This window comes from Vulpes vulpes, chromosome 6 (assembly GCF_048418805.1).
Source record: "Vulpes vulpes isolate BD-2025 chromosome 6, VulVul3, whole genome shotgun sequence".
Lineage (NCBI taxonomy): Eukaryota > Metazoa > Chordata > Mammalia > Carnivora > Canidae > Vulpes > Vulpes vulpes.
The window spans coordinates 129,062,678-129,123,625 of record NC_132785.1 but is presented as its reverse complement, the minus strand read 5'-3'; the positions used below and the strand labels follow the sequence as shown (position 1 = coordinate 129,123,625).

At 53.7% G+C, this 60,948-nt stretch overlaps 1 protein-coding gene, 1 long non-coding RNA gene, 1 other non-coding gene and 1 pseudogene across 9 annotated transcripts; 3 read left to right on the top strand and 1 right to left on the bottom strand.

Moving 5' to 3' along the window:
- The first annotated feature begins 3,605 nt into the window (after window positions 1–3,605).
- On the top strand, window positions 3,606–29,353 carry LOC112930334 (uncharacterized). 6 transcript variants are annotated; one of them, XR_012002328.1, is made up of 16 exons: window positions 4,479–4,675; window positions 4,770–4,881; window positions 10,761–11,072; window positions 14,136–14,742; window positions 15,258–15,378; window positions 17,057–17,149; window positions 18,059–18,159; window positions 19,519–19,611; window positions 20,289–20,421; window positions 21,900–22,013; window positions 22,247–22,402; window positions 22,717–22,841; window positions 23,398–23,490; window positions 25,944–26,133; window positions 27,898–28,405; window positions 28,470–29,353. XR_012002328.1 is itself a non-coding variant. In XM_072762397.1 (14 exons), exons 3-13 carry the CDS (start codon window positions 10,844–10,846, stop codon window positions 23,471–23,473), a joined length of 1,848 nt encoding a protein of 615 aa, XP_072618498.1. In that variant the 5' UTR covers window positions 4,576–4,675; window positions 4,770–4,881; window positions 10,761–10,843; the 3' UTR covers window positions 23,474–23,490; window positions 25,944–26,553. The 6 variants fall into 6 exon arrangements, 3 of the variants coding, with proteins under 3 accessions (XP_072618497.1, XP_072618498.1, XP_025868501.2); XR_012002326.1 differs by lacking the exons at window positions 4,479–4,675; window positions 4,770–4,881 and adding an exon at window positions 8,918–9,189 and having other exon boundaries at window positions 25,944–26,542; XM_072762397.1 differs by lacking the exons at window positions 27,898–28,405; window positions 28,470–29,353 and having other exon boundaries at window positions 4,576–4,675; window positions 25,944–26,553.
- Window positions 9,437–9,543, top strand: LOC112930361 (U6 spliceosomal RNA). The gene has a single exon (XR_003237125.1). It is a non-coding gene; the product is annotated as a U6 spliceosomal RNA (small nuclear RNA).
- Window positions 29,354–44,328: 14,975 nt separating the features above from the next.
- LOC112930278 (uncharacterized) lies at window positions 44,329–49,415 on the bottom strand. 2 transcript variants are annotated; one of them, XR_012002324.1, is made up of 3 exons: window positions 49,301–49,415; window positions 48,170–48,304; window positions 44,329–46,392 (listed from the first exon to the last, which is right to left on the bottom strand). It is a non-coding gene; the product is annotated as an uncharacterized lncRNA (long non-coding RNA). The 2 variants fall into 2 exon arrangements; XR_012002323.1 differs by having other exon boundaries at window positions 48,170–48,323; window positions 49,301–49,397.
- Window positions 49,416–49,540: 125 nt separating this feature from the next.
- On the top strand, window positions 49,541–50,866 carry LOC112930250 (ras-related protein Rap-2a pseudogene; annotated as a pseudogene).
- The last annotated feature ends 10,082 nt before the right edge of the window (window positions 50,867–60,948 follow it).

Genomic DNA, 60,948 nt, shown 5'->3' with positions numbered 1-60,948 from the left:
CCCTCCCGTCCTCATCTCCTGGGTCGGGGTCCCCCCTCCAACCCCCTCCCGACCCGTCCTCATCTCCTGGGTCGGGGTCCTCCCTCCAACCCCCTCCCGTCCTCATCTCCTGGGTCGGGGACCCCCCCTCCACACCCCTCCCCCCGTCCTCATCTCCTGGGTCGGGGTTCCCCCCTCCACACCCCTCCCCCCGTCCTCATCTCCTGGGTCGGGGTCCCCCCCTCCAACCCCCACCCCGTCCTCATCTCCTGAGTCGGGGTCCCCCCCTCCACACCCCTCCCCCCGTCCTCATCTCCTGGGTCGGGGTCCCCCCCCAACCCCCTCCCCTCCTCATCTCCTGGGTCGGGGACCCCCCCTCCACACCCCTCCCGTCCTCATCTCCTGGGTCGAGGTCCCCCCTCCAACCCCCTCCCGTCCTCATCTCCTGGGTCGAGGTCCCCCCTCCAACCCCCTCCCGTCCTCATCTCCTGGGTCGGGGTCCCCCCTCCAACCCCCTCCCGTCCCGTCCTCATCTCCTGGGTCGGGGTCCTCCCTCCAACCCCCTCCCGTCCTCATCTCCTGGGTCGGGGTTCCCCCCTCCACACCCCTCCCCCCGTCCTCATCTCCTGGGTCGGGGTTCCCCCCTCCACACCCCTCCCCCCATCCTCATCTCCTGAGTCGGGGTCCCCCCCTCCACACCCCTCCCCCCGTCCTCATCTCCTGGGTCCGGGTCCCCCCTCCAACCCCCTCCCCCCCGTCCTCATCTCCTGGGTCGGGGTCTCCCCTCCAACCCCCTCCCATCCTCATCTCCTGGGTGGGGGTCCCCCCTCCAACCCCCTCCCTCCATCCTCATCTCCTGAGTGGGGTCCCCCTCTCCACACCCACCCCTTCCCCTGTGTCCTCTCCCTTGCCCTGGTGACAGCGTCCAGGCTGATGGAACCTGCCAGAGGAGGAGGAGAGGCCGCGGGCTTCCGGGGTGGCGTCCACGGGCTGGGAGTGGATACTGCAGGCCTGGCCCCTCACTGCTGCCGCCTGGGAGGCCACTGCCTGTCCCTTCCTGGCCTCTGGGGGCTCCCCCCCGCAGGGACCATGAGCTCTTCCTCCTGGGGCACGGATGGGGTGAGGATGGGAGCATCTGTCCCAGGGCTGGGCCCCTCACCGTGTTTCTCTAGGATTCCAGGAGACAGAAGGGATCTTGCTGTCGCCTCTGTCCTCAGGACTCAGGACCACGACATGAAGAGCCTCTTGCTGCAGGTTGAGCAGACTGATAGTGGGCTCTGGGGTCACCTCACATTTTGCCCCCACACATGCCCTCCCGACCTCCCTGGACCCGCGGCCCCGCCTCCTCCAGCAGCCCCGCGTGCAGGTGGGGACAGACGCAGGTGTGGATTCTGAAAGGGAAAGTGGGCACCATCACGAATAAGGAGAATTTTACAATTTCGTGGTGGGCATGTTGCTCGATTCTACTGGCTTCGTGGGAATTTAGGATGTGAGAGATGTGATCTCAGCATCGTTCTGGCTTCTGCAGAGACGGGGCTCCGAGGGGCCCCCGAGGGAGGGAATGATGTAGGAAACTGAGGCAGGAGAGAAGTTATTAAACTTCCCTACCACCTGCAGGCCCTTGGCACGTCCCTGAAACAGGCAAAGAGACCTTTCTTTAGGGACTCACCTGCCTCCATGTTAATACTTTGCTGGGGGTAAAAGGCAACCTTAGCCCTGCCCCCACCCGCCATGGGATCCTGTAAACCTGCTCTAACATATAAAAATTCTTTTAGGGGCGCCTGGGTGGCTCAATATGTTAAGTGTCTGCTTTGGGCTCAGGTCATGATCCTGGGACCTGGGATGGAGTCCCATGTGTCCTCAGGCTCTCTGCTCAGCGAGGAGCCTGCTTCTCCCTCCCCCTCTGCTCCTCACTCCCCCCCCCCCACCCCGCTCTCTCTGTCTCTCTCTCTCAAATAAATAAATTCACAAATAAAGTTATAAATAAAATTATAAAACATATATAAATAAAAGTTCCTTTAGAAATTTCCTTTATCTCTAAACCCCCCAAAATGCACGTTGGTGATCATCTCCCCCAAGCATATGACTGACCCACATACATGTGAAGGGTCTCATGCCTCAGGTTTTATAAGATGGTAATAAATGACCTTTTCCCAACAATAGTTGGCCCCCTCAAGGTCCTGGAAACCTTGCTTCCAAAATTCCTGAGAGACGGACGCCTGGGTGGCTCAGCCTTGGAGCACCTGCCTTGGGCGCAGGGCGTGATCCTGGGTCTGGGGATCGAGTCCCACGTCGGGCTCCCAGCATGGAGCCTACTTTTCCCTCTGCCTGTGTCTCTACCTCTTTCTCTCTGTGTCTCTCATGAATAAATAAATAAAATCTTAAAAAAAATATATTCGTGAGAGACTTACGGTCTCCCTGACCCTCTCACAACTTGAGAGTATATAACGGGTCCCTCCTCATGACACCGGTGCAGCTCTTCCTGCCCATCGGTCCTGTCCCTGTGCTTTTTTTTTTTTAATATTTTATTTATTCATGAGAGACACCGAGAGAGAGAGGCAGAGACACAGACAGGCAGAGGGAGAAGCAGGCTCCATGCAGGGAGCCCGACGTGGGAGTCGATCCCAGGTCTCCAGGATCACGCCCTGGGCCTAAGGCAGGTGCTAAACCGCTGAGCCACCCAGGCATCCCCATTGTCTCTGTGCTTTAATAAAATCACCTTTTTGCACCAAAGATGTCTCAAGAATTCTTTCTTGGTTGTCCGCCCACCTCCGAGCTTCAGGCCTTTCTTCATGGAAATATGATTGCTCGTGGGGGCGATGGGGATGGGGGGTGTGGGGGCTGATGTCAGGCCCAAGGCTCCTGAGAGTGGGGCAAAGCCTGGGGAGTCGCCCAGCCTCAGAGTCAGAGGCCTTTGAAGGGCCCTGGGCCAGCCCCCACTCCAGCAGGAGGGGTGCTGGTGGAGGGGCCGTAGAGGCGCCTTCATCCACATGCTCATTCACTCATTCAGCGACTCTTTTTTTTTTAATTTTTATTTATGATAGTCACACACACACACACACACAGAGAGAGAGAGAGAGAGAGAGGCAGAGACATAGGCAGAGGGAGAAGCAGGCTCCATGCACCGGGAGCCCGACGTGGGATTCGATCCCGGGTCTCCAGGATCGCGTCCTGGGCCAAAGGCAGGGGCCAAACCGTTGCGCCACCCAGGGATCCCTCATTCAGCGACTCTTGACCAAACCTTGGGTGCACCAGGCCCTGCCTGGCACCAGGATGCAGTGGCGAACCGAGGCCCGAGCTCACGCTGCTGACCAGCTTTCCAGAAGTGCGCTGCTGCTGCATGGTGATGCAGTAGAGGTCAGGAGGTAGACAAGGTCGGGGCCATGGGGCCTACATCAGGCTGTTTAGCTCTTGTTGCGGGGTTGGCAGGCCTCCTGCAGGAGGAGCAGGAGAGTGAGGGGAGCGGGTGGGCAAGAGGGCAGCAGCAGGCCGCGAGGGCACTGGTAGGTGGGGAGGTGGGATGGGCCAAAGTTATTTGGGACTTCAAGGTCCCCTCATAATTGTGACTGAGTCCTTGGGCAACAGGAAACTGGCTGGGTAAGGGTGAGTTGACCAGATCTGCATTTGAACACCAAGATCAGCCCTGGAAGGGGAGCCCCGAGATCCTGCAGGACACCCTTGCTGTCTCGGGTCTGTGGTGGGGATGCTTGGGTGGGGCAGTGGCGGGAACAGAAGCGAGCAAGCACATTTCATATGCTTTGGGAGGGAGGGTTTAGCATCAAGGGGTGGGACTGGCAGGGCTGGGGCTGGACGGCAGGGCTATCTCTGTTAGATGCAAGCGTGTTTCTGTCTTTGACGGCATCCTCACCTCTAGGATTCCCCTGAGCACTTGTTTTATTTTTGATTGGCCTCTACTCAGCTCTTTCCTATGCCGAACACCTTTATTCCGTGGGTCAGGGAGCCAGTGTAGAATTTGCTGCTTGCTAAAAATCTTTATTTCAGCTATATAATCAGTAACTGGTAAATGTTAAAACGTGTGTTTGGGATTCCACTGGGCTTATCTTAAAGTGGACTTGAGAGAAAATTCTATTTATTTTCCAACCGAAGGGAATGGTTGAGTAGACCGTGGTCTGTCCTCACAGGGGATGCAGGATGCAACCATAGAAGGGAATGAGGACGGGGCACCTGGGGGGTTCAGCGGTTGAGCATCTGCCCTTGGCTCAGGGAGTCATCTAGGGTCCTGGGATTGAGAAGGGAACCTGCTGCTCCTCTGCCTGTGTCTCTGCCTCTCTGTGTCTCTCATGAATAAATAAATAATTTTTTTTTTTAAAGGAGTGAGACTTTCTCTGGGTATGACCAGGAGCAGTCTCTAGGGTGTACTAATGAGGTTGGCAGAGTAATGGCAAAGGTGTGAAGATGTTCCCACTCTAATCCCTGGGACGTGTAGAGAAAGGGACGGAGTGGATGTGACTTAGGATGTCCCAATGGCATCACATGAGTCCTTAGAGGTGGACAGCGTTTCCCGGGTGTGGCCAGAGGAAGAGAGCTGATGACTGGTCGGTCGGTCAGAGATGGGATCTTGCCGGCTTTGAAGACAAGGAAGGTGTGCTCTGAGCAGAGAGCAGAGGTGACTTCTAGAAGCTGTGTGCACCCCCCCCCCCCCACCGGGCTGTTCCTTGTGTGGTGCGTCTCAGAGGTGAGCCTCATTCCTGTCTGTGGCTGTGGGAGTCCTGATTGTTCTGGGTGCTGTGGACGGTGGGTCGGACCCCTTCCTTCCTGGCGCATTTCAGCCCACAGGTGGCTTCAGCTTTTATGAAGACACGTGGTCCTCTTTGTGGAGCGAATTCGTATCTTTCTGTCGGGACATCAGATGTTTTCATCGTGGAATTGCTCCGGCCGAGCGTACGTCCGTTTAAAACCTTGATGGGGGGATCCCTGGATGGCTCAGCGGTTTGGCGCCTGCCTTCGGCCCAGGGCGTGATCTTAGAGTCCTGGGATCGAGTCCCACATCAGGTCCCTGCATGGAGCCTGCTTCTCCCTCTGCCTGTGTCTCTGCCTCTCTCTCTCTCTCTCTCTCTCTCTCTCTCTCTCTCTCTCTGTGTCTCTCATGAATAAATAGATAAAATCTTTAAAAACATAAATAAATAAAACCTTGATGGATCTGGCACATTGCCTCTCCCCCAGGGCGGAGGGGCCCCTTTCCCAGGCATGGGCCCCACAGGATGGACAGCCAAGGTCCTAGTTCCGTCCATCTGCTGCGAGAAAAGGAGGAGGTGCTTGGAGAACCTAGTTGGAAAGCTCTGGGATTTAGGCTCCAAGGGAGAGAAGGGGCCCTGGAGGGTTGGGGGGTGCCTTAGAATGGTGGGGCCGGTGACAAGCTGGGGTTGTAGCAGTGGCCACTGCAGAGTCTCCGTCTGGAGCTCACTTGTGCTGTAGGAAGGTGCAAGCAGGGCGGCAGCCCCAGTGGCTCAGCGGTTTAGTGCTGCCTTCAGCTCAGGTCGTGATCCTGGGGTCCCGAGATTGAGTCCTGAGTCCTGCGTTGGGCTCCCTGCATGGAGCCTGCTTCTCCCTCTGCCTGTGTCTCTGCCTCTCTCTCTGTGTCTCTCATGAATAAATAAATAAAATAAAATATTTTTTTTAAAAAAAGGAAGGTGCAAGCAGCTGGCTCAGGCCGGGACCCCTTCAGGGGTGGGGCCCAGTGGAGGTGAGGGGGCATTAGGAGCAAGCCTGCCCCTCCTGCCAGGGTGTGGGGGTGGGGAGGACTCGAGTTCAACAGGGTGTGTGCAACCGGCCAGGCAGCCTTGAACTAGAAGAGAGGGAGGGAAGAGGAATCCACCCAGGCCGTAGCTGTAGGCTGCGGGGAGACCCTGGGCAGTCTTCTAAGAACCTGGAAACTCCACAGGGAGGAAGGTATTTTTTTGTGTCATGTGAACCCATCCAATTTGTGTTTTGAGCAAAATAAATGAGAATTTCCTGGTGGTTTCCGAGAAACTGCAGAAAACCAGTAAGAGCTAACAAAACTGAAAGTAAAACCCGTCCCCCCCTGGACGGAAGGGGCCTCTGGAAATCCCCGGGGCTGTTTCCCTCCAGGCTGCCAGACCCACCTTCTCACTCCTAGAAGCTGGTCAGCCTGGAGTTCATGAGTTCACGGTGCAAGGCATCTAGTGATAGAGACGGTGGCTCCTCTTGTTGGCCCCAAGCTCGACTGAAGGGATTGGTTTGTTCTTGGCCCACCGCCTTCACTTGGACCTGAGACTCATGAAGCTCTGCAGCTTCTAGGGTTGCTTGTTTTGTGCTGCAGATGAGCGGGGTGAGGGGCACCCCAGAATTGAGGTGCCCAAGCTTCCAGGTGCCCAAGCTTCCAGACCCAGGCAGGGCACCAAAGTCTTGCCGCCCATGCCCATTAGAGACAGCCCTGTTCCAAAGCTCATCTCGGACTCCTAGAGAACTGTGTGCGGGGTGCCAGCATTCACAAGCCATCCTGCTGGACACATGTCCCGCGGCCACTTAGCTGTGACCGTCCAAGGTTGGTCCCTTACGTCTGAACATGTTGTGAGTACTCTCATCTAGGTGTGTGACCAGGGGAAGCACATCAGTCCAGATGTGGAACATCTTTCTGGTTCCAGATTTTGGATACATTCATAGCCCCGAAGCCTTTGAGTCAGGAAAACAGGGATACCCTGGGAGCCTTCTCCTCCTCAACAGCATTTCTAGGAGGAGCGGCTATGGAGGCTCCCTATGGGGCATGTATCCCGGTTCCAGTACCTTCTAGCTCCAGGCCTCAGGGCATCTCCTTGTCCCATGCATCTCACTTAGGGCCTGCCTCATAGGGCTGTCAAGGAGTGAAGGAGGTGCCCCATGAAAAACACCCAGCTAGGGACAGGAGCCCCATTTTGCAGCACATGGGGAGGATATTGTATTGTGCGTTTATGGCAGTGCCCAAATCCCTGAGAACTTGGTGTGTCCGTAAACTGTGTGCCCCTTAGTAAAGTGTGGCTATGTGTGTGTTTCTGTCTCTGTGAGCAAGAAGTAATGAACACAGGGAATGGCAAATAAGCCAAAGTAGTCCTCGGGAACGAGGCACTGTTCTAGAATGCTGAGTGGAGTCCCTCACGACAAGGCCTGTGAGATTGTGCTGAGGAGCCTGGTTCGAAGAAAGATGGGATTCACCCAGCTGGGTAGGGGTGGGGATTTGGAGGGATGAGTGTTGTAGGGGAAGAAAAAACCCTTCTCTACCCTCAAGGTTTGCAGCGGGACAGATAATCAAATAACACAAGACAGATCCACAGGAGAAAAAAACCCAAAGTTTTGTTCTGTGTGCACGGAAGCCTGATAATAAAACGGAGACCTAAGTGACCAAGATGGGAAGCTTCCATACTTTTTAGACAACGAGGCACTAAATTTGTGGGGGGAATTTGCAGAATAAAGAAAGAAAAAGGGAATTCTGAGCAGAATGGGGACCGAGATAGGAGATTAGCAAAAAGTAGCACTACTGTGTATACAGCTGTCTTGGCTCTGAATTTCCTATCTCTGGTGATGAGGAGGTCTTGGGTACTTTCCTGTGGGAGACTTACTTTCTGCTCTCAGGGCCAGAGGAGGGTCTGAGGGAACTTGAACCATGGCTTCCCAAGTAGCTTTTTTTTTTTTTTTTTAAGATTTATTTATTTATTCATGAAAGACAGAGAGAGGCAGAGGGAGAAGCAGGCTCCTCGCAGGAAGCCCGATGTAGGACTCGATCCCAGATCCTGGCATCATGCCACCCAGGGGTCCCCCAAGTAGCTTTAATTTAAAATAATAAACACGCCACTTTGGCGGCCTGCCCTTGGCCACGAGAGTGTGGAGATATAGGAAGCTGCTGCAAGTCATGCTGTAAAGCCAAGGAGAGAGAGAGAGGAGGCCGTAGCTAAGGGGGTGTGCAGCAGACAGGATAGCACCCCCAAAGACAACTGTGAGGTGGTGCCTGGTCCCACGGAGAAGGGGAGCTAAGGATGCAGGCAACGATGAGGTTGCTGGTCTACCCACCTTACAGAGGAGCCCAGCCTTGGTGGCCCGGGGACCTGTTGCTACAGGGTCCTTAGCAGGGGGAGAGTGAGGCAGAGCTGAGAGCAGATGTGAGCTGGCAGTTGCTGGGTCTCCAGACCAGAGGAAAGGCCTGTGAGCCAGGGAGTGCAGGCGACATCTGGAGGGTGGGAAAATGGAATGGATTCCCTCCTAGAGCTGTTGGGAGGAAGGAACACAGCCCAGAGAGGCCCAGGCCAGACCTCTGGCCTCCAAAACAGTAGGACACAGAACCTGCAGGCTTTAGGCCTCTACGTGTGTGGTAATTTGTTACAGAAGTGACAGGACACTCCTACGGGCTACGTGGGGTCCAAGTGGGAGGCCCTGGGTGAGTCCCCTTGGCCCCTTAGCTAGTGGCTAAGAACTGCCACCTGGGTCAAGGTAGATCCACGTTTCCATGTTAGAAGCGTAAGGCAGAGGTAGCCCGTCAGAGCAGAGGGGGCACCGTTTGCTGACTACAGCTGGCAAGCGGGTTCTCCGTAGGGAGAAAGATGGCACTGGACCCCGACCTCACACCACATCGCACTGAAGCTGCTCCAGGGTTTGGGCAATGCCACTGGTTGCACTATCCCGCATGGCCTTCTGGGAAGGGAGCTGCAGCCGCTCAAGGATCCCAACCACCAGCCTGGGCAGTGAGCGCTTCCAAGGAGAGAGAGGCTTTCCAAACCGCAGCATTAGGGCGCCTGGGGGGCTCAGTGGTTGAGCATCTGCCTTCAGCTCAGGGCGTGATCCTGGTGTCCTGGGATCGAGTCCCGCATCGGGCTCCCTGCATGGAGCCTGCTTCTTCCTCTGCCTGTGCCTCTGCCTCTCTCTGTGTCTTTCACGAATAAATAACATCTTTAAAAACAAAAGCAAAAGCCACAGCAGTGATCGTACCTTTGTCAGTGAGACAGAAACCACAGCTAAGAACCGAAGCAGGGGCCTGAACAGATGTTTGCCCAGTTGTGGCCAGAGCAGCATTATTCGCAGGAGCCAAAAGGTGGAAGCAACCCAAGTGTCCACTGACAGATGAATAGTCTATCCACGCCGAGTATTACTCAGCCTTAAAAAGGAAGGAAAGTCTGCTACAACGTGGTTGAAACTTGAGGATATCGTGCTAGTCGCGAAAGGACAAATATCTCGTGATTCCGCATATGAAAGGTCCCTAGAGCGGTAAGGATCAGGGGACAGAAAGCAGGATGGTTGGTGCTGGGGGCTGGGGCAGGGGGAATGAGGGTTTTAGTTTGGAATGACAAAAAAGTTCTGGAGATGGACGGCGATGACGACTGCACAACTTACTTAATGGGTTTGACTCCGTACCACTGAACTGCACACTGACGAGTGATTAATGGTAAATTTTATGTTGTGTATGCTTCGCCCTAATAATAATAATAATAATAATAATAATAATAATAAACCAGTTCTCACTTCAGCAGCATGTGCACTAAAAGTGGAATGATGCAGAGGAGATTAGCACGGCCCCTGCATGAGGATGACACACCAATATGTGAAGCGTTGCACATTAAAAAAAAAAAAAAAAGATTTATTTATTTGAGAGAGGGAGAGAGTGCAAGCAGGGGTGGGGCAGAGGGAGGAGCAACTCCATGCTAAGCAGGGAGCCTGATGGCGGGGCTCGATCCCAGGACCTCGGGATCATGACCTGAGCCGAAGTCCGATATCCAGCTGACTGAGCCACCAGGTGCCCCAAAGCGTTCCATATTTTTAAGGACTGTTAAAAAAAAAAAAAAAGAAATCACAACCATGAGTAATCTCTTCTTTAAGGACTGATTTTTTTTTTTTAAGGACTGATTTTTTTTTAAGGGAGAGAGGTTGAGAGGTGAGGCGTGGAGGGGCAGAGGCAGAGGGAGAGAGAGACCCTTAAGCAGCCCAAAATGGCTGGATCTCACAGCCCTGAGATCATGACCTGAGTCAAAATCAAGAGTCAGATGCTCAACCAACAAAGAGGCACCCCTAATGATAGATTTTTTATTTTTAAAAAGATTTTATTTATTTATTCATGAGAGACACACACAGAGAGAGAGGCAGAGACACAGGCAGAGGGAGAAGCAGGTTCCATGCAGGGAGCCCGATGTGGGACTCGATCCCAGGTCTCTAGGATCACGTCCTGGGCCGAAGGCAGGTGCCAAACCGCTGAGCCACCCAGGGATCCCCAATGATAGATTTTTTAAAAAACCTGAACAGGAGTGTATTCTCACTTTTTGACAGCAATCAGTGGTGGGTGGGAGTGTGGTGGTGGTGGTGATGGTGGTCCACTGTGACCATAGGCTTCGTTCGCATGATGTGCCTAACTTTACAGCCTTGGCTCTAACCTGAGGTTGACCAAAGGTGTCAGGGAAACATTCCTGGACTGAACAATGAGATTGCCACTTCCATCTTTGCTCAGACCAAAAGTCCTAGTCCGTGAAATTTGGGGAAAAATTGAGAAGTGTTAATATTCATATTTTTAGATGCAGTCATCAGCTTCCTCTCATTTTTTTTTAAGATTTATTTCTTCATGAGAGACAGACAGAGAGAGGCAGAGACATAGGCAGAGGGTGGAGAAGGCTCCCACCAGGGAGCCGGACAAGGGACTCCATCCTGGATCCCAGGATCACACCCTGAGCCCTGAGCTGAAGGCAAATGCTCAACCTCTGAACCACCCAAGTGTCCCCACACCTTTTTTTTTTTTTTTTTTTTTTTAAGCTTCCTCTCATTTGTTTGTTTCTTTTCTTGGGTGGAGAAAGAAGGAAATTCCATGATTTGCAAGTCTGCCAGATCCAGAGTGTGTGTTTAGGGCCAGGTTGCTGTCAGGCACAAAGGCAGGGAGATGGCCTGTGTCAAAATGAAGACCCACTGGGGCAAGAAGAAAGCCAGGCTGAAAGGAAGAGAAGCAGGTCTCGAGCTCCAACAATTCCTGCCCAATGAGGCTCAGGGGCACCAGAGACAAGAGCCCAAAGGCCATTCTTCGAAGCTGAGCAAGATTACAGGGTTTCTGAGAACACTGTGCAGAAATAAAGGACCCCAAAATGTCACTCATCCACCAGAAACTTCCAAAGGTATGGATCTTGCCATATTTATTTATTTTTTATATTTATTTTTAAAGATTTATTTATTTATTTATGGGCTGGGGGAGGGGCAGAGAAGCAGACTCCCCACTGAGCATGGAGCCTCCCATGTGGTCCTCAATCCTAGGACCCCGAGATCATGACCTGAGTTGAAGGCAGACGCTTCACCGACTCAGCCACCCAGGCGCCCCTGGTTCTTGCCTTTATATCTGATAGGAGTCTTTGTCCTGTTTCTTCATTTTTTTTGCTCATGCATTCATCCTTTCATTCGGTATTTACTGTCTGCCACCCTCCTGGATGTCGCTCTGGGTGCCTGGAGGTGACCGGGCACAGTGATGAGATGCCTCCTTCCCATGGCCGGGGTGTCCAAAATGGGGTGAATGGGACTGGCTTGTTGACCACCACCTGCCATGCAAAGGGCTGTCACAGGGCTGGGGTGGGCTGCTGAGCCCAGGGGGTCTCTCACACAGTTTGGGGGAGCAGAGTGAACCAGCCAGGAGTCATCACATCTGTGAGACTCACCGTGGGCTCCTACGCAAAGCTCATCTCAAAGCTGATGAAACCAAGGTTCGGAGGGTAGAGTCATTTGCCCAGGGACCCACAGCAAGTGAGAAGGTCAAGTTTCATTTTTCTTTCTTTCTTTTTTTTTTTTTTTTATCTTTTTTTCTTTTTTGTTATTATTTTTTTTTCTTTAAGGTCAAGTTTCAAATCCAGGCTGGCAGGGGCGCCGGAGTAGGGTGGCTCAGTCGGTGAAGCATCTGCCTTCAGCTCAGGTCATGATCCCAGGGTCCTGGGATGGAGCCCCGGAGTCGGAGTTGGGGGAGCCTGCTGCTCCCTCTCCCTCTGCCCCTCTCCCTGCTTGTGTGCTATCTCTCAAATAAATAAAATCTTAAAAAAAAAAATGCAGGCCAGCAGAGCTGGTTGCTGGATTGTGCCCAGGCTTTGGGGCTACCAGAGTAAGAGAAGAGAGGCCTGGGGTGGGGAGGGAGCCGTGTGTGGAGTGTCTGTGTCCAAGCCATGTCTGTGTCTCCATGACCCAGCCTGTGTCTGTGCCCAGGAAAGCTTGCTAAGTGACCCTGAGTGCAACAGCAGGGCTGGCCTGGGCTGTTTATTAAGGCTCTGGTCCCTAGTGGGCTTTGTGGGAGGGGGCTGGTTTTCTGGGAGGAGCTGGTACCTTTGTAATCTAGGGAGTGTTTTCCTGAAGAGAAAACGCTTCAGAGTTTCTGAGGTGAGTGGGAAGTTGCAGAATTGCAATGGGAGCATGGGGTCACGGAGGGACGAGGTGTCACCACTGCCTTTCTATCTCTGGCATCTGGATGGTGACTGGCATGGTTCTGAAGAGGGAACAAGTATTTAGCAGTTGATTCACAGGTGATGGGATCTTTGAGGGCCTCCTACGTCCTCACTAACCCTGTGCCTGGTGGCATGGGGGCATCCTTGCCAGGATGGTCACTTTTCAGGGTCATTTCAGGGTCTTTTTTTTTTCTGCTGGCCCTATGTGTTGCTGGCCTGGGATGCCGGGAGATGGTCAGATGGCCTGGAGCAGCCAAGCTGTGCATAGCCTGATGGGCCTGCTGGGGCGTGTGGATGACGTGACAGTGGACACCCCGTGTCTGCCTTTGCCTGCTGTATCCATCCCCACCAGTGTCGGTGCTACACAAATAGTACCTCTTTTTTTTTTTTTTTTGGTCCCCCCCCCCGATAAGTCTTTGCAATCTGGTGTGTGGTTTACACTGACAGCACAGTTCAGTTTTGGCATTTCAAGTGCCTAGTAGCTGTGTGTGGCTCGGGGCTGGTGTGCTGGACAGTGCAGCTCTGGACAGAAGGACAATGATGTTGAGAAGCCCTGCATCTGGTAAAACCATCTAGGTTCCAGGGGCTACAGTTCTGAGTTTCAAGTCTAATCTGATTAATTACCATCCACGAGGAGCTATCTAGGAGAAGTAGGTAGGGAATTCTCATCCCTAAATAGTTGCATGCCATGGAAGGCTGTCCTGCTCTGGTTCAAAGTAATTTCCATCCCATACTGCACTCCTCTTCAATTCTTTGTATTATTATAAGTTCAGCTGCTTTCACTGAGAGACCGAAGAACTAGTGGCTTAAGATTAAGCAAGATAAAACTTGCTTCTCTCATGGAAGATTTGGGTAGGTGGTCCAGGGCTCCTCAGAGCTCAGAGACCCAGAAGCTCTCCATCGTACTCCTCCACTATCCTCCACATGGGGTTCTTGTCTCATGGCCCCAGATGGCTGCCCAGCTTCTGGCATCACATGTGCATCCCAGCTGTCAGGAAGGAGGAATAGGAAAGGGGAGAACATGCATTCACCCTTGACAATAGAAAGGCACTCTGAGTCCCAGTTTGAAGTATAAATGCCCTCTTATTTTGAAATTTTCAGGGAGAACCTAAAGTTCAAAAATGCCCTTTCAAGTACAAGTCCATAAGAATTGGCATCCAGGTGTTCAATTGCTCTGGACAACCCTGCCCACCAATTCCTCTTTCAGTTTATTTTTATTTTAAATATTTTATTTATTTGTGAGAGAGAGAGAGAACACAAACAGGGTGAGGGGCAGAAGGAGAGGGAGAAGCAGGCTCCCCACTGAGCAGGGAGCCTGATGCAGACTGGATCCCAGGACTCCAGGATCACGACCTGAGCTGAAGGCAGACACTTAACCAACTGAGCCACTCAGGTGCCCCCCCCTTTCAGTTTTGAGTGTCATTAGAGCCTGTCTCTTGCAGCTAGAGGCTGGGGTATCTTGCAGAGGCTCCTCTGGGATCCAAAGCGGAATCCTTCCCTCCCAATCTCTCCCTCTGGGCATAGCAGGAAGTTTCAGGACCAGCACTGTTAGCATCTCCTGGACTCCATAACCCATTGGAAACACACATTCCAGCCTGGGCTTGGGTGAGCCCTCTGGGTGGTCCTGACGCGCATTTCTTTGGAGAACCTCTTTCTAGAACATTCTCAGCTACCTCTGCTGGACCTCTGTCTCTGTGAAGGGAGTGCTTCTTTTCTTCCAAGGCCCCTGCGGAGCCATCTTTTTTGGTTCCTTTCTTCCAGGTTTCTCCGAGTTGGTTCAGGATGGGCGGTTCCTGGAGGCCTACCTGAGCATCCCGACATTGGTAAAGCAAGGGCAAGACTGCAAATCCCTGTACCAGGTTGTGGCCCAGAGCATGTGGCAGGCGGTCCAGCAGGCTCTGGAGGGCACTGAGTACAGCCCGGAGCTGGAGCTAAAGATCCAGGCTGTGCTGGGCACCATAGAGTGGACACAGGAGAAGCACCAGAGCTGGGAGGATGGTGACCTCCAGGATGGTGACCTCCAGGATGGTGACCTCCAGGATGGTGACCTCCAGGATGGCGGAGTTGCCGCCTGGGGCAATCAGCTGGAGAAGCTGCTGAGAAATGATGTGGAGGCCAGAGTGCCTGCACCGGGCCCCGGCGACCAGGTGGACTCGTACCTGGAGAAGCTAGAAGAGATTGTGACACAGGGCCTGAAGTCCCCGCGGGCCAGCCTGTTGGGGCCCCAGCTCTGGAAGGTCTACAGGACACACTTCCAGGAGGTCTTCCTCAGCCGCCTCTGGGAGCTCACGCACTCCTTTGGCACCAACTGGGAAAGCTGTCACATGCTGTACTCCTGGGCCAAGATAACATTGTTTGGGGATCCAGGGTGAGTCCTCCTGGGGGACCTTGCAGTGTTGGGTGAGGCCACCACTCTGAGTGAGGACCCTCAGGCCAGGACTGTGGTCAACAAAGAACCTTTGGAGGGGCCACTGGGGTGGGACTGGTGGCCGGAGAAGGGAGGATGCAGCTGGTCGTGGGGACAGCGTGTGCGCACATGTGTGTGTGTGTATGTTGGCGTGTTTGTTGTATAGCATGTGTGGGTGTGTTAGCATGTTTTGTGCGTGCGTGTGTGTGTGTGTGTGTGTGTGAGAGAGAGAGAGAGAGAGAGAGAGAGAGAGAGAACACTGAGACTTGTCTACACCAATAGAGCCTCTGGCTCCCTTTCTCAGCCCGGCTGCCCTCTGCAGTCACTGGGCCCTGTGCAGGGGTGGGGAGAGGGCAGCACAGGCCGGCAGGAGGCAGGACCCAGCTTAGAGTCCGCTGCCCTCAGTGCCGAGCTGACCTCCACACCCTAGCCCCAGCTCAGCTCTTTGCCCCTCATGGCTCCTTCCAACCCATCAGGAAGACACTTGTGAGTGCACCTCCCACCTCCCAGGAGCCCACGGTCAGGCACCTCTTAGATCCCGTGATGTTTGTTCCCTGGATGTCCCGAATGCAGAAGAAGCTGGTGGGACTAATCAAGGTAAATGGATCCAGGAGTATCCCTCACCCAGCGGCCTCCCTGTCCTGCATCTGGGGAACAGCAGGCAAGGGAATGGGCTAGGGTGGGTCCTGGGTGGGGGGCTGAGGGGTGGTGTGCTGATTCTGTGCCCTGAGCACTGTCACATGGGAGGTGAGAGTGTGCCGAGGCTCTACGGTGGGAGGAACCCTGCCTAGTGGGCCTGTAGGGAGAGCACCAGGCCACAGGTCTCTGCCTTGACTGGTGAGTGCAGTCCAGCATCTTCCACACCGGGGGCTACGGGGCAGGGCCAGCGGGCCTCAGGTGGGCGCCTGCGGTTAATCCACGCAGACACAGTGAGGATTCAAGGGGACATCACAGTCTCCTACTGGGGTTGAAACGTGATTTCCTATAAGGGCACCCCAGGTCTTGGCACAGATGTGTCGCGCGTCCTAGGGACTTGTGGAAGAGATGTTTGGGGATGCAGGGAGGCTCTCGGCCATTCTTAGCTAACAGACTGAGAAACTAAGCTTTATGACAGTAAGGTAAAGAATCCGTATCGATTTAGCTGAGATTTTTCCAGTAACTGGTATATAAACGCTGAGCCTTTTTTGGGTTCCTTGGAGCACATGGGTTTGAGGCCCTCTTTCCTTCATGGTTCTCCCCGAAACTGCGGCGTTGCAGTCTGGGCTGAATTAAGGAAGATAGGGCTTATTCCCTGCTCTCCCACTCTGCACCTGTCAAGGGCCACGCGGTGGTGTCCAGTGGTCCATTCAGACACGCAGCCAGGAAGAACGTGACAACGCGCCTTACTGCGGTGGTGCCGTCAAGAGGCCAAGTGGGAGTGGTGCTGTTCCATCCCCGGGCACCTGTGCCAGGCGAGGGCTGGCATCAGCTGGACGTGGGGTTGGGATCCTCTCTGGACCAGACCCAGGAGGAGGGCAGGGTGTGGCCGGGGCGGGGTAGGAGTGGGAAAGTGCTGAGTGCTGAGCCGGAGAGAATTCACTTCTAGGCGATCCCCTTCTCCAGATAAGAAGGCCAAGGCCTGCAGAGGACCCAGCAGGCCTCCTGGGCTAAGAGTGAAATTGGGTGGGAGCATGGGCAGCCAGTGTGAGCCCCCCGAGACTGCACTGCACTGGCCGTGTGCAAGTCCAGATGAGGAGGACAGCTTCCCCAGGGAACCTGCCAGAGGCGGCCTTTATCACTGCCGTGGTCGGGTGGGGAGGTCACACTTGGGTTCTTGTCCAGCAATTGGTCCTCAGCGCCCCAGGTCTCTCTGGAGCCGCCTGGTCCCCAGCAGTCCACCGCCCTTGTGTGCCCCGGGGCTGTGGGTCTCTGGGAGCCCCTCTCGGGTACCCTCATGGAAGGGCTCTGGCTGCCTAGGAGTGGCAGTTGCTCGGTGCCTACGGGTGAATGAGTGTGTGGGGCATGGGCGCAATCACCCTGCCAGGATCGAGGAGGACAGTGTATCTAGAAGGTGCTTCACAGGCCATCCATGATGGATGGAGGGCTGGAGGCCGTGAAAGAGGGGTTTTACTCAGAAATGGGACCGTCAGGGTGGGGGGATTTCAGGCTGCTGGTCAATGGTCCCCCTTGCCGGCTCTGGTTCTCACCCTCGCTCCTGTCTTCCGTTGGAGCTGGGCCTGGTGTGCCCCAGAGAGGAGCATGGGGATAGAAGTTGTTTTCACTGTTTTCTGGGCAGGAAAGCTTGGAGGAACAACTAGAAAATGTCCTGATCTGTGAATGGAAAACATGGGCCCAGGCTTCCTCCCTGACGTTTATCGAAATCTTCCAGGTACATGGCCATCGGCACTTTTCCAGCCCACCATGCAGGGTTCCTGGCCCTTCCTGAGCACCCGGCTTGGAAGGGAGGGGCCCTGGAAGGATTGGGGTGGGGGGGGGTGACGGCTGACGGGTGGTGGGGCCCATGTGCAGCAAGGATGAGTGGCACACTGGAGGTTGGGGCTCCGGGCATCAAAGTGTCAGTGTCTGAGGGCGGTGGGCAGAGGCAGATGAGGTCCTAGCACAGGGCTGAGGGGCATCTCTTCTGGGGAGAGGCCTCCTCCTGGAATGTCTCTGCTCATGAAGCCCGTTCCAACCTCAGGGAGGACTTGCATAGAGAGAGACCCGTGTCTGGGGACACCTCGGGGAGAGGGTTGAGCAGCCCATTGGGGGTGGAGAGGCCACCAGTGGGTGTGTGTTGGGGCCTGCGCTCTTCTTTTAGAGGATCCGGTGCAGGGGGTTTCTGTTTCTTCTCTTGACCGCTCAGGGTTAGAGGGAGAAGAGGAGGTGCTCTTAAGCATCCTTAATGCCTTTATCCCAAGCAGTGCTGTTCAGTGTCAGGTGGGGCTGGGGCAGCTTCCGGGGCCCACAGGAGAAGCCCAGCCCTGTGTGGAGATGAGGAAGTTGTTCAGTCTGGCTGATGGCAGGATACAGTGGAGGGCTCAAGGGAGAGAGGCCTGGCAAGACAGGTGGGCTTGGGAGGGGCAGTGAGGGCCTGGTGGGAGGTGTCTACTCTTTGCCATCTGCAGCAGGCAGCCTGGCAGGGAGGTGTGGGGGGGGTGGCCTGTGCACTCCAGCCCTTCCTGCAAGGACAGGTGTATCAGGTACAAAGTTGGGGGGGGGGAACACATTCTCCTAGGGTCCACTGGCTTTGTGACTGATCCCTGGGTCCCCCTGAGAGCCCACTTATTTTGATTGACAGCTGCTGGAACAAAACATTAATGCAGTACAACCCATTGGACCACCTATCACTAGCCAGGTGCAATCCATGGTTCTGGAAACATTTTCAAAGTTTCTGAAAAGGTAAGTGAAAAGGTGGTCCTTGCCCAGAGAAGGAGGCGTGGGTGACTGGGTCGACCAAACCCCAGTTGGAGTGCTAACCAAGCTTCTAACCATGGGCCAGCAGGTGTTTGGCCAGTTCCCGAAGCAGGGGAAGCTTCTGGCATTGGCTTTGGGTGCTCCCAGTTTGGCCTGCTTCACCTCCTACCTTCCCTCTGGAAATGTCCCATGTGACATGGTGGCTCTAGCCTCGTGTGGCTGTTGAGCTAGTTCCATGGAGGGACTACAGTTAAATTTTATTTAATTTTAATTAATTGACCTTTAAACACCAAGTGGGGCTGTGGCTCCCCTGCTGGACAGCAGGATGGAACACACCCAGCTCTGCCCCAGTCTAGGATTTGGGTGGGGACCCTGCCTCTTTCTGACTGGCTAGGGCTGGGTTCAGGGTCAGTGTCCTGGGTGCCTCAGGCCCCAAGCATGTCTTGGACGACACACTGTGTAGACCACATCACGAGGCTCTTTTCTCTGGGGCCTTCAGAGTGGCTGTGCTCACCTGGGATGGGCTCCTTAATGGGGCAAACACTAAGCAGGTTACTTAACAGAGACCAGAAATGTGGATTTTTAGGTGAAATCAGCCAGGTTTTAAATACTTACGAAAATGTGGTTGGGGGATCCCTGGGTGGCTCAGCGGTTTAGCGCCTGCCTTCCGCCCAGGGCCTGATCCTGGAGACCTGGAATCGAGTCCCACATGGGGCTCCCTGCATGGAGCCTGCTTCTCCCTCTGCCTGTGTCTCTGCCTCTCTCTCTCTCTTTCTGTGTGTCTCTCATTAATAAATAACTAAAATCTTTAAAAGAAATGAAAATGTGGTTGGGTAGCCAGTTTGATCCTTGTTCTTGAGACTTAGGTGAGGGCGCCCCTTCTCTCCTGCCTTGGGAAGCAGCGGGCTGTCCCTGACCTCTCCCTGCTCTGGGGCCGCTTCAGGGGCCCAGCCCAGGCTCGGGGTGCCAGCCCCCCCTTCCTCTAGGCCTCACTCCGACTCTCCCAGGGGGCCGGCGGGCCGGGAGGGCGGGCCTCTCAAATACTGCATTAACCATAGGAAAAAACCACTCCCATCCGGTTCTGAAAGCATTTACCACCAACGATCACGGAGCGCAGTAAATGAAAAGGTCGTTGGGCAGCATCTGGCTGCAGGGCCTGGCACAGAGCCGGCCCAAGTAAACTCTGCCGTGTCAACCTCTCGGTCACTGTCACCCACATTTGTGACTATGTGAAAAGAGCTGCAGCGAAGTGGGGAGGGGAGCCGGGCCTGAGGGCCTGGCTGGGTCCAGCGGGCCTGGGGCGGGGCTGGCGGGAGGGGCTCTATCTCCGCCCTCGCACTGCAGGTACGGGGCCGAGGTCGCCCACTTCCTCCACCAGAACGCCACTGCTGGGCCGCTCCCCGAGGTGCACGTGCTGGCAAACTGCTGCATCCTCAGGTGCGTGGGGTGCGGCCGCGCGTGGGCGGGGCCAGAGGGCGGTGAGGCGCGGTGTGGGCGGGGCCAGAGGGCGGTGAGGCGCGGTGTGGGCGGGGCCAGGGGCGGTGAGGCGCGGTGTGGGCGGGGCCAGAGGGTGGTGTGGCGTGGCGTGGGCGGGGCCAGAGGGCGGCGAGGCGCGGTGTGGGCGGGGCCAGGGGCGGTGAGGCGCGGTGTGGGCGGGGCCAGGGGCGGTGAGGCGCGGTGTGGGCGGGGCCAGAGGGTGGTGTGGCGTGGCGTGGGCGGGGCCAGAGGGTGTGTGAGGCACGGCCCCCTGGTGTGGTCCAGGTTCTGGGCGAGGCCAATGGGAGGCTGCGGGCTGGGTGGCCGGTCCCTACTGACCACCCATGAGACAAGGGGAGAGGACACCCATGTGTTGTACAGCATGACCCATTTCCTAGGGAAACAGCGGTAGCACTGGCCGCCTCTGGGCGAGTTTTCCACTGTACCTTTTGCATTTTAAACCACGTGGATACAACAGTCTGTAAATACTGGTAAACAGTGGGACGGGATAGACAGCAACAGCAGCAGAGATGAGGGCCGCCCGACGGCGCGGAGGGGCACCGGTGTGGCTGGTGTGCAGCCTGGGGCTGTGGAAGGCGCTGGGCCACCCCTATGGATCACTTTGGTTGCCCCAAAAGGAAAATGTGGCGGGAGCTGAGCTGGGCACACATTCTGCCGGCACATCTGGACGCTGTCGTGCAAGACACCATCCACGTCATCGAGAGCCACAGCCGGGACCACTTCCTGTTTAAGGGCAGAGCCCTGTGCAAGGTGAGGTCCCCCAGTGCCCCAGCCCTGTGTGGGGTCTTCTCTGTTCCCAGAGAACCGAGGCGGGAGGCGCCTGCCTGTGTCTCCCTGGACTTCTGCCCAGCCCAGCAGAGCCTTTGCTGGGGTGGGACACGGCAGGGCCCCAGTGGCGGACTTGGTTGGAGAGGTTCCTGGTCAGGACTTCTGCCTTCCTCAGGCCGGAGTTCTTTGTCTGGAGCAGCAGGCAGGGCCAGCTGGGACGAGGGTGGGTTGGTGCGGAGGGTCGGTGGGTGCAGCTGGACTTGGCCTCTCCTCCTGTCCTGGCTCCCTCCCTGCTGAGGGCACCTCCCTTTATCCCCTCTTCCTTTCTCCACCTGTGAAACAGCTCTCCTGCCAGACCAGCAGAGGCCTGACATCTGCTCCCCCTCCCCCAGATCCCGGCTTTGAGCCTGCTGGTGGCGTCCCAGACAGGCAAGGTCCCTTTAGTGTGTCCTAGAGCCTCTGTCCCTGCCTCTCTGGCACTGCGGCTGTCACACTGGAGGATGAGGTCCCTGAGGATACCCAGGGGCTGGCTTGGCCCCAGGTCAAGTCTTGAGTGGGCAAGGTGGCCTCCTAGGATGTGGAAGCCACAGGAGAGAGTTTTCCCTTCAAATCTGGGGTTCAGGGCCCTGTTCTCATGGGGGCTTCCTGGGTGGAAGATGGGAGGTCCTGGTGGGTGGGTCTCCATTCCTGCAGGTCTATCCAGTGATTCATTTTTTGCGGTGGGGACCAGCTCTGGAGACAATTGCCATTGGATTTTCCACAGAGATTTGAGCACCTAGGAAGACACAGGGAGGTTCCTCCAGGATGGCCGGCATACTGCCTTGCCTCACCCCTGTCCCAGCATTCTGTTCTGTTCTGTTCTGTTCTGGCCCATCTAGAGCCCTAGGGTCCTCTAAAAAGAACTCCCAGCAGCCACAGCACATGGACCGAACTTGGCACCCTGTTTTATAGATGATGCCGATGAGGCTCATCGATGGGACACTGGGGTGTAGTGGGCCCGGGACTTGCTTAGGTCCCCTGGTTAAATGCCGAGTAGGCTGGCTTTGCCCCCTCTGCCTGTCCCCTCTGGCGTCCATTGAGAACTGAGTCTTGGGAGTCTGATCCAGAGGGAGAAGGCATCATCGAGATCTGGAGCCAGGCAACGGTCCTGTCGGGACCCAGGGAGAGGGGGAGACCTGGGAGGACTCTGGAGGGCTCCAGGGAGGAGCTCAAGTCAAGGGCTGCAGTTTGAATCTGGGGTACTCCTAGGAGTCAGCAGGAGGAGGGTGGACAGAGCTTTGGGACAGATAGCCAGGTAAGCCTCTGGCTCCCTCTGTGTGAGCCCTTCTGGTCCAGAAGTGTGCGCCTGGTAGGGAGGGGAGGGGCCCTCAAGGCTGGGGGAGAGTAGTCTAGGGGGCAGAGAGCACAGCCAGACCAGGCAGCTCCGGGGCCTCCATGACGTCTGGCCTTCCTGTCTGCAGAGTCTGCTCCTGGATTACTTCGTGAGGAAGGACAAGGATCTGGTTGGAGCTCTGGAGGCCTTGTGGCAGAGTCTGGAGGGCCGTCCCAACATGTACTCCACTCTCACGTATGAGGTAGGAGGCCCACTTGGGGGCGACTGCCTTGACCAGAAGCTGAGGCAGGAACCCCCGAAACCTGGCAGTTAGGGCTTCAATCTGCCTCGTGGTGGGGAGACAAGCCCCCGACAGGCCTGTGCCAGAAAAGTCCGTGTAACAGCCTGCCACCCCCACCCCCGAGGGCCAGTCAGACCATGTCCTGGGACAGCTTCCACTCAGGCCTCTCTGTCTCCTTGTGTTTTGGGGAGCAGAACATCATGCGAAGTTTGCACGTGGTGGTCTTTGGGGAGTACATCCAGGCCCTGGCCACCCACCTCAAGAAGCTGGCGCCCGAGAAGTGGGAGGACATCTTGGTTCAGGTGAACACTGACACCACGAAGTTGCACAACGTCTTCACGAAGCACAGGGTGAGCGTGGACCTCTTGGGGAAGGCCGGGGCTGGGGGCCTTCCAGTTCTGTGTCCTGGCCCCCCGTCTGGGCAGGTGTGCTCTCCTCACCCCAGCCACACGCAGGCCCGCCAGCGCTGGGCCACCTGCTTTCACGGCAAGGCTGTGAGGTGGGGGCAGGGATGTCTCACGCTCTGACCAGCAGTACAGGCCGGGCAAGGGGCCTGAGGTAGACCTGGGGTGTGGGCCTGCAGGTGGGTGAGGCGAACGGGTCCTCCTGAGAGAGGAGGCTGGGAACACAGGGCCTGGGCTCACCCACTGGCTGCTCCCTGCAGGATGTCGGCTTGGCCAACCTACAGGAACCCATCATGGGAATCTTCCAGCTCAGAGGGAACAAGGGCAGGGAGACTGTGGATGACTGGCTGGCGTCCTTCAGGGACAGATTCCCAAATTATTTAAGGTATGAGGGAGAATAAGGGGTAGGAGGTGGGTAGAGGGGGGAGGGGGAGCCGCGGAGGTGGGGTACTGCCAGGGGCCCAGGTCGGGGAGAGGAGGGGCCCCCAGCAGGGAGGGTCAGTCGCTGCCAGGTATCGGGAACCCTAGGTTGGAGTCTCATAGCTCAGTGATCCCCTTTCCCAGAGAGGGAAACAGGTCAGAGAGCAAGAGTCATGGCAAGGCCTTGGCCAGAGTTCCCAGCAAAACACTGCAGGTGGTGTAGGACCATCACCCACCCGGGGTCTTAAGGAAGACTGGTCTCCCTGCCTCTTGCTCCCAGGCTTCACTGGGCAGGATCCTTAGAGTCAGGACCCTCCTGTCCTGACCCATTCCCAGAATTCCCAGGGCTCCCTGGTAGGCTGTCTAGGGGTCCTTGGAGGGAAGAGTGGGTGGGGACTTGGGGAATCTGCTAGTGTCCCAGCTATCCTGGAAAACACTGGTTGAGACTTCATTTGTGCACACTCATGGGTGCACAGGCCAGGTGGTCACGGGTGCACAAGAGCTCTCTTCCCACCCCCTAGTGCCCAGGCCCAGCCATGCTGCTCTGTGCTCTTGGAGGAGACCGAGGACAAGGGAAGCTGCTGCTCATGCTGTTGACCCCAGCTCTGGTAAAGGTAACCGAGGCTGCAAGGCTCCAGAGCACTCCTCCAGGGTAGGCGATAAGGCAGGGTCCAGCCCTGGGCCGGGTGGCCAGGGCAGGGACTTGGGGGATGTGGAGGGAATGAGGTCGAGGGGCACAGCTGGAGCATGGTCCCATTGCTTTCAGAGGACATTACGTCACCTTGTGCTCTCGGCCAGCAGTTCTCAAACGTTTTGGTCTCAGGATACCTTTACTCTGAACAATTACTCAATTAAAGAACTGTGGCTTATGGGATTGCATCTGAGAGTTACTACATTAGAAATTAAATCCAAGTAATATCTAGTAACAATTCATTTACAGTATTTGTTAAAATAAGTAGTAATCCGGGGCACCTGGGTGGCTCAGTGGTTGAGCATCTGCCTTTGACTCCAGTCATGATCTTGGGGTCCTGGGATCAAGTCATGCATCGGGCTCCCTGCAGGGAGTCTGCTTCTCCCTCTTTCTCTGTGTCTCTCATGAATAAATAGATAAAATCTTTTAAAAAAATAGTAGTAATCCATAAAGATAGAAAATTAGTATTTATCAAATAACTGTAAACAAAGTAAATGATAACATATGCTATTTATATGTGAATACATAGATTTGGAAATAAATGGGTATTTATATAAAAATAACACTAATTTAGAAATATTAATTTATTTTAAAATAATAAATGTATAACATATTAACATTATGGCAAATAATGATTTTTAATTGAAAAAATTAAGTGTTTCTTGAAATAATAAGAACAAACTTAATAATATGGGTATCATTGTTTTATATTTTTACAAGTATCTTTGGCTTACTAGGAGACAGGTACATCCTCGTATCTGCTGCTGTGTTCAACTTGTTGGACATGCTTTGGCTGAAGCATGTAAGGAAGATCCAGCCTCTTATAGACTAGTTAGTGTGTTGGAGAAAGGGAGGTATTTTATTTTATCATTTTTAAAAAGATTTTATTTATTTATTTGAGAAAGAGAAATCATAAACAGTGGAGAGGGATGGAGGGAGAAGCAGGCTCCACACTGAGCAGGGAGCCCGGTATGGGGCTCAGTCCCAGGACCTTGGGATCATGACTTGAGCCAAAGGCAGATGCCTAATCAACTAAGCCCCCAGGCGCCACAAGGGAGTATATTTTAAAGCCTCTTTTAGGTATTTGTTGTTATTACTTTTTGATAACAGAACTAAACTGGACAGGTGGTAGTTTATTAACGATTAGGACATGGATTCTGAAACCAGCCTGATGAATTTTATGAAATCTGCATGTTCCATTGTAGTAAAATCTGCCGGTCTGTCTTGCATTTGAGTGGCTCTTCTACCCAATATGTGATTTTGTAACATCGCAAATACCAGTCCACAGTGATGCAGATCCAGGTGTTGGCACGTTTTTTCACACCTTATCCAAAAAGCACCATTGTTAAAACTGCCATCGAACCTATCAGGAGAGTCCGTAGCTGTTGGGAATCCCAGGGTCATAGTAGAAGACATAAGTTTTCCAAAATCCTGATTTTTGCTGGAGGGCTCAAATTTTTATTGTTGGTAACAAATACTGTCTGTTGTTTGCTTTGAAGCCATCAGCTCACACCATTCATTCTCAAGAAACCGCTGTCAACAACTGAATAGTCTGTCCATTGGTCGTTCTTTCAAGTAAAAGTGGTATGCCATAGAGCAAGTGGCTAGTTCAGCTTGTAACTCAAACAGTTGCACAGGTGCTTTTCCGCAGGGCAGCTACTGTCTTTCTCTGTGTGGTAGAAGGGCTAACTATGAACTGTGCATTCCTTCCTGTGGAATATTAAACATCTGGGTACTCACGGTTGAGATTTAATAAAAGTAACTGCTTTTACTCTTTTATCAGTACATTTTAAAGTGAAACTGGATTATTTTTGTGAGTGCATGATGGTGAAAGGTACTAGTAGAATTTGCTGTCACTACCTTGGCGCAGGCTGAGATTCCAGCAGCTTTATCCACTATGGCTTTTGGGCCATGGATATAAATGTCTGCCCAGTGAAAAGTAAAAACAGTGGTTTAGTATAATGAAAAGAGTTTTGACCTCACAGATCTCCCGAAGGGGCTCAGGGCCCTAGAATTCCATGGAACGTATTTTGAGAACCACTGGTTTAGCTGCACTGTGCTCTTCTTTGCCCGTGTGGACTGTAGGTGGACTTCTCTGAAAGTGTTGATATTTGATCATTTTCCCCCCATAAAAATGATGCATTCATATGGTTTAAACAGACTGTCTCCAGTCTTTGCTGTTCTATTCCACCTCCCTGGAGGGCTGTTCCCATCTGTTGAAATTCCCCTCCTCCAAGGTCTGGCTCCTAGACCTCCATGTCTGTTGCTTACTTTCTTCCCTGAAATGAACATCACAGTCTCCCTTCAGCCAAGAGCTGTCTTGTCTGCTCACTGGCAAGTGTCTTGATAGCACCATGTTTGTCTTTGTCCTCACAGGATCTGGCGGCAGCTCCCTGACTTCCCTTAATGGAGGTGGAGGTGAGCTCGAGCTTCAGGGAGCCTTGGGCTGTGGAAGTTGTGTGGCTCCGACACCCACCTATGGAGAAGGATCTGGGTGCCCCTGGTCACCAGGTGGCCACTTCATAAATGGCGGCCTGACATCCAGGAGGAAGCCAATCCTTCTCAGGTCTGGACTTGTCAGTCAGAAGGAATACCCTGACCCCAGCCACCAAGCAATAAAGCAGGCCAGGCCTTGTGGGAGGTCACATGCTTATGTTCTAGCCAGAAACCCTACTGAGGACCCAGCCAACAACTGGCATGAACCCCAGAAGAACCTCAAGATTCCTGCAGCCCCAACCACTGTCTGATGTAGCATTAGAATTAAAGGCGAACATAGCCTATTGGTGACTGAACAGTTGGACCCTTGCCTGGTGTGGAAGTTCCCACAGTTGGTATCAAAAGAGCTGTGAGCAGAGGGACAGTTTTGCTGGAGTCACCTTGGTCACCCACGCCTCCCCATGGAGGTGGGGGGGACACTTGCTTGCTGCCACCCCAAGCTGCATGAAAATGCTTCAATGAACAGGCCTCTGCCTAATGTGAGTCAGAAGCTGTCAAGTCGTTTCTCCTTTTTCTTCCCTTTGTCCTCCTTCACGTTATTCTCTTTTCTGGAAAATGAAAGAGTAGTTCCTGTACATCAGTATTTAAGAGAGGCTGCGACCCAGACCTTGCTTCAACGCTGTTTTAGCGGATTCCCTAGGCTCAGGTACATAGCACTTTAACATAGTGTAGTAGAGGCAATTTGCATCTGTATTTCTTTTGTCCCTGGAGATGTTGAAGAGAATTTAAGAAACTTAAATTTCCAGGTCAGGGACACTTGAGTGGCTTAGTTGGTTAAGATCTGCCTTCAGCCTCAGGTCATGATCTCAGGGTCCTGGGATCGAGCCCTGTATCAGGCTCTCTGCTCAGTGGAGAGCCTGCTTCTCCCTCTCTGTTTTCTCTCTCTGTCTCTCTCAAATAAATAAAATCTTAAAAAAAATATTTCCAGTTGGAAGAGTCTTTTTGTGTTTAGACTTTTTAAAAAAGATTTTATTTATTTATTTATTCATGAGAGACACAGAGAGAGGCAGAGACACAGGCAGAGGGGGCAGCAGGTTCCCCATGGGGAGCCTGATATGGGACTCGATCCCAGGACCCCAGGATCACAATCTGAGCCAAAGGCAGACACTCAACCACTGACTCACCCAGGTGCCCCCAGATTTTTTTTCAAGGCCTGATTTTATTGCACAATGCTGCCCGTGTGGTCTCTGTTTTTTGGGACTGAGTCGGCCTACGGCCCCGATCACCACCGGCCCTGGCCCCAGTGGGCCTTGTCCACAGGCCACAGCTTGGTCCCTTGTTGGGTGGACACACTTTTTGGCCTGGAGTCCTTAGAGGGTCTCACATTCCTCATGTTTGAAGAAAGAAGTGGCTTGTTCATTCCCTCCTTCTCTGACTTCCCACGGGTCCATGTGACCTTCCATCCCATGGGTCACCACCTGCTAGAGAGAACAGACAGGCTGCTTCCTTCCTGAGCTGCCATCCTGGTGGGTCTCAGCCCTTCCTCTCCCTCTCTCACACCTGAGGAACACTCTCTTCTCTGACTCAGGCCCAGGACCATGTTCCTGGGGTCATTTCTGACCCGGCAGCGCAGGACCATGCTGGCAGGGAGCAGGAAGCCCCAGCATGCCCGGCCGAGGCCTGCGTGCAGCAGAGTCCCAGGGACAGCCAAGGGACCAGCCACATCTCCCACCCCTTGGGACCCAGGGCAGAGGGCCCTAGGCATGGGGCTGGGTGGGGAGGGTCACTGAATGTGGGTTTTCCATCCCAATCACGTTATGTAAGCAAGCAATTCCACCCCCACCCCCCCAAAAAAAGACAAAAGAAAAAACTCAAGCCGTACGTTTTATTTCAGACTGTCCTGGACTGAGGCTGGGCAGCAGCGAACACTGATCGTCTCCCGAGGAAAGTGCCTTCATTCTGGGTGTCGAATCATTCCTACAAGTAGTTTCTGAAGGACAGAACAATGAGCTCTGTATAAAAATAAGCAAGCACACAAGGGCAGAGGAGCCATGAGTGAGACCCAGTAGGACCTGCAGACAGCAGACAGGCCTGCAAAGACTGGCTCTCGTCACACGGTGTAGCAGACACATGGCATATCAGACACTGACTGTACCAGACACCGACTGTATCAGGCACACGGTGTATCAGACACTGTGTTAGACACTGACTGTAACAGATGCACAAGGTATCAGACAGCGACTGTACCAGACACTGACTGTACCAGACACCGACTGTATCAGGCACACGGTGTATCAGACACTGTATCAGACACTGTGTTAGACACTGACTGTAACAGATGCACAAGGTATCAGACAGCGACTGTACCAGACACTGACTGTACCAGACACCGACTGTATCAGGCACATGGTGTATCAGACACATGGCATATCAGACACTGACTGTACCAGACACCGACTGTATCAGGCACATGGTGTAGCAGACACATGGCAACTGTACCAGATGCTGACTGTATCAAACACAGACTGTACCAGACGCTGGCTGTATTAGACACTGACTGTATCAGACAGTGACTGTATTAGACACTATATCAGACACTGACTGTATCAGACAACAACTGTATTAGATGCTGACTGTATCAGATAAACAGGGTATCAGACGACTGTATCAGTGACTGTACCAGACACTGTACCAGGCACCGACTGTATCAGACACTGTATCAGACATAGACTGTGCTAGACACTGACTGTATCAGACACACAGGGTATCAGACACTGACTGTACCAGACACCAACTGTATCAGGCACACGGTGTATCAGACACATGGCATATCAGACACCAACTGTACCAGACACCGACTGTATCAAACACTGACTGTATCAGACATGGATTGTACCAGACACTGGCTGTATTAGACACTGTATCAGACACAGAGTATCAGACACTGTATCAGACAGTGACTGTCTCACTGACTGTATCAGACAACAACTGCATTAGATGGTGACTGTATCAGACACTCAGGGTATCAGACAGCAACTATATCAGACAGTGACTATATCAGATACCGACTGTATCAGGCACACGGTGTGTCAGGAACATAGCATATCAGACACCAACTGTACCAAACATATGGTATATCAGACGTTGACTGTATTAGACACTGACTGTATCAGATATTGACTGTATCAGACACCAACTGTAGCAGACAGTGACTGTACCCGACACCGACTGTATCAGACAGCGACAATATCTGCCACAGACACTGACTGTACCAGACACATAGTGTATCAGACAGCAACTGTGGAGTGTGGACAGATTGTGTCCAAAGAAATAAAACACAAACTTGAAAATATCTATAGTGGCAGATGCTGACTCCCTTCATGGGGGATTTCTTGTGGCCTTAGAGAGGATCCTTTGGGACCCTTTGGGGAACAGGGTCACAAAAAAAACTCCATTCTAACACTTTCCCTTCCCTGAGCCTCCTGTATGATGTCAGGCCAGTTCCTGCGTCTCCGCCTTGTTCACAGCAGGCCACTGATGCAGGCAAGCTTCCAGAAACGCATTAGGACCTGTCTCGGGTGGCCTTGCCTGGACACCAGTCACCTGTCACATGAGGATGCTCCTGCAGCAATGAATGCCCCTTACCCTCTGACGTTCCGTCCCTGCCCAGCTGGCTTCCCCTGGTCCCTGCGGGCGCACCGATAAGCTGGTCCCCTCAGAGTAGACATGGTTCGTCCCTGCTCGGGTGTGCTTGGTCCTGACCTTGGTTGTTGGTCTGCCGGCACGAGAGTTGGTGGGGGGACCGTTCTGGAGAGATCGGATGTGATGTCCTGAGACAAACCCAGAGGTGGGGGGCAGACTTTCACCCCCAAATCCTCAACAAGTAGGCAAGGAGGGTCAGTTGGCAAGCAGCCTAGTTTCCCTGGAACATTCCACATGCTGATTCTGAGGGCTCCCGGTGGGACGAGCCTTAGTTGCCAACATGGGAACCCACTTACCAGTGCACTTTGAATGGGTGCTGGAAGTCGCACTAGGATCTGATCTTAAGGGTGGCAGAGCTGAAAATGTCACGTCTTTTACATCAAAGATGGGGCGCTGACAGGAACAGAGCGACCTTCAGACACAGATGAGGATGTTTGGAAGGATGAGCCTGAGAATCTTCGACACCCCTTCTCTGTGAGCCCTGTGAGCCTGCAGGAGCGAGGCTCCCCCTTTCCAGAGGGTCTACAGAGCCTTAGGCTGAGGCAGGGGCCTAGCAACATGTCCCTGCTGTCTCTTTGGGCCTGTCCCTGCCAGGCCTCATTGCATCCCAGCTGATAAACAGGGTCGGAATTGAAAATAGCCCAGCAAGGAAATACAGTCTCTGCTCTGGGGAGGTGGGGTGCGGTGGGGGTTGCTTCTTCACCGAAGCCCTGAGGCACCTGGTTGAGATCTGCTGCCTGGTTGCAGAAGGCGCCAGCGGATGCAGCTTCAAACCGGCTGGGGAGGGGGTGGAGGGTGACAAGGTGCATAGAAATGAGGGGAGCAGGGGTTGGTTTGGTTCTCTCTGTGGCTTGGTTTTCCTTCGTGTATTTTGAAGCTTTTACAGATGCATAAACAGGTTTGTTTGGTTCTCTTGCTGAATTGATCCCTTTACTCTTTTTTTCTCTGGTACTAATCCTTTCTCTGGGGACTCCCGGGTGGTGCAGTGGGTTAAGTGTCCGACTCTTAGTTTTGGCTCAGGTCATGGGCTCAGCGTCTTGAGATTGAGCCCTGCATGGCGCTGGGCTCCGTGCTCAGCTGGGAGACTGCTTGGAATACCTTCCCCTTCCACTCCTCCCCTGACCCTCCTGCTCGCCCTCGCTCTCTAAAATAAATAAGCAAATAAATCAATAAAATCTTTAAAAAAATCCTTTGTCTGAAATCTATTTTATTTGATGCTATTAGAGCCAAATCACTGTGATTTGACATGGCACTTTCTCCATCTGCTTGCTTTTAAGCTATTTTGTCTTCATATTTAAAGTGCATTTCTTTTTTTTTTTTTAAATTTTTTTTAAAGTGCATTTCTTATAGGGAACAGACACCCGATTTTTTTCTTTTTTTTTGCCAAACCCAACAATTTCTGCCATTTTATAGAGAAGTTTAGACCATTTGCACTTATGCGATTATGTCCTTTTCTCCTCTGTCATCTGCATCATTTATTGTTCTGTTTTAACTAGTTGACTGTTCTTATCCTTAGGGGTTCTGGGATATCAGATGATATGAAGCTTACCTTTTGGTCCTAGATTTTTTTTTTTAATTGATTTATGACAGTCACACAGAGAGAGAGAGAGAGAGAGAGAGGCAGAGACACAGGCAGAGGGAGAAGCAGGCTCCATGCACCGGGAGCCTGACGCGGGATTCGATCCCGGGCCTCCAGGATAGCGCCCTGGGCCAAAGGCAGGTGCCAAACCGCTGCGCCACCCAGGGATCCCCGGTCCTAGATTTTTTTTTAAAGATTTTCTTTCTTTATTCATGAGAGACACAGAGAGAGAGGCAGAGGGAGAAGCAGGCTCCATGTAGAGAGCCTGATGTGGGACTCGATCCTGGGACTCCGGGATCACGTCCTGAGCCGAAGGCAGACGCTCCACCGCTGAGCCGCTCAGGCGTCCCGATCCTGGATATTTTTATATTTTGTAAATATTCTTGATCTTTGCTCTGGGAGGCAGCTAGTCACATTATCTGCAAACAGATCTTCTGGGGGACTTGCATGTACGTTTTCTGAGGTGGGACCCAAGCAGCATTTAGACTAGGGTTAGGTTTCCGCACCCTATGCATCCACTCCTAGAACAGGAGGACATGGAGGTGAGCACAGGTCCACCCAACCAGCACCCTCGGAGGAGACCCAGGCTGGACCACCCTGGAGATAACCACAGTAGGATGGACAAGAAGTTGGCCACACTCGTCAGAGGGAACCCGATCCTGCAAACAGAAGCAACCCGCTGTAGCTGCAGGGCTGCTGGGGAGAAGCCCACCAGTGCCTCCTGAGAGAAGCCACATGCAGGGGGTACACAGGTGAGGCTAATTCTGGGGTAAGAAGCAACCGGGTGCTTCCCCGTGGGGAGGACGGGGAGGGCGGACGAAGCTGGCTTCTGCGGGTACGACACCTGGCTGTTCATGCTGTGCACGTGTTTGCAAGCTGCCCGTCCATAATCTGCACATATTTCTACAAGTACGTGACACTTCACTTATGTCTACTCACACATTTTTAGGGACTGTATCCCTGGAGAAATTGCCCCACCCCTGGAGGCTGTCAGGGGCCCGAGGCACAGGCCACAGCTCTGACTTTGACCCTGATGGCTTGTGGCACAGCCCAGGGGGAGTAAGACCCTGCCCGGCAAGGTTGGCTGAGTACTTGCCTCTGGCAATGGGGAAGTCACAGCAAAGACACCCCAGCACCTGGGCTTCTCCCTCTAAAAGCCCCCGCCCACCCTACCTCCCCCCCTGGGGTCAGCTGCCCCCCTTAAACCTAACAACCCACCCAGGACATTCTCTGGAGCAAATTCCTGGCAAACAAGCTTGAGTCCTCACTTAGCCATTGTCTTGCCGCCCCCAGCACACTCCTGTGGCCCTTTCTGTGACTGCCCATGTGGACAAGGACAACGGAAAAGAGACATGGACTTGCACTCCCCAAAGAGGAGACAAAGATCAATGAAACACAAGGTCACGTACGAAGGTCACTTCATTTCACAAACATACCGTGATGCAGAGACACATTGGGAAGCAAGGGAGCCTTTGATTGGGATCTGTATAATCGGAGGGAAGGAGGTGTTCTGGGGGGTTCTGCCGCATCCTAGGCTCATCTGAGATGCCTACTCTATTCCCCTATTGGAACAGGATTTGCCAGGACGGAACCTGGGTCACTAACCCCTGGAGATGGTGGGGCCTGGACATGCAGAGCACGATGGAGAACCACAGGCACCCACATCTCCAACCCCGCTGGGGAGCAGTGAACACTCTAAGGCGATAGAGAGAGCCCTCCCTGGCAGGATCTCAGGGTCCACTGAGTCAGGAGGAGACAGCACCATCCAAGCCCGAATCTGGGACGGGGGAGGGTGGCGGGTGCAGGCAGCTCTCCAGGTCCGCCGGCCCCCTGGGCCTCCCAGCTGGTCTCCCTCAGCCAGTGGTGAGCCCTGCCCCGGCCTGGCCTGCCAAGGGGTATGAGGAGCTCAGTGGGGGAGCTCAGCGCTCTCCAGGGATGGCTGGGCCCCCTGACCTCACCTGGGTGGGCCCAGCTCTGGTCCGTGCTGTGTGAGTGAGTCTCCTCCTAGGGTCTCTTCACTCACGTTCCACGAAGCCTGGGCTGCAGCTTCCAGGGCGGGGTGTCTGGAGCCCCATTCCCCCCTCCAGTGATGTGTGACCCCGGGGAGCCTGCGATGCCCTCCCAGCCCCACTTCTGACTCTCCCCCGGGCCTCCCAGTGGGACCCTGTCCTGTCCTCCAGGGGAGCCACTGTGTGGCCCAGGTGGGGAGTCCCCGGGGACCTGCCTGCTCTCTCCCATCCCTGGGCCCCCTGAGGCCCACAGAGGGCGGGCCAGGCCCCGTCGGGGGCAGAGGAGGGTAGAGCGGGCCCAGGAGCTATCTGCTGCCCGGATGGCAGCACGGGGTGGGTGGAGGGGGCTGGGAGGCTCCGTCCCACTGTGCTGGGGGCAGAGTCTTGGACTTCTTAGTCTTCCACTTGCTCTGGGGCCCGGGGAGGGCCTGCGGGTTTTATCGAGAACCTACTGTGAATCTTGTATCTCCAGGTTCTGTAACCTGCCGAACAGGTGAGTTGAGTTGACTTTCCAGAGCCCATCCATGAAGGTGTCCTTGCTGGGCTGAGCCACCGGCCTGGTGCTAGGAGGCCCCTCACCCCGCAGCTCGGGACCCCGTGCCGCCGGGACCCCAGGGACCTCATTCTGGCCACCCATAGAGTCACCTGGGCAGCTCTGGAACCAGCTGCTCTGTCTCCTTTGGCCTGAGCCAATAATTGGGGATTTTTGTGGTTGAGGACACACAGTCCTCCACCAGGATCGTCACGGGGGACAAGGACTAAAGCCCTGCTCTTACCTGTGGGCTCTGCGGGGGGCGGGGGGGACACCGGGGCGGGGGCTGTTCCTGGGCTGCTGCCAGTCCCTCCCGTTCACACCCCAACTGCAGAGCTCTCTCCTCTGACTTTCCTGAGCCTGAGGCATTGACTGGGTGGTTTCTTGCTTGACCCCTGCATTTTGGGGTTCAGCTATGAAGTCTGGGTCAGTGTGCGTTCCTCTCCGTGGGTGGTGCTCATTCACTGGGGGGCTGGCCTTGCAGGGGCCCCCCGGTCTGGAAAGGTGGGATCTTGGCCCTGCCTCTGTCATCGGGGCCAGGCTGGAGCCATGCCCCCCCCCCCCCCTCCGGGGTTCCTCCGGCCTCGCCTTCTCTGGCATTCAGGCCGGGATGTCCACTGGTCTCAGGGGCTCTCTCTGGAGCCCCTTTCTGGTCGCCGGCGGTCCTGCCTAGGAAGCTGTCCCTACATGTGCCTCCCCTCCTTTGCCCGCACCCTGCCCCTCCTGGCCCTGCCCCGGGGCACCCCTCACGAGTCCTCACCTGGGTGTCTGCCCAGAGACTCTGTGCTCCGTGCCCGGGGCCCTGAGCTGCTTCTTCCCCAGGCACACCCTCCAGAGACCAGTCCTGTGAGGTGTTGTCACCCTGTGGGCACTCTGAGAGGCTCAAGCTGTTCCTGGACCCAGCCACCAGGGTGGACCCCAGCCAGCCTGGCACCTCCCCACAGACCCCCAGACTCCCAGCCCCGGCCCCTCCTGGCTGGGGGCACCTCTCTGTCCTGGGAGAAGGATGGTTGTGATCCTCTAGCTCCGATGGGAGGGGCTTTGAGCATCTGTCTAGCCCCCTGTTCCTGGGCCTGCTCCCCAAGGGGACAGGGCCTCACCTGGGGCAGGTGCTCATGCACATGGGCAGGAGTGGCGTGCGGGCACCGATCTGCAAGGGCAGTGGGGTGAGGGCTCCCCTGAATTCTGAGGTCTCCGCCCCTCCCTGCTGGGTCTTCCTGGCTCCTGCTCCTTCCTCCTATCTGTGACCCCGAGTGACCACCTCCACCAAGCCTCAGTCTCCACATCTGAAGTCACAGGGTGGGCTGGGCAGAGGACCCAGGAGCTCTCCTCTCCTAGGAGCAGCTGGAGGATCACCCGTAGTGGGGTCAGACGAGCCTCGGCCTCCCCTTGCTGCCCAGCCGGTGCCCAGGTGCCCCAAGATCGCCCCTCTGCCCTCTGACCTGCCCCCTGCCTGCTCCGCGGGTAGGGCTCCCCTCTGTGGCACCCCTCCACCTGAAGGAGGCCACCACCCTCCCTGACTGAAGGCCTCCCTGGGCCGGCAGCATATGCAGAGTTCTCGGCCCACAGCTCACTGAAGGCTGCCTCTATGTCCCTGTCCCTGTCCATGGGCCACTGGGTCCCCTCACCCCTGTGACCTGCTGAAGTCCCGGTCTCCCCTCCCCCCTGCAGGGCCCCAGCCAGATCCTGCCTCCCACTAACATTGGGCACTGGGCCCCTGATGGCTACTCCAAGTCCTCACCTGACCCCTTCCTGCCCTCCCTAGAGCCCCAGGCCTGCCTCCACAGCTTCTGGATCTTCCCGCTGAGGCTGAGGTAGAGGGCATAGGCTCTGGTTGCTGGGGTGGTGGTGAGGCCCAGCAGGGGTGACCCGGGTGTAGCGGTGTGCTTCGTACCTCAATGCTCTGTTGGGACCCGGGGTGAAGTGACCTGAGACCTGACCTTGGGGCCTGGTCTAGCATCCCCTGCCAGGTGCTGTTGGGGGTGAGGTGGGGTCCCCCATGGTTCCCTCTGGAGCCTGGAGGCAGAGGGCCCCACCTAGACTCTTCTGGGGAGAATCCTGGGGCCAGCCTTTGAACACTTGTGCCCAGGCCAGGCCTGTGGGGAGGTGTCAAGGGCCAGGGCTGGTTGTGCTGAGGGCCTTAGGTGCTTTCAGGCAGGCAGGTGTGTCCTTGGGGAGCAGGGGCCAGCCACCATGGCAGATGAGCTAAGGGGCCCGTGTGGCATGTAGACACGGGTCCTGAAGGTCGTGGGTGACCCCAAGTGAGGGATTCCCTCACCTAGGGAAGAGCTGGGTCGGTGCTGGAGCTGGCCCCAGCAAGTCAGAGTTAGGCTTGACCCAAGGTCCACATGGCCCATCCTGGCCCAAGATGGGGACACTGAGGCCCAGGTGCCTGGTGTCCTGCTCACAGGCCCATCCCAGGACACTGCTGGGCCCTCCACCTCCCACCTCCACCCCGACTAACCTCGTGCTTTTTCCTGGCTGTTTGGGAGGCTCAGGAGGATGAGGCATCAGGGGAGGACGCCTCCTGCTCCTCCCTGGCTGCCCACCTTCTGCATCTGGGGGCATAGAGGCCGCTTGTCTGGGCCCAGGCAGCCTGGCCTGGGAGATGCAGGCAGTGACCTGGCCTGTCCCCCTTCTCACTCTCCCACTGAGTCCGGCTGGGAGTTCGGTCTGAACTTCCCGTGGGGGTGGCTCCTGGCCTGAGGCCCTGGGGCCCATGTCTGGGAGAGAAGGGGCCTCCCTAGGCCTGTGCTAGTCCTTGTCCCATCTGGCCACTGCCACCCCCTGGTTCTTTCCTCCCCCTCTTCCTTTCACCCCCCACATCTCGGGCCCTGCCCCAGTGCAGGCCTCTCCGCTCACTTGTCCACTCCTGTCCTCTCCCTGACTGCCCACCCCTGTGGCCTCGGGTGTGGCCAGCAGAGCAGCCCCTCTCTTCAGAGCAAACCAGCTCTTGTCCATCCTGGAAACTGCCTGTGGCTCCTTACCTCATGGGTGCTTTCCTGCCACCCCGTCTGCCCTCTGCTCCCCCAGCCTCTCAAGCCCGGCTGTGATGAGCACCACCTCCTCCAGGAAGCCCTCTGCTTTGCCTCTCCCTCCCACCCTGCACCAGCCTCTCTCTGCTCGAACTAAGTGCCACCCCGTCCCTCTCCTGTTCCTGGCCTTCATCTCCTTCTGCCTCTTGCTGGGCCACCCAGAGTCCCTGACTACAGTGCTTGTGCTCAGGTCTCTGCACCTGCTGCTCTGCAAGGTGCTGCCTGTCACTGCACCCCCCCTCTTCCCTGAAAAGCCACATGTGTGAGGCAGGGGTGTGTGTGGGCACTGGCTCTGACTCTCCTCCACAGCACAGGCAGGCCTTGGCATCAGGTTTCCCCCCCAACACCCCCAGCTCGCAAGTAGTCCCTGGCATCAGGAGGGCCGGTGCTGAGTCCTGCCCCCACCCACTGGCCTCTCAGCACCCTGTGGACCCTTGCCTGGAGGGGACCCTTCCAGGCTCCAGATGCCAGGGGCCTGCTGTGGATGCTGGTCTCTTCAGAGCAAACCAGCTCTGGTCGGGTCAGCATTGGGGTAGGCAGGCGTGGGCAGAGGTGGTGCAGCCAGGGGGCAGGAGAGACCCTCCAGAGGCCTCCTGAATTGAGACCCCAGCCCTGAGGACTTGGGGCCAGGCCTCTGGGACCCCAACTGGGGGAGGGGGGTGGGGTGAGTTCCATCTGACACTTGCCCGCTCTGAGCACCCGGGAGGCCCCGGACCCTTGCTGTCGGGTAGAAGCACCCGTGCACAGTCTCACCAGGTCCCCAGCTCTGCTGAATGATAGGCAGGCACCGAGGTGGAGACCAGCACCCCACAAGGGAGGCTCAGAGGCTGAGGGTGAGGGCAGCCCCGGCTAGAGCTTAGGCCCGCAGGTGAGCTCCAGCTCCCAGGTGTGGGTCTCCACTGCCCAGTGCCTGCAGGCAGAGCCAGACTCTCCTGGTGACCCAGAGAAAGGCCACTGGGCGGTGAGCTTCTGGGTAAGCTCAGGAAGCCTTGTTATCTGCAGGTCTTCGTGCTGACACTTAACACGCTCACTTTGAGATGATCCCTTAGGTCCCAGGCTGCAGAGTAAGAACGGGAAAGAGGTTCCGCAGAGAGGACACTCCTGCTCTGTCTTCATGGGTCACAGCGGCTGTGGTGTCCAGGACTCTAAGGATGTGTGACTGCCTTTGTCTTGTCAATATGTTCATTCCTTTTTGATGAAATCAAGAAAAAGAGTGTAGGAGATGGATATAAATCTATAAATGTGCCTTAAAACCACTCAAAGCCACGGGAAATGCTCTCAGGCCCGGGGCTGCCTGGGGAAGGCGATAGGACCATCTGAGGAATTCCCTAAGTGAGAAGATCCAAGGAGAGGTGACCCCAGTGGCAGAGGCCTTCAGGTCCTGCGGTCCTGGCAGGGGGTTAGTAGGGACCTTGCCCAGATGGCCCAGTCCGATGGGTGCTTCTGAGATGTGAAGGGCTCACGATCCTCTAGAGCAACACCGACCATCGCGATGGAAACCGTCGCTCCTGTGTCTGCGAGGTCCCACGGCCACCCAAACCTGAGTGACTGGTAGGCTCCTTACAAAGCTGGGGAGGTTTTTGCTCTAATGCTCTTGAATCGTCGGAGCTTCTTCCAAGGAAAAGAGACGCGTGTGTGGCTCCTCCGGGTTTCCTCTCTGTCTGGAGAACACGGAACCACGTCCTGGCCTCAGGCTCTCAGGCTGTGCTTGCATCTCAGCCCCCCACTGCCCGGAGCTTGCTTGTCCCAAAGCCAAGGAAGAGAGCGCTGCAAAGGTTCCCTCAGCAGGATCTCTCCCTGGGATTTCCTAGGGGGCCGCTGGGCTACGTGGGAGCCTCAACCTCTCCTTGTTGGAAAGCGAGTGGGCTTGGAAGGCCCCTGACGGGTTTTGCATTCACCAGCCTCCAGCTGAGCTCAGCGCCCTCGGGCACTGCCCTGTCCACCAGGAGGCCCAGGGCACGCCTGGGGGGTCACGGGTTCCACACCCTCAGTCCCTTTAGCAACTGTTGAGGACAATGGTCTGCAGGTGTGTCCCCCTGAGTCCAATGCGCCAGGTGGGGGGCTGTCCTGCCCACACCTTTAGGGACTTGCTCGCTCTGAAACACTGGTCTGTGGCCCAATCAAGCGTGTGCTTCACGCGTCGTGGGGTAAATTAAAACCTCCTGGCAGTTCTTCCAATGTCCTCTCCCAGGACGGCTGCTGATTGAATGCCTGAATGGATCCTGTTGTCCAGAAGATTCCATCCTCCTCCATTCTGACATTATGCGCTGTGGGAGGAGCTAAGGACACTGGGTCACTGTGGTCCACAGGGGGTTTCTGCTTCTCCCTCCCGGGTGAGTGTCTGTGCTTCAAACCCCAGATCCCACATGGAATCTTGTGGAAGGAAATACTTGATGAGCCTCCAATGCCTGCACCAGTCGCCCAACCATGGTTTCCGGGGTCCTCTGTCAGCGCCACCAGCAGACCCAGGGGACTGAGCCAGGACCCCCTGGGTGGAGTCCAGAGACCCCCTGCTCTGCTCAAAGACCCTGAACTAGGGAGGCCTGAAGGACCAAACCTGCTGAGCTGTGTTTGTTTTGTTGCTTGGTCAGGTGACTGGCCTCTCTGGCTGTCTGATGGGTGGTTGAACTGCTCCCACTTGTGGAAACTGGAATGAAAGCTCTCGGGATGGCTTCCTGTTCCTCCCCTGGGCTCTCCTCCTGTTTGGAGGAGGCTGTTCCCGGATCTCTGTCACAGCCCCTTGTGTCTGGGGGGTCAGCGGGGATGCCCTCACTCTCGCATCTCCTGTTTTTTTTTTTTAAGATTTTAATTTATTTATTCATGAGAGACACAGACAGAGAAGTAGAGACACAAGCAGAGGGAGAAACAGGCTCCCTGAGGGGAGCCCAATATGGGACTGGATCCCAGGACCCTGGGATCACACCCTGAGCCAAAGGCAGACAGATGCTCAACCACTGAGCTACCCAGGGGCCCTCAAGTCTCCTGTTCTAATTCCAGTTCCTTTATCTGAGTCCATGGAGCCCAAAGTCGGTCAGATTTGTTGTTCTTTCCAGGAATCTACTGTAGGTTTCAATTACCGATATTTTCCCTATGATATCTTTTTTAAAAAATATTTTATTCATTTATTCATGAGAGACACAGAGAGAGGCAGAGACGCGGGCAGAGGGAGAAGCAGGCTGCACGCAGAGAGCCTGATGTGGGAGTCCATCCCGGGTCGCCGGGATCACGCCCTGGGCAGAAGGCAAGTAAGTGCCAAACCCCTGAGCCACCCGGCTGCCCTTCCCTATTATTTCTATGCTCTATCAGCTCCCCTCTGTATTTCCTTCCTTGTCCAGGCCTTGAATCTGTGTTTCTAGCTCCTGGAGTCGGTCAGGGAGCTGAGTCAGGGCTCCTGAGTGCTCACCCAGGGCTCTCAGCTCCTTCCTCTGCCCCTGGCCCTGCCTTCCCTGCACCCACACCCTCCTTCCTCTCTGCTGTGTTGTCATTGTCACTGGTCTAGAGTTACTTTTTAGCTTTCCCTGAGCAGCAGTGGGAGGGGCTAGAATCTTCCATGAGGGAGGGAACTAGGAGGTCTGGGGGACCCAGGAGCCCAGCCCCCGAAGACTATGGTGGGGTCTCTCCCAGGCTATGCACGGTCAGCTGATGGGAAGGCCTAGGTGTGCAAGGGGGGGCGGGCTCTGGAACAGATCCTGGGTTGAGAGGGGCTGCTGGGGTGGGGGGGATGGCAGGGGATGTGATCAGGAAAGGAGGAGGGGTGTTGGGACACAGAAGGGCCTTCCCTCTGGTCCTGGTGAGAGGACTTTATCAAAGGACAAAGGGAGTGACCTGTCATGATTCCTATTAGGAAAGCTCCCAGGAGGAAAGGGGGCTGGAGGGGCTCAGAGTGGAGGTGGGGTTCCAGGATCCCGGCTCAGGAGAGAGCATGAGACACTGGAGCCTCAGTCTGAAGCTCCCTGGCAGGTGGCCCCTTCATCTGCCCTTGAGATTTGGGTCCCCCCGGCGGGGATGGGGGTGGGCAGGCTTCAAGTGTGCTGCCCAGACAAGCCTGACTTTGAGCAAGACCAGCCTGGGTCTAGCCACATGAGTGCATCCTGAATGGCCAAGGAATCCCTACATTTCCTGGGAGCATTCTTGGGAGCAGGGACCCGATCAACTCCTGTGCCACAGCCAGAAGGGCCTCTCCTTGGAAGGGGGAGAGCCAGGGAGTCCCTGAGGGATCCCGGGTGGGGTGGGGTTTGGGCAGAGGCCCATGAGAGAGGCTCAGCCCCGCAGCGGCCAGCTCTCCCCAGTGTGTGCTAGGGTGGGGAGGAGAAGCCTTCCCGCAGAGATCTCCAGGGACCAGGAGAGGAGGCACACAGGGTCAGCCCAGCAGGTGGGCCGGGGACCCCCGGTGGGTATCAGGGCCCAGCCTCCCTCGCTGCAGAGATGGGGGCACACCCTGGGGGGCACGTGCCCCATGGAGCCTGAGGCATTCCGGACTGGGACCTGCTTGTCAAGGCCTGGAGGGGGCACTGGGCAGGGAGTCTTCCATACAGCATCCCCAGCACTGCAGAGCCCCAGGCCCCCTGCTCTGTCCCTGCTCCTGCGGGTGTGGAGGGACCCGTGTTCCTAGGGCCCAGTGCCACCCTGGGGCATGGAGGGGGTGATGCCTGTCTCCACGTGCCGCCCGGAGGGACTCGCGTGTCCAGGCGCAGCGCGCTCAGGCTGGGGTCAGGGCGCGCAGTGACCCGTGTCCCGCCCCACCTCGCGCGGGGGACGTGGCGGCGCCTCCCTCCCGAGGGCGGACGGGGACACGCTCCACGGGCTGCAGGATCGCGGCGCCCAGGGGACCCGGGGCCGCCTCCGCGCCCGGCTGCGCCCCCGCCCCACCCCCGTATTCTGCCCCCCCCCCCCCCGCGCCGGGCCGGGAGCGCGGGCAGCTCGGCGGCGGGGGGAGCCGGGGCGGGCGCTGTCCCGGGCAGGCGGGGCGCGGCTCCGGTCCCCTCCGCCCTCCAGGCGCAGGTCGCGGCCCATCCGAGGACCGAGGCCCCGGGCCCGGCGTCTGCCTTCCGCGCCGCGTCTGCCCGGGCGGGGGCGCCTCATCCGCGGGGCGCGGCGCGGGCTGCAGGGGTCCCGCGGGAGGGCTGGGGGACCCCGGGGCCCGCACCAGGGCCCGCTCGGCCCCCCCCCCCCGCGGCCCCCCCGGGCTCCCCCTGCAGTGCTCCCCCTCCGGCTCTGGGGAATCCGCGTGCGGGGGCCCCCCCTCCCCGGACCCCTGAAGGCCCCTGGGCCCGGGTCCTGCGGGCTCGCCGCCCTCCCCCCTGCGGGCTCTCCCCCCGGAGCGGGCCCGCCGGGCTCCCCGGGAGCAGTGGGGGGAGCCCCGGGGCCACCGAGGGGACCGCGGCCGGGGGGGGGGGGTCCGGAGAGCAAGCCCCCCGCGCGGTCACTGCTCCCAGGGGCGCCGCCGGGCCCTGTGCGTCCCGGGGTGGCTCCGCAGCTCGCTTGCTGGGGGCTGGCTGCAGTGACCCGAGCTGACGGGCTGTGGGTACGTGCGGGGTGGCCGCGACCACAGCCTTGCCCGGGCCCCTGAGGGAGAGCAGGGCAGCCCCGCCCTCCAGCCAGGCTCTCCGGAGGCCGCAGCTGCTCGCCCCCGCCCTCTGTTAGAATCGAGTCCCCGGAGATGGCCAGGGGGGACCCGTGGGGAGGGTGCAGGTGTGCAGCTGGAGCCAGATGTCGGGGCGGCCGTCAGGAGGGCGGCTTGGTAGCGGCCTCAGCGCCCAGCGGCCGGCAGGTGCCACCCCAGGGCCACCGGCTGAATCCACAGCAGTATGTTGCCCTCACCCTGGTACCTTCAGGATTCTGCAAAAGCCAGTATTTTTTATTTAGTATCACATTTTTTCTCATGTCATTCATCTATTTTTTGTGTTTTAATATTAGTTCTTTTATGTGTTTTATCTACTAATCCTGCTGCCTGAAAATGAGAGGGTTTATCAGCTCTGCTCATCATGGTTTATTCCTCATCTTTTCAGTACCTTTGGACCATGAGTTTGATCTGAGAGGAGGACAGGAAGCCTGATTGGATCCTTCTAGAGAAACTGCCATTTATTGCTGGTGGCATCTTCAAGGAACTACCAATCAGGCCGTTTAATGTTCATTTTTCAGGTTGCTCTTTCCAGGACCCCAAGGATGTTCACTTTAAATCCAAACCTCCCTAAGGACCAGACCCTTGTACTAATCTTAGGGAAGATCTTTTCTTTTTGTCCTAGCTCAGGTACTGGGTGGGACAATTCTTTCTCATCTCCTTTTGCTAACAGTTGGAAAACTCTCAAAATCACTCATTCACTGAGGATATGGCCCTTCCAGTATGCGCAATTCGTGTGGGGGCCTAGGCCTAACTGGGAAATTATACAGGCTCAAAGTCTTGTCTTCTATCTCCATGACACCCCAAAGCCTTGATGACCAAGACTGTGACCCTCCAGGGTGGCTGCCTGCCTTGGCCTCAGCTGGCAATTTGGTTTTCAGAAAGCAGCTTCTCTGTTCGGGGCTTTCCCTTTTTTCCAACACTGTAGTAATGCCAGAAATCGTTTCGTGATGATTCATTCAGAATTTCTGGTCTTCATTTTTCCCAGTTTATCTAACCTAGCTGATGGCAGAAAGGGAGGGATCCCTGGGCTTTGCGATGACCGCATCCGCATTTGTCCACATTCATACTGGCTGGCAGAGACCGCCTGCATGTTCGCAGCATTTCCATTAGTTTTCAGAGGGTCCATTGTTTGCCACTCCCCTCCCGCCCCCCAGGAGGTTTGCACAGTTGTTCTCTGCAGATGCCAGTGGCAGCTGCTTCTTCCCCAGGAATGCTGTTCCTCCTCTGTGCCTAGAGGTACTGGGATCCCAGTTCCTCCCAATTGAGAAGAGACCTGGAGGTCAGAGAGAGTCTCTTTGGCCTAGGGCTGAAGGCTCAGAGGGTAAAAGTCTCCTTAGCACTACAGGCTGAGATAATGAGACAGGCCCGGAGACTGGGAGGTGGGGGACACAGTGAATATGGTGTGAGGAATGCTCCTGCAGTTCCTTGCCAGAAACCTCAAGGGCTGAGGCTCCCACTGGAGATGGACAGCGGATATAGGTTTGCCTACCACTGGGCAGGTGAGTCCAAATGGAGGATTGAGGATTAGGAGGCTCTGTAGTGCCGCCCTCTAAAGCCATCTGCTCCAACACAGGCAACTGTGATAGGGTAATAATTGTATTTACATGTTCTTGAGTCCCTTTGCCAGATCCCTCTATTGTTCGGGTCTTGGGTAGGACTGCTGGTGTCATCGACTGGGCTCTCTCACACCCCTACATTAACCACTATCCTATACTATGCTATGCAGCCTTTTGGAGACAGCCAGGCTCAACGAGCAACTAGCAAATTTATTTCGTCACTATACTAAAAAAGGAATATACTGGGATAACTTAAGGTCTAATTCAGAAAGTCAAAAAATACGATTAGTTCTGCTAGGATGCATCATACTGTTTCATAAAATTCGGGGTGCTTGCAAAGTTGCACAATAAAAACCACCTCTCTCATAGGGCAAACGGAGCTGGGGCAGGACACTCAAAATATTTCATCAGAGACATACTAAAAATAGGAACCTAAGACAAAGGGTAGCACACTTCTATAGGTGATAGTTTTAAAAAATACATTAATACCATAATAAATGCGGCCCTTTATCTAAAAGGCCTGAAGCTTGCTTACAGCACACAGGGGGTGGGGGTCACAGCTCGTGAGACACTGTGAGGTGATGGGAGAGAGCCTGCAGTGCAGCAGTCATGAGGTGCCTGGGACGCACAAGCGTGCGCGCGTGTGTGTATGTGTGTGTGTGTGTGTGTGTGTGTGTGTGCATCCCCCACACACTTCAGTCCAGCTGATGCGGTTCTCTGTGTTTACCTTGCAAAGAAAGTCACACAAAATGCAAAATTCGCACTATGCTCAAATGGTTCCATTATTCTTCAATTGTGCTGGAAAAAATTCAGGTTTCCAACGGAGCATTCCGGCAGAGCTGTAGTTGCGGCGCGCCAGGCGCACGGAGGCCCAGCCCTGAGCCTGTCTCTGCCCTCCTGGGAGTTATGCTGTACGGAGGGAGATGATGAGCAAACAATTTCATATAGTTCCATAGGTGCCCCTCGTTCACATATTGCAAACTCACCCCCAGAGCGATGGTATCAGGTGGGGCCTTTGGGAGTGATAAGGTGAACCGCGTCTTTAGGAAGGACACTCCGAGAGCTCCTGTGCCCTTTCTGCCATGTGAGGACACAGCGAAACAACAGTTGTCTGTGAACCAGGAAGCAGGCCCTCACCAAGCTCTGAATCTGCCAGCACCTTGACCTTGGACTTCCTAGCTTCCAGAACAAAGAGATAAATGTATTTTGTTTAAGCTCCCCAGTCTATGAGGCAGCAGGACAGTAAAGGATGGATTTGCGGTGGGTGGCACGGCGTAGCTTCCTGGGGGGCTGCTAGCAGAGTCCCACAGCCTAGGGGCGTAACTGGGACTCTACTGCGTCACAGTTCTGGAGGCCACAAGTCCCAGATCAAGGTGTCAGCAGGTTGGGTCCTTCTGTGGGCTGGGATGGAGCACCTGTTCCAGGACCCTCAGCCTTGGCTTCTGGGTTGCCAACATCTTTTTCATTGTCTGGCTTGTGGAAACACCAGACTGATCTCTGACTTCATCTTCACATGGCATTCTCTCTCTGTGTATGCCTGTGTCCAAATTACCCCCTTTATTTAAAAAAAAAATATATTTTTATTTATTTAGAGGCAGCATGAGTAGGGGAGGGGCAGAGGAAGAGGGAGAGGGAGAATTTTCAGCAGACACGCCTCGGAGCCCGGAGCCCAGAGTCTGACACAGGGCTCCAAACCACAGCCCTGAGATCATGACCTGAGCCGAAATCAAGTGCCAGAAGCTTCACTGACTGGGCTACCCAGGTGCCCCCAAATTACCACTTTTATAAGGACACAAGTTATATTGGATTAGGGGCTACCCTCCTCCGGTGGAACCTCAGCGTAACCAATTATATCTGCAACAACCCTATTTCCAAATAAGGTCCCATTCCGAGGTAGAGGGCTAGAAGTTCAACAAATGAATATAATTCCACCTTTAACGGTTGGTAAGGAAAGACACTTTTAAGTGACATTTGAGCAAAACACCTAAATAAAACAAGGGAGTGAGCCACGTGGACGTCAGAGGAACAACATTCCAGGAGGAGTGCTTCACAGCTAATGTGAAGGTTGCGTGATGAAACACAGGCTGGCATGTTGAAGAAGCACTCAGGATCAGAATTAAAGGAGAAAAAAAAAACTATAAATGTATTGGAGACCAAGAAATCCCAGCAGACATTCCCAATACAAACTCTAAGGTATAAATAGATCAAAATTTTCTATTACGGTGAAGGATACCAGTTCGAGAACAAAAAGACACATCCTATTAGGGGTGCAAAGGCTTTTCTGTTCATCAGCAATGCAGAGGGATACCAGCTGTTACCTCCGTGGTCCAACGTTGATGTTTCTGGAGTCTAGCTAAAGCAATAAGAAAAGGAAATAAGCGATGTACTCATCACTGCAGATAACAGGCTCCTAAGCCGCCCTTTCCAAATGAGGCATTTCCAAACTATTAGAATGGAGCTGCCCGTCCTTTATGCCCTGTCCTGGTCTGCTCTGGGTCCACTGGCTTGCTGGCTGCACAGGCCACCCCTGGCCTCAGCTGCTCTGTGCACCCCCTGCCCTCCACTCGCAGCTCTCTGCTGCTGCCTGCAATGCTTCTGGAGCTCAACCTAGCTGGCACGTGAGTATGCCTAGGAGAGGGAGTTTGCAGGCAACCCTGGAGCAGTGAGGGATGGGTGCCAGGGGGCACCCGCGCCCCTCGCTACTGTGCACCAGTGGACAACGCTGAGGTGCGTGGCACACTGTTCCTGAGAGGTCGCCTACAGCAGTGATAAGACAAAGATGCACCCTGGCTTGGATCGCCCCGCTTCCTTGTTTTTCCCTTCCAGGGTCCCCCATTCCTCCGAGAACACTTCCAAAAATAAACCATTTGCCCACAAGACCATGTCCCATGTTATGGATTCTGCTTTTGGAAAGAACCTGAATTAAGAGAAGTGACCCCAAGAAGCAGAACTTCAGGGTGGGATTCTAAGGTGGATCACATGCCCTTCAGACCCCACTGTAAGGACCTTATTGCTGGTGGTGAGCCAGCTGGTGGTGACCCTTGCCTGTGGCACGGTGGCTCACCAGGGGCCAGTTTACGATGTGGTACAGGTGGAAGGGGAAACATGGGTTCATGTGCTACAGGGGGATGAGCTGACTTTTGTTAATGGCTTTAAAAATACGAATGATAGACTCAGATTAGCCAGCTATCAATGTAAGATATTCTTTTTATTCTTTAAAACAGATTTTATTTATTTGTTCATGAGACAGAGAGAGAGAGAGGCAGAGACATGCAGAGGGAGAAGCAGGCTCCCTGTGGGGACCCCAATGAGGGACATGATCCCAGGACCCCGGGATCCTGAGCTGAGCCAAAGGCAGACACTCAACCACTGAGCCACTCAGGAGCCCCAATTTAAGATATTCTATGGAAGTCTGACACTTGCTGGTGACACTGGAGCCCCCCATCTCCTGCAGGCACAGGGGATCTGATGGTGAAAACCAAGCCAGATGTTGTTCCTTCCCTCTCCAGTCATGTTTAATCTACTGTTTAACCTATCAATGAATGTTTTATGTTAATTAAAATAGTAAATTATCATATTTTCTATTTCCAGAAGGTTTTTTTTTCTTTTGGAGAAACTCTTTCAAATTACTTAACCATACTCTATAGTCTCTTATTCCTCGCTCAAAATTTTAAGCTTCTTTTTTATTTCCTGAAAAGCGTGAAACATAATTATACATCTGATAATGCCATTGCCTGCTGTTTTCTGGACATGGTTTTATTGCCTGTGTTTCCAACACCTCTCAACTCAGAGTGTTTTTTACCTCGTGTGTTTTGCAACTTTTCAGCAATGAATTGCCTATATTCCCTCAACAGTTATCTGTGGGATATTGTTGAAATGTGGCTGGACTCTCTCTCTCTGTGTCTCTCATGAATAAATAAATAAAATCTTAAAAAAAAAAAAAAAAGAAAGAAAGAAGTGTGGCTGGAACTCGCATTCCCCCAGGGAATATCTGCAGTTATCCTTTTTATTTTTTTATTTTTATTTTTTTCAGTTATCCTTTTTAAAAATGCATTTTCACTTTTGTTACTTTGCAGTCAGAGAATGTCTCATGAGATTTCTCTATTTAGAAATTAGAAATCACGGGGTACCTGGATGGCTCAGTGGGTGAAGCGTTCAGCTCAGGTCATGATCCTGGGGTCCTGGGATTGAACCCCACATTGGGCTCCCTGGTCAGCAGGGAGCCTGCTTCTCCCTCTGCTCTTGCTCTCTCTCACATGTTCGGTCTCTCAAATGAATAAAAATCTTTAAAAAAAATTAGAAATCAAGTTGTCTGTTGTGATCCATGTATAACTAATACAGGTTAAGGATGCTCTGTGCACTGTTTATAGAAAAGCATGTTTTGTGACCACAAACACCAATGTGAAAGACGAATCCTGTTGTCACTTAAACTTCAAGCTCAGTCAGTGCTGGGGCCCTGTCCCCCAGCAGGGCTGCACCAGAATGACCCGTCAGTGGCGCCCCCACATAGGGAAAGTGTAGAGCCTCACTTTCAGCCCCGCCTGAAGGTCCCCCTGAAGTCCTAAGGCTCAGCTTGTGCCTCAGGCATAAGGTGGGTGGAGTTGACTCTGTAGATCGCAGGACTTTCTACTCAGCCCCGGCTGCCCCACACCCAGCCTTCTCCTCTGAGATCAAGAAATAGCCAGAAGCTTGTGTAGCTGTAGAGTAGAAGGCAGAGAGAGAGAGAGAGAGAGAGAGAGAGAGAGAGAGAGAGAGGTGGCAGTGGGTCAGATCCGGAGAGTCCTCTATAACTAGGGTGACCCCAAAGCCCGGTTGCCAGGGACCTCCTGGTGGGTGGAGGGGTGCACACTTTCATTTTGAAAAATGTCCCGTTTGGGGTGGTGAGTTGTGTTCCACTCTTAGGTCTGGAGGGCATGATGGAAAGCCAGGGAAGGTCGGAGCCAGGGAGTAAAGCGTGATTTACATTTTACCGAGTTCATCTGGGCCTTGCTCAACCACCAAGGGGCCTGGGGGGCGCAGCGTAAAGGGGGGCCGCGCGGTACCCAGGCACAGACGCGGGCCAGGAGTCACTCGGGGCCCTCGGTCTGGAGCTCGCTCGCAAGCCCCCCCGCCCTGGGGTCCTCCCTGTCTGGAGCGGGGCCCCCGCCTGCGCCGGGCCTGACCCAAACCGAGGCCAGCCTGGCTTCCGGCCGCGAGGCCGCCTGTGGGATGGTGGAGAAATCCCTGCAGTTCCCGGGCAGACGTGGAAGGGATCAGGTTACCTTCTGGTCTCGCGGAGAGAGGGGGGGCGCGGAGGGCAGGGGCTGTCCGAGGGGCCCCGGCGGGTCGCCCGTGGGGCGGGGGGCGCGCGGGGCCCGGCTGCCGGGGGAGGGGAGCGGCTGCGGGGGGCGGCGCCAGCACGCCCGGGTGGGGAGCGGGGCGGAGGGCGCGCGGGGCCCACCCCCGCCCCCCCGCCGCCCGCCCCGCGCGCCCCTCCCCTCCCCCCGCCCCTTCCCCGCGCCCCTCCCCCGGCCCCCGCCTCCGCGCGCCATTCCTCGGCGTCCTCCGGCCGCGCGCCCCGCCAGCCGCGTCTCGGCCATGGCGGGCCCGGGGCCGCGACCCGCCAAGGGCTACCGGGTGGTGCTGCTCGGGAGCGTGGCCGTGGGCAAGACGGCGCTGGCCACGCAGTTCGCGTGCGGCAGCTTCCCCGAGCAGTGCGAGCCGTCGGTGGAGGAGCTGTTCAGCAAGGTGATCGAGGTGAACGCGGCGCCCGCGCTGCTGGAGATCGTGGACACGGTGGGCGCCGAGCACCTGGTCACGCTCAAGGACCTGTACATCAAGAACAGCGACGGCTTCGTGGTGCTCTACAGCGTGTGCAGCGAGGCCTCGTTCGAGGCGGTGCGGCCGCTGCGGGAGCGCATGGGCCGCCTGCGGGGCCCCAAGGCCGTGCCGCTCGTGCTGGTGGGCACCAAGGCCGACCTGGACGCCGAGCGCCAGGTGCTGACGGCGCGGGGCCGCGCGCTGGCCCGCGAGTGGCGGTGCCCGTTCCTGGAGGTCACGGCCAAGAGCAAACTGATGGTGGACCAGGTGTTCACGCAGGTGGTGCGCGAGATGGAGGCGCTGGCCCCGCCCGAGGAGGAGGCCCCGGCCGCGCCCGCCAACGCCCAGGATACGTGGCCGTCGGAAAGGTTCATCGGCTAAGGCGCCGCGGCTCCTGGCTCCTCGTGGGCGCGTCCGCGCGCTTCTGGTTCCTGACGCTCCGCCTGCCTGCCCCGCTTGGTGAAGAAGGTGCTGCGGCCGCACACGCGTGGCTGCTTCCGCGGCGCAGCTCCGGCCCGCGCTTCGGACTGTTTGCAGAGCCTCTTAAGTGTTTGGCGAAAACCCGGCCACTCGGCTCCCCCCCCCCCCCCACGGCGCTGTAGGACGCCCCCAGGCGAGATCTAATTCCTGCGTGGAGACCGCACCACCCTTTCCTCCAAATGGGACCTGCCCCGGGACCCCCTGCGCCCCTGCGTGATAAGGAAAGCTTTCATGCAGATGCCCTCCGGCCTCTGAAGGGGGTTGAGGACCCCCAACTAAAGACTCTGAGCTTCGGATTCCATGAGGTTTTGGTGTGTTTCCCTGTGCTTTGCAGCCTCGAAGTGAGCAGTCATATTTTCCCCTCTGCGTACTTCTAAATATAGTTATGACACACGCAGCGTTGGTTTGAAAGGGATATTGTATACCCTGGGAGGGAGGCCCCGACCGCTCCCGCAGAGGTGGCCCAGCCCGGCCTCCCCTCTCTAACTGACATCCAGGCGACTGTGCATCTGTAAATTGAGTGAAAATAAAGTGATTTGAAAAGGTGATGGTTTGGCATGCTCGTCTTTCTGCTGCGTAGGGCTGCAGCTCCGAGGGTTTGCAGGCTTGACCCGAGGGGAAAGGGCCGCCTCTGGTGTGTATTTCTGGTTCCCAGAGTAGGATATTTTGCTGATACCTGCGTGGTTCGCAGGGACATGGGGACCGAAGTAGAAGCCAACCGTGGGAGAAGCTCTTGGCACAGTTTTCACATAACGAGGCCAGAAACGTCAGATCACCATTGTTTCATGATTTTAAGAAATGTCTCCGATAGGAGTTGCGCGGGCCTATTTTCACCAGTAAACGATTCTGTCTCACCCGCTACAACAAATCTTTCAAATTTAGGAACGTAGCCTTGCCGCTTAAATACCTTCTGCACGAAATAAGCAAGGAAAGAATTTAAAGAAATAAACAAGAGGGCAGCCCGGGTGGCTCAGCGGATTAGCGCCTGCCTTTAGCCCAGGGCCTGATCCTGGAGACCCGAGATCGAGTCCCACATCGGGCTCCCTGCATGGAGCCTGCTTCTCCCTCTGCCTGTGTCTCTGCCTCTCTCTCTCTCTCTCTGTGTTTCTCATGAATAAATAAAATCTTAAAAAATTTTTTTAAATAAATAAATAAGAACACTCCAAACTATGTCCATGATCGGGAAAAGTTCATTTTGTTACAGGAAAATTATATGTAAAGTGACGGTTATGTGGCTCTGGGAGTCTATACTGTATATGATATGTGAACAGAAGGTGGATTTTATTTTAACATAAAAAGTATATGTGTATTTTAGAACCTGACAGTGCCTGACCTGGGCCAGTTTGCCAGGGGAGAGGGCTAGGCTGGGGGTCACCTGTCTTTTCTCTTTTCCTCTCTCCCTGGGACTTTGCGGGGTGGGGGTGTTGGGAACTTACCTTTGGAGCCTTGAAGTCCATCTCACTCCCTCCCTCCTCTGACCCTCTGTGTTCTGCGGTCACTCCTCCCAGCAGTGTTTCCTCACAGCCCCTTCCAGGACCATCTCTAAGGGGACATTTCCAACACATGGAGGAGGGGAGGGGGGCCTGCGGGCGGTTGGGGGTAGGGAGGACCTTCCTGGCCTCAGCTGCCTTTGTCTGCTGGAACAGGCAAAAACCCAAGACTGTTCCTGGACGAGGCTTTGGGCTGTGCAGAGAAAGCACGCAGGGCGTGAGCAGCATCCCATTCTCAACCGTGAAGCTGGGCCCCGAGGACTGCAAGTTGAGGGACTCCCCTGGTCCTGCCTGGCCTGCCTTTCTGACGCTCCACCTACCCACACTGAGGCCTCCTGGGATGTCTTGTGTCCCTGGATTCCTGTGCCTTTCGATAATAAGTTCAGTCCAGGAAAAAAAATCACAAGTAGACATTGCTTCCTTTAGATTCTTCGGGCCAGCTCAAGTCTTTCCACTCGGATCTATGATTTGGTTCAGAGCCAGGGTGTTCCTGGCTGACCTGTCAACGTGACAAATGGTCAGGCTCACGTGATCAGCTCCCGTGACCTCACGGATATACTTGAAGCAGTTCTCTGGGTGTGTATGCATGCACACACACGCACACACACATACGTAAAATTCAAGACCTACACACTAAATTTTCTTCCTCTTCCTACAGATCTTCTAACTTAGGTATGTTACACACCAGTTGCCTGTAGTTCCTCTGAGTCAAGAGTGGCCTAGATAACTAAAGTGGATTTACAAGCAGCAAATGTCTCTGTTCGTTGGGTCAGGGTGCTGCGGTGCCTGGAAGTACTGTGCCCAGGGGGACCCAGCGCATGGTGGGCTACCTCGTGAGCTTGCAGATGGCATTACGGGTGGCATTACGGGCTCAAGCCGTTCGTGGCTGGGTGCTGGGCTCTGTGCGCGCTCAGCATCGCCAGGGAATGTGAGCCGGTTTCCAAAGTGGTTGTAACCATCACAAACCCACATGCTTCTGATGCTCCAAATGCTCCGCAGCTCAGAGTATGCGCAGATTCTTTTCTTGCCAAGGTGTTGTGGTTTCCATTTGTATTTTTCAGACTGCTGGTGATGTTGAGAATTCTTTCGGAGGGTTTCATGGCGTTTGATTTCCTCTTCAGTGAGATGCCTGGTCCTTTTGTCAGCTTTTAAAATTGGGTGATCTATCCTTTTCTTCTCAGTTCTTGGAGGTTTTACTCAATCTGTGTGGTGGACAGCCTCTGAGATGCATCCATGACACCCCTCCTGGCACTCCTGCCCTGGGGGCTCCCTCCTCTGGAGGGTGGACAGGACCTAGTGATTCTTTTCTATGGAATATAACAGGACAACAGCCTGGATGTCACTTCTGAGGTTAATCCCTAAGCCCCCTGTCCTGATCAGCCTCTCTCAGAGCCCTTGTTCTGTGAAAGGCCAGCTGGGTCCCACCCAGCAGCTGGCGGGGACCTGAGACGTACTGCCAACTCCAGGGTGGAAGGGGGATCCTTTCCCTGATGAGCCTTGAGATGGGGGCAGCCCCTACCCAGCGTCACCAAAGCCCGTGAGGGTACCTGAGCAGAGGCCCCAACTGAGCCCCCGAGTTGCCTGACCTACAGACACTAGGAGACGGAGAACATTTATTGTTTTACACCAATAAGTTTTAAGGTCATTTGTTATGCAGCAAGATACTACTACAGCGTCCTGGTGCCTGAGGTGGGGCACTGACAGGCAAATACGAAAAATGCCAGAGTGGCTTTAGATCGGACTGTGGGCAGAGCCGGGTGGGCTTCGGGGGAGTGTTAGGTGAGCACTGAAGCATCCTGGACAGGCCATTAGTGGACATCGGGGCTTTGAGGACACCATCAGGGAGAGTGCACAGGAAGTGAGGAACAGGGGGCAGAAGTGTGGTCACCTTGTCGCCTGCAGTTGCAGGGGGAGCAAGCAGTGTGCCCGCTGACACCTGTGAGCCCACCAGGAGGTTTGCAGGCAAAGTGCAGAAGGCGCCGCCGGCCTCTTCCTGCGGCCTGCAGCGCGGTGGGAGAAGACAGGCAGATTGAGGGAGCTGGGAAACAAAAATGAACCGGTGCTTGGTAGTTTTGAAAATTCACAGTTTCTCCAAGTGGCAAAAGATGCTAAAATTAAGAAATGACTTCCCAGGGGCTGTCAAAGCCAGCAGAATTGGATTGGAATTGGAAATGAATCCAAGGCTGTGACTGTAAAGTTTTTTATCGAAGCCTCAGAGAGAGCAAAGGTGATACTCAGAGCGCTATTCGGTAACATGATGACCCCATTACATAGATGAAGGTGCACCCCACAAATCATCTTCCCCAGAGACGGGGCCTCCAGGAGGCCCTACGTCACCCCTCAGCCCTCCCAGGAGCCCCAGCTGGAGTGGGACTCATCTCAAAGACCTTCATGGTTGTGCCCTTTCTATTTTTTTAAAATTTATTCATAGAGACAGAGAGACAGAGAGAGAGAGAGAGAGAGAGAGAGAGAGAGAGGCAGAGACACAGGCAGAGGGAGAAGCAGGCTCCACGCAGAGAGCCCGATGCGGGACCCGATCCAGGGTCTCCAGGATCATGCCCTGGGCTGCAGGCGGCACTAAACTGCTGCGCCATCAGGGCTGCCCAGTTGTGCCCTTTCACTAACGGAGTGAACCCAACTCTCAACCAGATTCATGGGAGTATCTTTTCTCTTAGTTAACCCCAAATCACAGGAGATCTGCAAAGTTTTTGAAAAAAATTAAATCAGCAAAAACACTACCTACTTGGGCTAAGAAGAGGACAGAATCATTCAAAATGAAGAAAGACTTTGGATACCTCCATTCCCCACCCCACACAATTTTACTGGAAGGAAGTAGGTTGAGAAAACTGCTTGGTTGCAAACATGTGTTTTCATTTAATAAAAAGGGGGTGGCACTGGGTGGCACAGTCAGTTAAGCATCCAACTCTTGATCTCAAGGTCCTGGGATTGAGCCCAGCATTGGGCTCTGCACTCAGTGCGAAGTCTGCTTAAGACTCTCTCTCCCTCCCCTTCTGCCTCTCCTGCTCATGCTCTTTCTCTAAAATAAATAAATCAACCTTTATTTTTTTTATTTTTTATTATTTTTATTTTTTTTTAAAGGGATGGCTCAGAGGGCAGAATAAAGAGGTCAGGAGATAGCCCAAAGCAATGGAGGATCCGTTCCAGGACTTACGACCTAATCAAAGAATTTCTTGGCCAGGTTTCAGAATTGCTATGGACCAGTGACTCCTTTATGTTTCCCATTGCCGCCCTTTCTGGCCAGGAGTGTCTAGAGCAGTTACCCCGTGCCAGTTCTACCAATGTGCATGGCAGCACATGTGGCATCAGAGGTAGCTAACCTGGATCTGCAGACTCAGAGAAATTCTATTTGAGGATCTGCACTAGAGGAGCCTTATCCTCACCTGGACTTGATTTAGATGGCAAGATTGTGAACTTTAAGATGATTAAACATGAAAGATTATATTCCTCCATTTTATAATAAACTAAACTTGCATTCCTGAGATAAATTCCAATTGGCTGTTATTTGATATATATATAAATATTTATACATTTGATGAGTTGGCTTTGCTAAGATTTTATTCCATATTTTTGCCTATGTGCTCGTCAATGAGACTTGCCTATACACTTTTTCTTATACAGCCCTTTTTTGCATCTGGTATCAATATTAGGCTAACACACACACACACACACACACACACAAGTCTAGTGGAGGTGGAATGTTCTTTATATTCTCTGAGAGATTCTGTGTAATATTGGAATTATCTGCTCTTTCCACATTTGGTAGATACTGCTTGTAAAGGTATCATTTTGAAAAAAAATTTAATGTCTTTAATAGTTATAGGTTTTTAATTTTCTTTTTAAGAAGAATTTTAAAAAAGATTTTACTTATTCATTCATGAGAGACACACAGAGAGAAGCAGAGACATAGGCAGAGGGAGAAGCAGGCTCCCTGTGGGGAGCCCAGTGTGAACCTTGATCTCAGGACTCTGGGATCATGACCTGAGTCAAAGGGAGATGCTCAACCACTGAGTCACCCAGGTGCCCTAGTTTTTAATTTTCTTTTTTTTTTTTTTTTAAGATTTTATTTATTTATTCATGAGACACACACACACACACAGAGGCAGAGACACAGGCACAGGGAGAAGCAGGCTTCATCCAACATGGGACTCGATCCTGGGTCTCCAGGGTCAGGCCCTGGGCTGAAGGCGACGCTAAACCACTAAGCCAGCCGGGCTGCCCTATGACAACCTCTTAAATAAGATTTTTGATAACTGTAGCATCTCTGGTTACATTCTCTGCTTTTTCTTAATATTGTTTATTTCTGCCCTTTCTCTACCTCCACCTCTGACTCACTCCACAATTCAAAGAAAGAGACCTTGATGGAGTCTCAGAAATAGACCCAAAGAGGAGTGTAGTGTTCAGGATGCTCATGAAGAAATGCCTCTGGGAGCAAGACTGATGGAAGGAAGGACAGGGCAGCAGAAAGGAAGGAGGAGAAGCTGAGTTGCAGTGTAGCCCTAAGGATGGCCTCAACCAACCTCATGAGGATGGCTAAGACTAGAATGGCTCTTCGCCTGCTCTGAGTTGGGTCAAAACTCCTCCCTCAGATCACTCATCACATATGGGAAGTTCCCAGGGAAGGGCGTTGTATTGAGCAAGGCTGCTTTCTACGGCTGAGGTGGTCCCTAAAGGGGCTGACAGCTGAAGTCTTGTCAACCAGCAGCCCTCCCAGCAGCTGGTTGAGGGAGAGTCTGGGCTACAGTCCAGCATGGCATTGGTGGAGTAAGTGCATCACGTCTTTATTTCCTCTGGTCTGCTTGCAGTCTAGCTTACTCATGCCACAAAAGAGGCAAGCAAGAAAATATCCATGGCTGTTACAATCATGAGTCCATAGTTGATTTTTAAATTGTGATAAAGTCCACATAACACAAAGTTTATCATCTTAACCATTTTCAGTGTATAGTTCAGTAATATTCGGTATATTTACATTATTGTACAACCTATCCCCAGAACTTTTTCATTTATAAAACTGAACCCCTATATGCATTAAACAGGAGCCTCCCTCGACCTTGGCACCCACCACTCCCGCTTCTGTCTCCCTGAATCTGACTACCCTAGGAACCTCACATAAGTGGAATCGCACAGTGTTGGTCTTTTTGCGACTGGCTTATTTCACTCAGCATAATGCCCTCACGTTTCATGCACATTGTAGCATATGTCAAAATTTTCCTTCTTTTTAAGGCTGAATATATCCCACTGTATGAATAAACCACATTAGGCTTATCCATTCACGTCTCCATGAACACTTGGGTTGGTTCCACTTTCTGACTACTGTGAATAATGCTGCTTTGGACACGGGTGTGCAAGTATCTCTTCAAGACCCTACCTTGGATATATACCTCGTAGTGGAGTCGCTGAATCATATGCTAATTCTATTTTTAATTTTTAAAGAATCACCATACAGTTTTCCACAGCGGCACATTTCCATCAACACTAGCAGTGTACAAGTATTCTGATTTTTCCACATCCTCACCACCACTTGCTAACTTTCTGTTTGTTTTCTCATAATAGCCATTCTAGTAGGTGTGAGACGACATCCCATTGTGATTTTTGTTTTCCATGATGATGAATGATGTTGAGCATCTTTTCACATGTTCATTAGCAACTTATATCTCTTCTTTGGAGAAATGTCTATTCAAGCTCATTGTTCATTTTTAAATCAGATACTTTTTTTGTTGTTGTTAAGTTTTAGGAGTTCTCTATATATTCAGGATATTAATCTCTTAGCAGATCTATGATTTGCAAATATTTCCCACTCAGTAGGTTGCCTTATGATACATATACACTCTATATATAAATAATGATATTCAAAAAAATTTAACCATGTCTTTTGATATGCATACAAAATCTTAACATTGTGATGAAGTCCATTATCCATTCTTTCTTTTGTTGCCTGTGCCTATGGCATCATATCCAAATTATTACCAAATCCATAGTTGTAAGGGTTTTGACCTATGAAAACATATGTTTTGTTATATTCTATTCCATGGACTATGCTTGTCTTTATGCCACTAACACATGTGTTTGAAATCAGGAAGTGTGTCTTCCAGCTTTGGTCATCCTTTTTAAAGATTGCTTTGGATATTTGGGATCCCTTGAGATTCCATACATATTTTAGGATGGGTTTTTCTATTTCTGCAAAAAATGCCATTGAGATTTTGATGGGAATTGCTTTGAGTTTTGCAGATAGCTTTGGGTAGTATTGACATCTTTACAATTTTAAATCTTCCCATCCATGAACATTGAATGTACTTCCATTTATTTTGTCTTCTTTCTTTCAGCAATGGTTTTACTCTTCATTGCACAAGTCTTTCACCTCCTTTGTTAAGTTTATTCCCAGTATTTTTTTCTTTTTGATGCTATTGGAAATGGGATTGTTTTCCTAATTTCTTTTTTGGATTGTTCATTATTAGTGTATAGAAATGTAATTTATTTTTTTCATTGATTTTTTTATCCTGCAGTGTTCTGAATTTATTGCTACTAACAAGATTTTTTAAAAAGATTTTATTTATTTGTTCACAAGAGACACACAGAGAGAGAGGCAGAGACACAGGCAGAGGGAGAAGCAGGTTCCATGCAGGGAGCCCGACATGGGACTTGATCCCGGGACTCCAGGATCACGCCCTGGGCCAAAGGCAGGCGCGAAACCACTGAGCCACCCAGGGATCCCCCCTAACAAGGTTTTTAAATGAAATCTTTGGGCTTTCTGCGTTTAAGATTATGTCACCTGAGGATAAAGATAATTTTATTTCTTCTTTTCTGATTAGGATTTTTTTTCTTGCCTAATTGTTCTGGCTAGGGCTTCCAGGACTATCATGAATAGAAGTGGTGAAAGCTTGTATTCTTACCTTCTTCCTCTCAGGAAAATCTCTGTCTTTCATCATTGAGTATGATGTTCACTGTGGGCTCTTCATATGTCACTTCTATTATATTTAGTTTCCTTCTAGTCCTAGTTTGTTGAGTGTTTTTATCATGAAATGATATTGAATTTGTCAAGTAGTTATTTTTGCATCAAGTGAGGTGATCATGCAGGTTTTTTTCCTCTTCATTCTGTTGGCATGATGTATTACACTGATCGATTTCTGTATGATGAACCCCTCTTGCTTCCAGGAATAAATCTCACTTGGTCATAACATATAAGCCCTTTAAAGTATTGTTTAATTCTATTTGCTAAAAAAAAATAAATAAAATAAAAATAAAATTAAAAAAATAATTCTATTTGCTACTGTTTTCTTGAGAGCACAGGCGATATTTCCCCCACCTTTATTGAGATATAATTGCCATGTAACACTGGATAACTTTAAGGTATACCATGTGGTCGTGTGATACATGTATATATTATAAAGTGATTGTCACAATAAGGTTAGTCAACATATCCTTCACCTCACATAATTACCACTTTTTGCTGTTGTTGTGGAAAATGTTCCCCTTAAATGGGGAACATTTAAGATTTACTCTCTTAGCAACTTTCAAGTATGATTTTTTCTAATTTTCTTCTTCCATTACCCATTCGATGTTTTTTATCCCCTTAGCCAGGTCCTTGGCTGGTTGGGTTTTTCATCTAGTAGTATGACCCAAACACATACAAAGGATCTGAATCCTCAGCAGGTTTCTGGTAGTTTTTGGTGGATATTGTTTTCTGATAACCTTTTATAATTGGAATGGAAATACCAAGAGACGCCTCCAAGAACCCACTTAGTACTGGGAAAAATAGTGAGAGGAGCCTGCTCCTCTACCATCCCTTGGCTCCCAAACTCCTGTATTCTGGCTTTGGAAAAAACAGCACCATTTATACAAGTAACTGTATTATGACTATACTTTAGATCATGTCACAACCTGTAAGATGCAGCTCCATCTTCTCAGAGTATTGTCTCCCATTAGTGCTCACATGAATCTTCAGTAGATCATCAAGCTTTCTATCGTGCCCTTCTGGATAAGTACATAAAAGTAAGAGCATTGAATTCCATTTGCATAGCTTACTGCTTCACTTCTTTTGCTGTAAAATTAATCCCTTTTTAAAATTAATCTCTTTATAAAAGAATGTTATGTGGGATACCATAAAGGTCCACAAGGCATACCGTAAATCTGTGGACAGTAGTGCTGGCAGAAGCATTACAGACAGGGAAAGGCAAATTCATATCCAGAGTAAATGTCTACTCAGTGAGGACAGATTGCTGCTCCTTCCCTGATGGAAGAGACCTAATATAATCCATCTTCCACCAAGTGACAAGGTGTTCCCCCAGGAGATGGCACCATACCAGGGGCTCAACATTAGTCTCTGCTCTTGGTGGGTTAGATTCTCGATTGTGATGATGTCCAGGTCAGACCTGGTGAAGCAAAATCCATGACACTGGGCCCAGGCATAGCCTACAGCCCTGCCTCCTTGGCCACTTTGTACATGGGCCCGTGAACAAGCACTTGGATGGCCGGCTCAAGAGGCTGGCTGGCTGCTATGCGCGGAATGGACTGTCCCATCCATCTGGTTCCCGAGAGCCTCCTCTGTAGCAGATGCCTTTCGACAAGTATTCATATGTGACAAAGTATCTTCACAGTCTATGTCTACCCAGAGAGGTCCATTCTCATATGTCATCCCCAGATCACCTCATTGCCAATCTTGCAATGGGGTTTTTTCTAAGTCTCTGATGATCAAGCCAAGCCACCAGCAACTCTCCGTGAATCAATTTCGAGCCATATTTCTTGTTATCTTTCAGGCCAGGTGAAGTGGACAATAGCCAAACTCAGAGCTTGAAGTAATGAACACAGGATTTTCCTTCATCTCTGTCCTTTCTGGCCACCACTTAGATGCTTGAGCCACCCACTTCTGCACCATCTATAGACCAGGATCAAGGTTTTTCCTTCTCCATCCACTAGCCATAAAGACCCCCTATGAGGTCATAGGTTTGGATTGTGGGTAAGGAGACAGTGCAGCAGGAGTAGGTGAGAGACACAGCCCCTCAGCGCATTTTAGCAGCCCCTTTAGATCCATGGCAGTGAAAAGAGTTTTACCAAATGTCTTGCCACAGTAGCTCAGGGTTCCTCAGCTTTCCAGCCTGCAGATAGGCCTCCTTGCCGTTGTGGGA

Bases quoted from the DNA above. Each gene is read 5' to 3' on its own strand.
- LOC112930334 (XM_072762396.1), top strand. From the start codon at position 10,844: ATGGCCTGTGTCAAAATGAAGACCCACTGGGGCAAGAAGAAAGCCAGG. The intron at 17,150-18,058 runs GTACATGGCCAT...TTTGATTGACAG, and splicing joins CGTTTATCGAAATCTTCCAG to CTGCTGGAACAAAACATTAA. The intron at 22,842-23,397 runs GTATGAGGGAGA...CCCACCCCCTAG, and splicing joins AGATTCCCAAATTATTTAAG to TGCCCAGGCCCAGCCATGCT.